Genomic DNA, 72,089 nt, shown 5'->3' on the forward strand with positions numbered 1-72,089 from the left:
GGTCACCTAAAGAAAGTGTGACTGATAACGGGACTCAACTTGTATCTGAACGTATGAAAACATCTTCAAACATTATGACATTAAACATCACACGGTTGCTTTGAATTCTAGTTCAAATGTATTAGTTAGAGCCAATAGAATTTTGAAAGAAGGAATACAGATGGCACTTACTTCAAGTCAGGATGTGAGTAAGTTCTTGAATGAAAAGGTATGGAATTATAGTATCTCCCCTCCCAGCACAAGTGGGGAGATACCTTTCACTTTATTGAGAGGCCGCAAAACTCATACTCTATTCCCGAGTTGGTTACAAAGCAAAACAGGCATTGAACAAAAGTTACAGTATAGTGAAAGTATTTCATGTTCATTGGCTATAAAACAGGCTGAAATGAAGAAATGCTTTGACCAGAAATATCATTCATATGACAAAATATTTAATATAGGCGATTGAGTTTTAATTAAAAATCCCAGACATGTTAAGAAAGGTGACTCCAAATTTTCTATACCAGTACAAGTTGTAAACATCACTAGAGGATCTATTTTATTAAATGGCAAGGGTGGGTGGAATAGAAGACAGCTAGTTAAAATTTCTCATGAACAAGCTAATATAATTAAGAATAGTAGACAAACAGAAAAATAATCTGACTGGCACGTTTGGCTTCAACCACAGGAAATGGTAAACAGTCATGAGGGTAAAAGTCAGAATATTAGTGTGCAACCAACAGCAACCAACTCCAATGAGATACCCAGTAGAATGATTTCCATGCGTTCACAAGAAAAAAAGTAGCAAGTAAATTTAGATATTATATATTGTACCAGATTTTAAATTGCTTATTTTTAGAGATTATGGCCCTCATTACGACCCTGGTGGTCAGTGATAAAGTGGCGGTAATACCGCCAACAGGCCTTTGGTAATAAATATGAAATTATGACCACGGCGGACACCGCTCAGACAAACAGCCACTTTAACACACTGACCGCCAGGGCAAAACCAACAGGCACCACAGTGGTAACTGCCTACAGCCAGGCAGAAGACAATGTTCCGCCCACTGTATTATGAGACACCAGTTGCCACCTCTTCCAGGGCGGTACCATAGACATCAAAAGCCTGGCGGAAACACTGCACAGAAGGGAAACAACTCACCTGTGGAGACTCAGGGTACAATCACGCCGCCATGGAGCCTGAGTTGCATGTCTTCCCCATGTTCTTCTACCTTCTGCTCCATTACGAACACCAACGCCGGCGAAGACGACCACTGTGAGTACTGGCGCCTAGCACACAGGGAAGAGGGGAGGAAAAAGAGAGTGGCACACAAAAGCAACACCCCAACCCCCAACACCATACACATAACCAGATGCAGTAATATTACATATACACCCTGTACCCCTCAGGAATAATGCAAGGACAAAAGGAATTGAATAAAGTGTGTGTAATAAGATAAAATAGTATAAATATGTGCATCAAAATCAAAATGTATTTACATATTTACAAATGTTGGGACACTGCCTTGTCAACAATGTCTGGGGGCCACAGGGCAACATTGCATAGTCCAAGGCCCCACCTTACTCCTGCAACAACACAGAGAGAACTGCAGAAGCCTCAGGTTGAAAATAGACAGGCACCTCAGGGGGACGGGGAATAGGGGGGCACCTCAGCCGGAACATGGTACAATGCCACTGGTCCTGGAGGGGGCAACATTCCCTGTGCTCTGTCCTTGGGAGTGCAAGGTCACAGTGTCTCAAGTGGGTGATTTGCCTAGTGCTTGGTCCTGGGGAGTGCAAGGCCACAGTCTCTCAAGTGGGTGATTTGCCCACTGCTTGGTCCTGGGGAGTGCATGGCCACAGTCTTTCAAGTGGGTGACTTCTTCCACTGGTTCTGGAGGGGGCATTCTGCCCAGTGAACTTCATCCTGGGGAGGTTTGAGTGAGTGGATGACTTCTTCCACTGGTTCTGGAGGGGGCATTGTGCCCAGTGAGCTTCATCCTGGGGAGGATGGAGTGAGTGGGTGGCTTCTTCCACTGGTTCTGGAGACGGCATTGTGCCCAGTGAGCTTCATCATGGGGACGATGGGGTGCGTGGACGGCTTCTTCCACTGGTTCTGGAGGGGGCATTGTGCCCTGTGGTGCAGATCTTGGGGAGTGCAAGGTCAGTCTCTCACCTGGGTGTCAGACCCACAGGATTTGCTGGGGCCAGGCCGCACAACAGCCCATGGACACAGGACTACACACTGTCCGCCAGCGGGGATGGCTGCTCAGTTGTGGCAGTGGTGATGGTGGAGCTGGCAGTGGTGGGGGGAGGATCCAGCCCATTCCCTGCAGCCTCGGACGGCTGCCAACTGCGTTTGCTGCCACTGGCGGTGGTGCTGGTGGCGGTGCTGGCAGTGGTGGGGGGAGACTCCAGCCCATCCCCTGCAGCCTTGGACGGTACCCACTGGGGCTGCTGCTGCTGGAGGCGGTGCTGGTGGCAGTGCTGGCAGTGGTGGGGGGAGGCTCCAGCCCTTCCCCTGCAGCCTCGAACGGCTGCCCACTGGGGATGCTGCTGTGGGTGGCGGTGCTGGCAGTGGTGGGGGGAGGCTCCAGCCCATACCCTGCAGCCTCGGACGGCTGCCAAATGGGTCTGCTGCCACTGGCGGTGGTTCTGGTGGCGGTGCTGGCAGTGGTGGGGGGAGACTCCAGCCCATCCCCTGCAGCCTTGGATGGCACCCACTGGGGCTGCTGCTGCTGGAGGCGGTGCTGGTGGCAGTGCTGCCAGTGGTAGGGGGAGGCTCCATCCCTTTCCCTGCAGCCTCGGATGGCTGCCCCTTGGGGCTGGTGTCAGTGGTGCTGTGGCAGTGCAGGCAGTGGTTCGGGGAGGCTTTAGCCCATCCCCTGCAGCCTTGGACGGCTGCCCACTGGGGCTGCTGCTGCTGGTGGCGGTGCTGTTGGCAGTGCTGGGGAGGCTCCAGTCCTTCCCCTGCAGCCTTGGATGGCTGAACCACCATGGTTGGTGGTGGGGGCTACAACTGAGTCCCAGCACCAGGCCTCTTGTCCTTTCTGCCTGCTGGTGCAGGCCCCTTGCCCTTTGTGCCAGCTGCTGGGGATGGCTCCTTGCTTACTTTAGCAGCAGCTGGAGACTGCTCCTTGCCCTTCCTTTCAGCCGCCGGGAATTGTTCCTTGAACTTCCTTGCAGCAGCTGGGGGTGCCTCCTTACAGCACTTGGTGCAGGCACCCTTTCAGTGTGGCTGCCTGGTGCCCAGGATCCTCTCCCACCTGGAGTAGCTGTGGACACTACTGTGCCCGTGGACTGGGTGGCTGAGGTGCTTGTGTGGGTTTTGACAGTCCTGGCCTGACGTGAGGGTCGAGGAGGGGTAGGGTAGAGGTCAATGGTAGAGAGGAAAAGCTTCTTAGGGACATTGGGGCTGGAAGAAGGAGATGGTTTGGGAGTGGAGGAAGAGGGAGTGGATGTAGGAGGTGTCTGTCTGCTGTGTTTGGATGCAGGTCCCTTGGCTGGATGCTGTTGTGAGGTGGATGGCTGTTGGGTGTCTGAGTGCTTGTGTTTGTGTACTTTGGGAGGAAAGGGCACAGACACAGTGGGAGAGGACACAGGGGACGTGTGCATGGATGTGGGGGCGGTGACTGCCAGTGAGGGGCGTCTGCTGTTAGGTGTGCTGGTGTTGGGGGTAGTGGATGAGGATGTAGTGCATGCAGGTGTGAGTGGAGATGAAACTGGGAGGGAGGTGGAAGACGAGGAGGAGGGGGCCACAGTGGAGGCAGTGGATGTTGGTATATCTGATTCTGGATGGTGTTTGTGTGAGTGCCTGTGAGATGAAGTGTGGTGCTTGTGTTTGCCATGTCCACTCTTGTGTGTTGCCCTAGGTGCATGCTCGTCTGACTGTGTGCTTGAGATAGGTTGGGGTTGAGGGGAATGGGATTGGGTAGAGGAAGTTGGAGGGGAGAAGCTAGAAACAGGGACAATGGCTGCCATCAGAGAGGAGGCCAGAGCCTGGATTGATCTATGTTGGGCATTCACCATGCCAGTGTGAATGCCCTCCAGGAATGCATGTGTCTGTTGTATTTGGGCTGCCAGCCCCTGTATGGCATTCACAATGGTTGACTGCCCAACAGAGATCGATCACAGAAGGTCAATAGCCTCCTCACTCAGGGTAGCAGGGCTAACTGGGCAGGGCCTGATGTGCCTGGGGGTGAAGGAGATGCCCACCCTCTTGGGTGAGCGGGCACGGGAAACTCGCTGAGGGGCTGCCTGGAGGGCGGTGCTGGTACGGGGGTGGCAGCTGTACCTGTAGTTGGGGTGGGCACAGAGGTGTCCGCCACCACCAGGGAGCTTCCATCAGAGGAGGAATCCGTGTCCCAAATGTCCCCTCCTGTCTCTGTCATGGTGCTCCCCTCTCCCTCCGTCCCCTGGTGCCCTCACCGTCGGTAGATTTGGCATCCTGGGTCCTGTGGGATGCAACTCCCTACGTTTCCGGACACAAAGGATACACTTGGTCAATGGCACCAACAACACCACTGTTGGTGTACACGACACACTCACACACAGGGAACAGCCCTACGCACTAGGCAATGCACTACCAGTCACAATGCTAGTCACCAGGCCATGGATAGGGACACCTAACGCCAATTGCAGCATACCTGAGACCCACAGACCCCTGCCCAGTACTGGATGCCTACTAGCTTGGTTGGAATACTGTTACATCAGAACCCTGCCAAGCATGGGACCAACCCTGCAATACCAGGCCTGGCCTAGGGACACCCACTAGGCCCACACCCCCTACCCGGATCCCAACCCACCAGGTGCAGGTTGTATATTGGGGCACTGTACTCACCCCCTTGTGGCTGTTGTGATGCCCCCAAGCGCCCACCCAGCTCCGGATAGGCTACCGCCAGTATGCGGGCCATCAGGGGGGTCAGGTTTTGATGGGCACCCCATCCTTGTTGGGGGGCCATCCCCAGCTGGGCCTTCGTGGTCTTCCGTGCCCAGCGTCTCAGGTCCTCCCAGCGTTTCCGAAAGTGGGTGCTCCCTCTGCCATAGACTCCCAGGGTCTGCACGTACCTCGCAATGGCACTCCATATACCCTTTTTGGATATGCGCTAACCTGCAGGGAAATGGACACAGGGAAAGGTATTAGTCCGACCGTCCTGCCTGTTCCAATCATGGCCCACAATGCCCCATCCCATCCTCATTAGCACAGACATGACCCACCATACATGCTGCACGCTGCCCAGGGCCCATCCACCACAGACCCCATACATGAGGCCTTCAAAACAGCACTCCATGCATTCATACACCATGCATCGTACTCATGGTGTACTCACCTGTTGGTCTGGAGGCCCATACTGCACGCTGCCTAGGGCCCATCCACCACACACCCAAAGCATGAGGCCTTCACACACAGCACTCCATGCATTCACGCCTCATGCATCGTACTCACGGTGTCCTCACCTGTTGGTCTAGAGGCCCATACAGCATTCGGTACTGGGGTAGGACCCCATCCACCAGTCTCTCCAAATCTGCAGAGGTAAAGGCAGGGGCCCTTTCCCCAGTCACACGAGCCATGGTCAGTTCCTGACACAGGTCACAGAAGCACATTCAGTGTAGGTCCTCTTCTGTTGAAGGTCAGGTAGCAAGTGAGTGAACGGATAGAAAATGGCAGTGACGTCTGTGGCGGTGCATACTGTCACTGAAGGCGTACATCACCATTGGCCACTGTACCCCATAGGGCCCAATGTTAACCAATGAGGAGTTGCACGTGGTTTTCGACTGCCTCCCGCAATGGTGCACAACATCAGCGGGATTGCCTCATTTACACCTGTCCCTTCAAACAGGACAGGCAGACACCATTTCAAGTGGGGGTGCAGGCTATGGCTCCAAACTGTGTCACAGTACACATATGCACCATTTGGACCTCTCCAACAAAATACTGTTACAATCACAACATGCATTGAAGTGTAGTGGTTGGAAATAAGAGATAATGACCAGCTGCTCACCATTTTGCCACATAGATTGCAACCGCTGTGGATGAATGGGAGATGGAGACATCCCCCCGAGTACAGACCCTTGGTGGACTTGGCAACAATGGAGGGCAGGCACATTATCCTCACCTATAGACTGGACAGGGCCACAATCACAGAGCTGTGTGCCCAATTGGAGCCTGACCTAATCTTTGCTATCCGTCACCCCACCGGGATCCCCCCTCTTGTGCAAATACTATCAGTGCTCCATTTCGTGGCAACTGGCTCCTTCCAAGTGACAGTGGGCTTGGCAGCAGGAATGTCTCAGTCAATGTTCTCAATAGTGTTGACCAGAGTGTTGTCTGCCCTGATTAAACACATGTGCAGCTACATCGTTTTCCTCCAGGTGGAGGATTTGGCCACAGTGAAAGCTGATTTCTATGCAATGGGACATATCCCGAACATTATTGGGGCAAATGATGGAACACATATTGCATTTGTCCCCCCCCCCGGCAAAATGAACAGGTGTTCAGATATCGAAAGAACTTTCACTCCATGAATGTGCAGATGGTGTGCCTGGCGGACCAGTACATCTCCCACGTCATTGCAAAATACCCTGGGTCTGTGCATGATGCCTTTATCTTGAGGAATAACAGCATCCCAAATGTGATGGCTCAACTCCAGAGGCACAGAGTGTGGCTAATAGGTGAGCCCTGGTTCCCACCCAGTGGATATTAGTGTATAGGTATGGTGTGGGCCCTAAGGGTTAGTGTGTGGCTAACATTTGTCCCTCGATATTTGCAGGTGACTCTGGTTACCCCAACCTCTCATGGCTACTGACCCCTGTGAGGAGTCCCAGGACAAGGGCAGAGGAACGTTACAATGGGCGAACAAGAAGAATTATAGAGAGGACCTATGGCTTCCTGAAGGCCAGGTTTCATTGCCTCCATCTAATAGGTGGATTCCTTTGCTACTCACCCTAGAGGGTCTGCCAGATCATCGTGGCATGCTGTATGTTGCACAACCATGTCTTGCGTCGACAGGTGCATTTTTTGCAGGAGGAGGAGGCTGGAGATGGCCGTGTGGCAGTAGTGGACCCTGTCGACAGTGAAGATGAGGAGGCAGAGGATGAGGATGAGGACAACAGAAGTGCAATCATTCGTCAATACTTCCAATGACACACAGGTAAGACAGTGTAAATTCACATTTAATCAACAGGTTTGTGTTTGACATAGTCACTGGCAGGCTAATTTTCTCACTTCTATCGCCACGCACTGTACCCTTTGGCATCTCTATTTGCAGATATTTGTGCCCAACTGTTAGACCTGACAGCCTTAGGGTGGTCACCCCTAACTTTTTGTCTGCCTCCCTCCACTTTTGAGATACTGTTTTTGCTGGTTTTTAGACTCTGTGAACTTTACCACTGCTAACCAGTGCTAAAGTGCATATTCTTTCTCCCTTTAAACATGGTAACACTGGATCACACCCAATTGGGCTATTTAATTTACGTATAAGTCCCTAGTAGAGTGCACTATATGTGCCTAGGGCCTGTAGATTAAAAGCTACTAGTGGGCCTGCAGCACTGATTGGGCTACCCACTTCAGTAGCCCCTTAAACGTGTCTCAGGCCTGCCATTGCAAGGCCTGTGTGTGCAGATCACTGCCAATTCGACTTGGCATTTAAAAGTACTTGTCAAGCCTAAAACTCCCCTTTTTCTATATATGTCACCCCCAAGGTGTGCCTTAGGTAACCCCTAGGTCAGGGAGCTGTGTAGGTAAAAGGCAGGACATGTACTTGTATAGTTTGCATGTCCTGGTAGTGCAAAGCTCCTAAATCTGTTTTCACACTACTGTGAGGCCCGCTCCCTTCATAGGCTAACATTGGGGCTGCCCTCATACATTGTTTGAGTGGTAGCTTCTGATCTGAAAGGAGTAGGAAGGTCATATTTAGTATGGCCAGAATGGTAATACAAAAGCCTGCTGACTGGTGATTTTGGATTTAATATTACTATTTTAGAAATGCCACTTTTGGATATTGAGCATTTCTCTGCACTTAAAACGTTCTATGCCTTACAATCCATGTCTGGCTGGGTTTAGTTGACAGCTCCTTGTGCATTCACTCAGACATACCCCAAACACAGAATACTCAGCCTCACTCACAAACATCTGCATTTTGAATGGGTCTTCCTGGGCTGGGAGTGTGGAGGGCCTTCTCTCACACAATGGACTGCCACACCCGCTACTGGGACCCTGGCAGACAGCATTGAACTGAACGGGGACCTGGTGCACTTCTATGCCACTCTTTGAAGCCTCCCTCACTTCAAAGGCACATTTGAGTATGAAAACAAGGCCAGAAACCTGAACCAGAACATGCACCCTGACAAGAAGAACTGCCTGGCTGCCTAAAGGACTCACCTGACTGCTTTCTGAAGGGGACTGCTGCCTTGCTGTTGCCCTGCTGTCTTGCTGCTCTCTTGCCCTGCTGCAGAAGTTCTCTCCAAGGGCTTGGATAGAGCTTGCCTCCTGTTCCCTGAAGTCTCAGGACCAAAAAGACTTCTCTCCTGCAGCTGAAATCCCCTTGCAGTGAAAATTCGACACACCGCCTGCCAAGAACGACGCACAGCTGCTCGCTGTGAAAATTTCACCGCTCGCCAAGTCCAGAACGACGCAGCCTCACTTCGCAAACAGAAGATCAACGCAGTGCCAGCGACGCGACCGGAACTTCAATGCACAGCCCTACTGGATCGATGCAAGCCGACTCAGAACGCCGACGCCCGGCTTCCTGAGAGGAATCGACGCAGCGCCTGCCGTGGGGAAGAAAATTCCACGCATCGCCTACCCGAATCGACGCAGCCGCTGTGACTTCGCTCCGCAAGCCCAAGATTCCACGCATCATCCCCAGGGTGTCTGAAAACCCCGCAACCTGAAGAGGATCCACGTCTGCACGTTGGAAATTGATGCAACATCTTCCCAGCGTGGAAAATAACAATGCAAGTCCGTGTGCGAAGGGGCGAAACCGACGCACACTCACCGTTTTCCACACATCTGCTCCTCTGCTGTCCCTTGCGAGGATTTTTCAATGCAAACCAGGTACTTTGCCCTGCAAGAGACACTTGTTGTTTCTAGGAGAACTTAAGACACTTTTTATTGCTTTTACAGTAATCTTTTAACTCTAAAGACACTTGATATGACTTTCATTGATATCCATACATTTGCCTATTTCATCTTTGATCATTTTGACCTGCATTTATTCAGATAAATATTATATATTTTTCTAAACACTGTGTGGTGTATTTTTGTGGTGGTATATTGTGTTATTGTATGATTTATTGCACAAATACTTTACACATTGCCTTCTAAGTTAAGCCTGACTTCTCAGTGCGAAGCTACCAGACGGTGGGCACAGGATAATTTTGATTGTGTGGGATATACCCTGACTAGAGTAAGGGTCCTTGCTTGGACAATGGGTAACCTGACTGCCAACCAAAGACCCAATTTCTAGCACCCACTATCGCTCCTGGTGTGTTGACTGCAGCCAACTATAGGTCTTTCCTATGTATACATTACTGTACAGTTGAATTGCAATATTTAAATCTTGTTAAACGAACACATACTTAAATCATTTGACATACTCCATAATTGTATTTTTTCAAAGGGTGTTTATTTAAGTGCTAAGAAGTAGAGGGGGTAGTGGAATGGGCTGGGTTGATGATGGAGGAAAGTCCAGGATAGAGTCCAGTCGTCTATTTGTATCACAGGTGCATTGTCCAAGGGGGCAAAGGAAAGGAAGCAATAGCAGTTCAAGGTGGACAGGGTGCCGGAGTGGGACACAAGGGTGACAATCAGGAGAGTCTTAATTCCTGGTGGGGGTCTTGGCAGTAGTCTCTGGCTTCTGCCTGGATCACAGGGAACGTTTGCATGGTGGTTCTCCTTCTGCAGGGGGAGGTGTGCTAGTGGCCTGTTGGTCTTGTGGCAGGGCCTCCTGTCCACTAGCGGCAGCAGAGGTGGAGGGTTGTTCATCTGTTTGGCTAGTGTCAGGGGCCCGGTGGTGTGCCACTTCCTCCCTCATAGTGTTGACCATGTCTGCCAGCACCCCTGTAATGGAGACCAGGGTGCTGTTGATGTCCTTCAAGTCTTCCCTGATCCCCAGATACTGTCCCTCCTGCAGCCGCATATTCTCCTGCAACTTGTCCAGTATCTGGCCCAGCATATCCTGGGAATATTGGTATGCTCCCAGGATCGTGGTGAGTGCCTCCTGGAGAGTCGGGTCCCTGGGCTCCCAGCTTCCCTGTTGTCCTGTGCCTATATCCCCTGGACCGTGTGCCCACTGCCACTGACCCCAGGTCCCTGATCGTCCTATGTTTGTGGAGTGGCCCGGGGTCACTGTAGTGGTGGACACACTGCTGATTGACGTGTCCTGGGGACAGAGGTCTAGGCCTGCTGGGTGGGTGCTGTGGTGGTGTTTCCTGAGGGGGAGGCTCTGTGGTGGTGTGTGACTGTGCCTGGGTAAGTGACTGTCCGGAGATCCCTGATGGGCAAGGTTGGTCATCCAGATCCAAGCGAGCAGATCTGCTGCAATCACTGTGGGCCTTTTCTGGGGGGGACTGGATGTTGCTGGCACCTCTTCTCCGGTGACATTGGCTGGGGTACCTGTGGGGATGTGAATACAGTGTTATTGTTTCTGCACATGACATATTGTGCATGGGTATGTTGCCCTCTATGGTTGTTGTTGCACTGGCAGATTCGCTTTTGTGTGAGTTGCTATTTGGTGGGCTAGGTGATTCTCTCCAGTGTGCATGCAGTGGTGATAGGTCTACATGCAGGTCTGTGAGGGGTGACAATGCATTGGTGTTGCATGCAGGGCTTGGTATTGGGATGGGTGGGTTGTGATGGTGGGGGATGTGGGAGGTGGTGAAGTGATGGGAGTGAGGGTAAGGGAAGGGGTTTGTGATGGCATGCAGGTAGTGGGGGTGATTGTAATAGAGATTTGACTTACCAGAGTCCAGTCCTCCTCCTACTCCTGCAAGGCCCTCAGGATGCATGATTGCCAAGAATTGCTCCTCCCATGTTGTTACTTGTGGGGGAGGAGGTGGGGTTCCACCGCCAGTCCTCTGTACAGCTAGTTGATGTCTTGCTTCTATTGAACGCACCGTTCCCCGTAGGTCGTTCCACCTCTTCCTGATGTCATCACTTGTTCTGGGGTCCTGTCCCACAGTGTTGACCCTGTCCACGACTCTCCACCATAGTTCCATCTTCCTAGCAATGGATGTCTGCTGCACCTGTGATCCAAACAGTGGTGACTCTAACCGGATGATTACCTCCATCATGGCCCTTAGCTCCTCCTCTGAGAACCTGGGGTGTTGTTGTGGTGCCATGGGTGTAGTGTGAGTGGTGTGGGTGAGGGTGTGTGGTGTGATGTGTTGGGGGGTGTGATGTAAGGTGCATGGATGGTACATAGGTACTGGTGTTATGTGGCTCTGGTTGTGTGGGTGCTCTTGCTGTATCTCTCTCTGGTGGCAATTCTTTATAGTCATAAAGGGATGTGGGTATTGTGGGTGTGTGTTTTATAGTGGTGTGGATATGGTGTGTTTATGGGTGTCAGGTGTGTGTAGTTTAAATTGTCCAATGTGGTGTTGTTTTGTTTGTGTGTTTGCATTTTGAGTGTTGCGATATGTACCGCCAATTGTTTACCGCCATTGAATGTCTGCCGTGGTTATTCGTGGGTCATAATGTGATGGGTGTAGTTCTGTTGGCGTAACGGTGTGGGTTTGGATACCACCAGTTCATCACTGACCTTTGGGCTGGAGGATTTGTGTGTGTGTCTGAATAGTGATGGATTGGTGTGTGTGTGTGTCATAATATGGTTAGCAGATATCCGCAGCGGCAATGGTATGTTGGCAGCAGTGTGAATGCGGTAAGTGGAATTTACCGCCAATGTCATAATGAGGGCCTATATTGTGTGCTAGAATTACAGTTGTTTTCTGTAAACTGAAATGTATGGTAAGTACAATGTTCTCATATGAATGCCCAAATGTGGAAAGGCTAAGATAGTTCTTAAGGTTCTGGCAGCCAATAGTGTGTCAATTGCTACCAGGAGGTTGTGACATGAAGACCTAAAGGAGGGGTGGTTGTTGTGGGCATTTATCTTTGTAATAAAGTACATCTGAAACAAGAACCATTTGAAATTGAGTTACTTACTTCACTAACATCCTCTACCAAACATTCATGAAATTATTTAAGAGTGGCAGGAGCAACTGCATTTTCTATATTGGAATTATAAACTGCATATCCTCTGGTAAAGCTACATAGGAGGGTTGTTTCCATACGGGCACATTCATTTTGGTCTTCCAAGTGTCTTCAGTAGTTCAGCGCTTGATGAAAGAAACATTTAGGACCAGATTTACTAAAAAGTGGTGCAGCGTGGTGCTGCACCAAAATTTGCATCACCACGCTTCATCACTTTAGAAATGAAAGGATGCAATGTATTTACTAAAATACAGTGCACCCCAAAACAATGGGGGAGCAGAATGCAGCACACATAGAAGTATCAAATTGTCAATTTTGAATGATGTGCAAGAAGGGACACTTTCCTGCACATAAAAATGCATTCATGGCCTTTTGCTCTAACTATGTGTGCTGCACAATGCAGGACACGTGGAAAAAGCAAAAATGTGGAGGAATAGAAGTATTCCTCCTTGTTGTGCAATGCTAACACCACCCCTGGAGTGGCATTAGCTTTTGGCGCTGCCACATATTTACACCTTCTTGTAAATCTGGGGCAGTGTTAAAAGCAATGGGTTTGCAGTGGAACGCCCACAGCAACACCTATTGTACGCCCCACTGATGCAGAAAACTGCATCGGAGGGACCAATATTTACAAGGTGGCATTAAGCCACAAAAAATGGCCTTGTAAATGTGGTGCACTGCACAGCATCACCGGAGCATCACAGAAAGTGCCACTCTGGTAGTGCTAGGACCTTGCAAATCTGTCCCTTAATGCATTAGAAGAAGCAGTAATGTTCCAAGATGACATTCTTCTCTTTGGGAGCATAATGAACATGACAACAACTAGAGAAAAGTCCTAAGTGTTGTAGCCGGCAGGTGTTGGAACTTAAGATTGGAGAAGTGACATTTCTGTTGCGGTATTTTAAAGAATTTGGGCCACACCTTTTCCATGGGTGTATTAAAACCTAAATCCAACTACGCAAGAGCCATTCTTGTAGCACTGAAATCTGAAGAACGTCTCGTCTCACTTTTGAGATTAACAGAATTTTAAAGGATAGTATATACACAGACATTTGAAGCAAATAAGGAACTTCGAATGAAAAATACTAAATGAGAGAGGACTCATGAACAAAAAACGGCTTTGAGGAATTTGTTGGAAAGGGATGCATTTTAGGGGTGAACTCCAGCAGTTTTGTAGTGGGAGATACCTACATGCTAATAGAAGGCAAGATTGGATTGTAGCACATGAATTGCATACTATTATGGATGCAAAAATAAAATATTCTGTGGTTAATAAAAAGTTGCTTGTGTGTATTTTGGTGGATGAACACTACGTGGCATTCGTATGGGTAACAATATTTTTTGTTAGAATAAACCATAAGCAAATTGTTAATATTTTAGCTCCGTGGGTGAGAGAACTTTACCACTCAGATTAGCCAGATATGCAGCAACATTGCACGCATTTTGATTTACCACTGAGCCAATGCCTAGAAGTGATAATGTCCATGTAGATTGCATGTCTAGGATGCTGCAGAGAGTGGGGAAGAATCTAAGGATGAGGAAGCAGACTGTGAGGTGTTTTTCACCTGAAAAAATGTAGGTGATGGTAATGCAATGTAACATGGATTTGTGCATCATAAATTAGTCACCCATGAGGGTATCCAGATGCTGAGTGAGTGCAGCTTCTGCAAGTAGAATCAGTTGAAGGTTTCAGTTTCTTGTGGAAATCCATAAGTAATGCGCCTGTAGGCATGAGTGAGCATCTTGAACTGACAGCCTTTATGAATGGGGAGCAAGTGTAGTTTTCAGTGGTGAGGTGTGATGTACATGTGGCAAGGAAGGTTTAGGATTAGTCTGGCGGTGGAGTTTTGGATGGTTTGCAGCTTGAGTAACATGTTTGCAGAGACATTGCAGTAGAGGGCATTGTGGTAGTCTGGTCTGCTTGTGATGAGGGCCTGGGTGATTGTCTTTCTGATTTCAGGAGAGACCCACTTGACAATTTTTCTAAGCATGCGAAGTATGTGAAAGCAAGCAGAGGTGACGGCGTTGATTTGATGTCTCATGGAGAGGTTGATGTCGAGGATGATACCTGGGTTTCTGGCATGGTCGGAGAGTGAGGGAGTGGGGCCTTATTCTGTGGTGTCCCAGGTTGAGTTATTGTTGCAGAAGATCAGCACTTCCATCTTGTCAGCATTGAGTTTGAACTAGTTGTCTCTCAACTAGTTGGCCATGTTAATCATGCACACTTTGAAATTACTTTTGGTGGTTCTGGTGTCTTCTGAGAGAGATAATCTGAATTGGGTGTTGTTGGCTTAAAAGATTATGTTGTGTCCATGGGTCTGGATGATGCTTGCCAGAGGAGTCATCTATACAATGAAGACATTGGGGCTGAGTGACGAGCCTTGCATGACTCCACAGGTGAGGTCCTTGGGTTCTGAGATGAACAAAGGGAGCTTGACTCATTGCATTTTTCCGGTCAGAAAGGAGCTGGTCCGTGGATCCCTGTTTCTTGGAGTCTGGAGATGAGTGTGCTGTGGGAGACTGTGTCTAAGGAAGCAGAGAGGTCTAGGAGGATGAGTGCAGTGGTTTGGCCTCAATCTAGTATGGAGCGAATGTCATCTGAAGCTGCAAGGAGGGTTGTATCGGTGCCATGGTTGCCTCTGAAACCTGATTGTGAGCTGTCCAGGAATTCATGGTGTTCAAGGTAGTGAGAGAATTGACGGTTGATGGCCTATTCTATGTCTTTGGCTGGGAATAGGAGCAGGGAGGTGGGTTAGTAGCTGCTGAAGGTGGTTTCTTGAGGTGCAGGGTGACTCCTTCGTGTTTCGAAGTGTCCAGTAAATTGGCTTTAGGAATGGAAGTGTTGATTACAGTGTTTAATGTGGGTCTCCCCAGGTTGAAGAAGCAGTGGGGACATGGGTCCATGTGGGCCCGAGTGGATGGATGCCATGATAGCCCCTGTGTCTTTGTTGGTCTACTTTGTGAGTCAGATGACCTTAGTGGTAGAGGTCAGAGGTGAGGTAGGGTGTGGTTGAGGGGCAACGTTACTATAGATTTTATATATCTTGTTGTGGAAGAAGTCAGAGAGTTGGTTGCAGAGTACTTGTGACAGGATGGTGGAGTTGGAGAACATTTACATACTACAGGATGAATATTTCCAGACCTGGAAAGAAGTTGCACATTTGGTACATCTAGGAATGCTTTGAGGTCACCAAAGGATTTGTCTTTCAGTACTTTTTTTAGCACGCATAAGGCACCGCTTCAGAAGTGTGGCAAAAGATGGAATTCCCAGATGGATTTACAGAAAGGTAAAATAGCGTACTAGTACGAATATGCATGATACCCATCAGTAATGGAAGTTTACTGTGAGAAAGGTAGATCTGAGTCCAGTGGAAAAACTGGTTTAGTGTTAAACCTACTGAACATGGTGAATTTGTAACTGAGGTGCTTGTTGCAGCAAGCCAAAGTATCAACCCTAAGAGTGTCCATTTTTCCAAATAATTTATTGCATACCATCACTGATTTCTAAATCTAGTTTTTCACTCAAAGTACAAACCTAACAAAACTGGTGATTGCAAAAAAAAAAAAAATTAAAAGAAAGAAGTCCTTTTTTACGTAGGCTTGTGATAGTATCATTTCATTATTTTGTCATTTTTATGTTGCTCATTAACGTACAACCTGGTGTATACTCTTAGTATATTAATACTGTTGGTTAAAGCAATTTCATTTGTCGGTTGCCATGTCCTTTAAAAATTCTTGCTCGCAAGTGTTTGTTGGTTGCCATGTCCTTTAAATATTCTTGCTCGCAAGTGGTCAGTTTTGCCTTTTTCTCCCTCCATTTTCTGTTTGAGAGCAGTGACTTAGTACTGTATGCTTACACTTTGGTTTCTTTATCTGTTGCTGTGATGGACTATTTTTGACATTTCTTTGTGCTCCCCTTTCACTGTGCTGTTTAGGCTAGTAGCCGCCTGCATTTTATTGCAGCATTGCGTTCCTTCCACCTCCTCCCAAGCTGACGTTTGTTTTGGCTTTATTCTAGTGCTATTCTCTACCCTGTTCCTAAAATAAGCTTATTTTACTAATTAAGAGACTCCTAAAATAAGCTTATTTTACTAAATAAACACCATAAGCCCTCACATCACATCACAGAGAGTCTCTCTCTCTCTAGGGCCCCTCCCTACCAGCACTCACACAGAGCATTGCTTATTTCCTTTATGGGGCCATAAATCTTCTAAGGGTGCTCTGCTAACCTCAATAGAGTTTTTTTTTTTTTTTTTGCTTGTGGGCAAAATGTGCAAAACCTATTGCAAATGCTTGTTACATATATTAACACTGTCTGGGCATTGGTTGCATCTCCCTGGCACCAGTTTATCACACGAAATATAGAAATAAGCAACAGAAATGTGACCAGTCAAGCTTTGCAAGGTATGTCCACTACATGGAAACATGTGGGTTTTAGTTACATTTGAACCGTTTGAGCGAGAAACATATTTTTTGTTAAAATCTGCAGATTATCAGCAGATGATGGCTTATGTGGCAAATGCACAAATCTATATGTTAGAAATGAGTGGTTTCTGGTTGGCTAGGTGGTGCACCTAAGCCAGGCAGAACCAACCACTCTGGTCAGGACAAATAAGTTACACACCAAAGATAACTTGTGCTCACCCTCTTGTAGCTTTGTGTTGAGGAGTCAGAATTATGATCAATCAATCAGGGATTTGTAAAGTGCACTACTCACCCGTGAGGGTCTCAAGGCGCTGAGAAGGGGACGGGGTGGAGGTGGGGAGGGAGGTGCTGCTACTGCTTGAACAGCCAGGTCTTGAGAAGTTTCCTGAAGGTAAGGAGGTCTTTGGTCTGGCGGTGGGGGTGGGAAGAGTGTTCCACATTTTGGCAGTGAGGTGCGAGAATGATCTACTGCCGGTTATAGTTCTGCTGACACGTGAGATGGTTGCGAGGGCAAGGTCGGCGGAGCGGAGATGCCGGGTCGGGGTGTAGAAGGAGAGTCGTCTGTTGAGGTATTCTGGTCCGGTGTTGTGCAGGTCTTTGTGAGCATTGGTGAGGAGTTTGAAGGTGATTCTCTTGTTCACTGGGAGACAGTGCATGTTTTTCAGGTGGTCTGTGATGTGGCAGTGGCAGGGGATGTCCAGGATGAGACATGCAGAGGAGTTCTGGATGCGTTGCAGCCTCTTCTGGAGTTTGGCCGTGGTTCCTGCATAGAGGGCATTGCCGTAGTCCAGTTTGCTGCTTACGAGGGCTTGGGTGACTGTTCTTCTGGTTTTGGTGGGATCCATTTGTAGATCTTTCGGAGCATGCGGTGGGTGTTGAAGCAGGAGGATGACATGGCGTTGACTTGCTGTGTCATGGATAGTGAGGGGTCCAACATGAATCCTAGGTTGCGTGTGTGGTCAGTGGGAGTTGGAGCGGTTCCGAGAGTGGCATGCCACCAGGAGTCATCCCATGCGGAGGGGGTAGAGCCGAAGATGAGGACTTCCATCTTGTCGCAATGTGTAAAACGTTTGCACCACACCCTCACCTAGCAACACAATGAGTACCCCACAAAAGAGACTCCACATGAGGATTCTATAAAAAATATATAGCATATTGTACATAAACTTGGACCACAACAACATTAATCACAAATATTGTGTAAATAATACAATACGTTAGAGGCACTCATGTATAAGGGAATAACTTTGCGAACACCAATATGAACTATATGAGTAGCATAGGTAGTACCAGATTAGTGATCATCTCAAACATTGTACGACAATCGCAATGATTATATTAGGGAGAAATCATAGAACACAGGAGTACCCGTAAACACAGGCCACAATGAGGGGATCATATTAGAGCTCTCCTGGTTACACATCACTATGGGCCAGATGTATCATACAACCGATTTGCGATTCTCAAATAGCGATTTTTAAGAAATCGCTATTTCAGAAATGCAGAAACGTATGTATGATTTTTGCGATTCGGTAGTAGCGATTTCTTAAAAATCGCAAATGCTATTACTGAATCGCAAATAGAGAATCTGACCCCATTCGCACCTATGGACCTGTTGGCCCATATCTGTGAATTTTTTGCATTTCCAAAATTACGATTTCTTAACCAGAAATCGCAATTTTGGAAATGCAAAACCCCATGGTGCTGGGGGCCTAAGGCCCCCTCTGATGCACCCCAAAATAATTTTTGGGGACATGTAAGGTGCACACATGCCAAAAGGGCATGTGTGCTTTACAAGTACATTTTAAAAATGCATTTTAAATGCATCTTTAAATTTTGCACATGGTTACCACCAGGTTCAACCTGGTGGTAAATAGCGATTCCTAAATGCCGAAATCGCTTTTAGGAATGGCTTCATACATGTGCTAAGAAATAGCAAATAAGGAATCCTTATTTGCGATTTCTTATTTAGAGAGTCGCAATTTGCGACTCTCTCAACAGGGTCGCAATTTTAATGAATCGCTATTTTTGCAATTCCTTAAAATTGCGTTCAGAATGTCTTTCATACATTCTGAACTGGCTTTTTGCATTTGCAAACGGGCATTCGCACCGTTTGTGAATGCAAAAAACCTTGATACATCTGGCCCTTGATTCAGTAAAGCACCTGGAAGCGCCCTCGCCTCCACAGAGATTGGGACAGTTGCCAAGGTAGTGCCTGCAGTGGGATCCATATTGAGGATCACCACAAATAGGTCTGGAAAAAGGGGAAGAAGGCAAAGACAGTCACATAAGGTCGCCTAGAAAGGAGCGTGGGATGGCTCCAGCAAGGCCCAGATGGTCTGATGTCAGGTTTCTGTACCTGGTGGCCGGAGTGGGAGGGAAACAGGTGGGCCGTTCTGGGCTGTCCTCATTTGGTTGAGGGTAGCCTCGGCGGTTCGCATGCAGGGACTAGGCTCCTCTTCCTACACCAGGGATGTTGACACTCACTCTCCTGGCCGACTACTCATCCGGGTGATCAACTTTCTTTGCCCGGTGGTATGTGAGCCCTGCTCTCCACAGCATTCAGGTTGATGGGGCTCACTAGGGGAATTTTCAATAACCAACAATAAAATGGTGTGCAGGCAGAAAGTGCCTCGCCTCTCCCCCAGGTCTGCACGTTGTGTTTCCCTCACTGAGGGGCCAAACTCACAGGGCTCACCTTGGTGCTGAAGCAACACACAGCCATTATGGGGAATTCGAAGCGCTCAGCAGACACTTGGGGAAAACAAATGAGTACTTCAGCATGCCCTGACTTTTCCAGGGGCCAACGCTCCCCACACACTACCTGCATCCAGCGCTCATCACACACTGCTTGGAAAGATTTGGATGGCCGGACTCATGAGTCCTAAGACCGCTTGCGACAAATGCTGATGAAATCCTTCTGAATCCTTGAAAAGCTCCACAGGAGCAGGGAGGGGACAAGACCCCATCCTTGGAGAGCAGGGCACCACAGCAGAGGCCAGGCAGCAGGCCAGCACATAAGGGCAGTTTGCAATGTGGCAATCCCTCCTGCAGCCCAGCAATCAGCAGGCCAACACGGCAAAGCAAGAGGTCCAAATGGAGGTTTCTCCTGGCAGCACAGAAGTCCTCTGACAATGTGCAGTTTGTAGAACCAGCAGTGTCTGATTACAAGTGTCATACAGTGTCTAAAAACATGAGGTCAGAGCCCCTGTACTTATACTCAAAATGTCTTTGGTGTAGGGGGTGACTTCAAAGGAACCCTTTTTTAAGTGCACACAACCCTTTCAACCCAGCCCTGGCTCCAGACATTCAGCTGGGGTAAATTAACCCTTTGTGTGAGGGAAGGACACAACCTATACAGATGTAAACTGTGCACAACCTCCCCCTCTCCCAGCTCAGGAAGACCATCAATATTGAGATGAATGTAAATATATCTTGTGTCACACCCAGCCCTTCCTGTATTGCGGATGTCTGGAAATTATGCATCAATTTTTGCTGTCAGCCAGTCCTAGATGTGTATGTGGACTGGAGTCAGACTGCAAAGCACAAAATGTCATAAGCACAGAGGAATGCCTTCTTTTTAAAAGTGGCATTTCTAAAATAGTAATGTTATCCAACTATACCAGTAAGCAGGATTTATCACAGCCATTCTAAACATACCACACACGACAAAGCTACTCCTTTCTGATCAGGAATTACCACTTACAAGTGTATAAGGGAATTCCCGATGCTAACTTATGAAAGAAACAGAACTTACAGGAGTGAAAAACGAAATAGGGTATTGCCACTAATGGGACATGCAAAACATAAGGGTACATGTCCTACCTTTTACTTACATAGCACCCTTCCCATAGGGCTTCCAAGGGACAACCTTAGGGGTGACTATTGTGTAATAAAAGGGGAGTTTTAGGGCTAGGAGAGTAATTTTACCTGGTAATTAAAGATGGCAGTGGACGGCACACACAGGCTCTGTCGTGGCAGGCTGAGACATGTTGGACAGGCTACTTCTCTGGGGGGCACCATCAGTACTGCAGGAGCAGTAGTAGCATTATATTTACAGGCCTTGGGTATATGGTATACCACTTTACAAGGGATTTACAAATAAACCAAATATCCCAAACAGGCGTAAACCAATCATACCATGCTTTGAGGGAGAAAGCAAATGCACTTTAGCAATGATTAGCAGTGGTTAAGTGTCCAGAGTCAAATATCCAACAAAAAGAAGGTCATAAAAATAGGAGGAGGAAGGCAAAACATTTATGGATAATCCTGCAGGAAGGGGCATTTCCAACACTGTAATCGTGCGAGAAATGCAGTGGCCACAAATTCACATAATTTCAGTGTCACTGGATGTAATGCATTTGCAATAAGGCGGATGGGATATCCGCCATGTCCGTGATGGAGTAACTCATTCACTAAGCTCTAAGTCAGGCTCATAATTACAACAAGGCATATAAGGTAACAACAGTAGAATTTGACAATGGAAAGAAGCAAGATAACAAGGAATTATACAGTACGAGGCAAGAGAAATGCATAAATGTCTTGTGGAGAAGAGCAACAAAACTATTACATAACGGGTTGCAAATGGATGAGGACAGCAACAGTTAAAAGTGTGTTTACAGTACGGGCAAAAGGCAGCAGATCAAACATGCAGGTGATCCACTTTGAAGACAAGCAAGTGTTGGAAACAGCACTATGCAGACATAATATAAAGCTGAAAAGGAACATAAGGGTGTTTAGGAATGTTGTTTGTTACAAGGCACTTAAAAGTCATCTCCAATGAGTAACTCATGAGCTCCTGGTACCTCTCCCATTACCTATAAGTAGTTCTCCTGTGTGTGGCCCAGTGAACTAAATTAGAAGCTTTTGCTCAGTTGAATTAATACATGAGTACAGAAATTGAAAATCTCATATTTGAATAAAAAATGTGTATATTTTCAAAATTCAATTTGATGTTTGGAGAAAAATTGTTGAATTTCCATAATATATTTAAAATGGATATTTGAGTGATAAAAAGTAAATAGAGCTGGACAGATAATTACCAATATTATTAACTTGGTGCTAGGGACACTGCAGCTATGGCTGTTATGTATTACCCATTTACAGGCACTCCACATTGACAAAGCATTTTTAACATTACTGCTGGCAACCGTGGCTGATGCACTGAAGTAATCACTACAATCAGTATTGCATACGGTTGCCACTAATGTAATCCTGTCTGATGTGGTTCCTACTACAGCTCTAATAGTATTAGTAGCTCAGGAGGATTTTTATTGAACATAAGTAGCTCTAACAAGATTAAATGTTTGAGACCTCTAGCATAGAAGGTAACAGTGGATGCATGTGACAAAGGGAAGAAGCAGGATATCATGGACGTATACAGTATGGGGCAAGAGAAATGCATGTCAGTTGGAGAACAGTAGCAGAGAAACAGAAAACAGTGGCAAATGAATGTGTGTAGGGAGGGTTACACGTGTGTTGAACAATGAGGGCAAAAAGCAGAAAATCGTCATGCAGATGACAGCAGAGAAGCACACATGTTGGCACATAGAGCCTGATTACGAGTTTGGGCGATGGTTGTACAGATCCGCTGAACTTCCGATGGGGAGGTTGCTGCCAGTGTGGCTACCTCCCCGCCGCGCCCATTATGAGTTTCCGCTAGGTCAGCAGGCATGAACCTGAGTTTCTGCACGCCAGCCTAGCATGAAACACCCTACAGCATTGCCTCCGGCTTCTAATCGACCCGGCGGCAATGCTGTAGGATGCAGGGTGCTCTTTGCAGACAGGGAACATTTCGATGGTGCTGGCCAGGGGGGCTCCTGCACTGTCCATGCCACGTGCATGGGCAGTGCTGGGGCCCCCCTGGGGGCACCAGCATCCTTTCTCTGCCAGCCTTTTCATGGCAGCGTTCCGACCGCCATCCGCAAACCTGGCCAACCACGGCTGACCACTCCACCTGGGGTCATAATATGTCTCTCGGACCACCGCATTGGCAGCTGTCCAGCCGCCATCCGTGAATCTGGCTGTTCGTAATGAGGCCCATAGTGTACAAGAAGAGAGTCTAGTTGGGTTGAAAGTCTAGTAGGAAAAGGAATTATTCATAATTCAGTATGAGATAGACAAGAACATCTTCACAGACAAAAAGATGAATGTAGAGTGAGGAAGTAAGCTAAGAAATTGAGATTGAGAAGAGGGTGTCCAAAGGCGAGGGTCATTGATAAATGAGAACACAGACAACAGTCAGCGTGCTCTTAAAAAGGAATTTAAAACTATGAAAAGAAGGGGAATTTTTTATATGAAGTGGAAGGGTGAACCAAATTGAAGGAGCATGGCTGGAGAAGGATGTGTGAACCAAATTTATTTCTTAAATTGGTCACATAGGAAGATTTTATTTTTATAGTAAAGGGAACAAGAACCTCAAAATATCTATAGCTTTTCGGAAAGATATTTTGGTGCAAAGAGGCTCAGTACTTGTTCATGAGGGCATAGCCTTAGTAAAGATGGAAGATATCTGCAAACTCAGCTGCTAGTACCAAACCTAAGGAGAAAGGGATATGTTTTAACTTCCTTGTTTGATTAAGATGGAATCTGACAAACCTAGCCATAGATGGAAGTGTCCTCTGAGGTATACGTTTGATTGGAGAAGTAAACTCAAGGATTCAGCTGTGGTATCCAGTTTGAGAGTGATGCCTGTTACCTTTAAGGATTCAAGCTAGAGTACACTAGTTGCTTGGTTAGACTTGGTGATAAGGCTGAAACATGTCTGGTTTGCTTGTGTTCTCAGCTGTAGCACACATGTTTGATTTAAGCTGACCCTTTTACAGCAGGGCCACCACTGATTTGCATAAATTGAGCTCTGTCTGTAAGGCACAGAGTAGGTGAATAGTAGGTGAATCTATAGAACACAATGGATCCAAATAACTGTCAGTTGTTTAGATTTATTCAAGTATTTGCATCCATCTATTTCTTTATGTTTAAGTGAGAGTTCCCAATTGTGATTGGTATCACTGCATCTGGGCCCCAAGATTGATGTGCACTAGAGAGTGAAGTGGAGGGGAGCACCAAATTATGCAATCAAGTTGACAAAATAATGTGGCAAGAAAAGGCAAATAATGCAGCATAACGCAGAACATTTTTATAGTATGACTTCATTATTTTAAAAATATTTTTTTAATAGACATGGCAATCCTGCCTAGCCAAAGATTCCATCTCATTAGTACCAGTTTAACAACCAAATATAGAAAAAAGCAACTGAAAGATGACCGTGACCATGTTTTTAAAAACTTTTGATCCATTTGATCTAGAAACACAATATTTTCTACAAATCTGCAGATATACAGCAAATTATGGATTATGTGGCAAATACAGCATATCCATAATTATGTGAAAAAGTTGTGGCCACAGAATTGTATACTTTGAGTGGCCCTGCTTAAGAGGCACAAGAAGGCCAAACTTTCTTGGAGTTGCTTGTGTTCCAATTTGTTTTGAGGGGACACCGTTGGGTTGATAAAGTTTCCATCAAACAGACCAGCACCTGGCACTTTGAGTTAGATGGTGCCCTTTTGGGGCTTGGACTGGGACCTCTGTCTGCAGTGACACAGATGAATTAAAAAAAAATTAAAGTACCAAAAGCAGTGGTTCAAAATGACTCAAGTATTATCTACCATCACATTTGTGTTGGACTGCTACACAGCATTGAGTCTTTAAGGAGTTAATGAAAAGATGATGGTTAAATGCAAGCAGCCTGCGGTTGTTCCCAATGCAAGGATGACCATCAATCCACCACCACTCAGACTCTGAAACCCTAAAAGTAAAACACTGCCTCTGAAAAAAACTCTTTGTATCAGTAGAAAACAAATGTGCATGCTCTCTTTAAATCTCCACATTTTATATCAGGCCATGTTTGTCGCTCCAGTCATTTTGCCGCCCTTTTACCACAGGAGAAGGAGAAGGCAAAGGACGCTGCTACCCCTGTATTATTATTTCTCACATAAGATTCAAATAATCACTGGTGGGTGTTTCATGTCCAAGATGCATAATTGCTTCCCAGGTGCAATGTTATTTGCTTGGTGCCTTATTGTAAATTAGTGACAATGTTGAATTGTCGAACTCTGGGTCACTAGCAAAGGTAGAACAATTATTTTAATGGGTAGTCAGAGCAGAGATCTACAGGTCACTCTGACATTCAGAACAGATAGCTGTGGCCATCGCAAATCTCAAGGGGTGGGGTAGATGGGGAGAGGAGAGTTCCGGGGGGAAATAAAATAATAATTAAAAAATAACTTTCCTGTTCCTGCCGCCGCCACCTCTGGCCACATCGCTCCTCTTCCAATGGTGTTGGTGTCCCAGCAGTCCCTGGGAGACCAGTACAGGCTCCTCATGCAATCCTAGTGCTGCTCTCATGCTATAACTAGCATGAGAGCAGCATCAGGTTGGTCTGAGCGGCTTGGTCTGCCACTCAGACAGTGCACAGGAGTCTGTGCAGTTTATCCAACCCGGCTGCGCAACAAAGCCAGGTTGGAGAAACGCAAGTGCGCATGTCAGTTTGGCTGGACTCAGACAGACAGCCAAACTGACATGTGCACTTAGTGCACTCACTCCACTCCTTCTCCTCCCCCCTCCCATGGCCTAGCCCTGCCCCTTCCTCCACATGCTGGCTTAGTCACCAACTGAAAAATAAAAAATAGTGAAATATTGTTTTATTTTCAGCTGCTGGCTCAGCCAGTTTGGTGACTCTCCATCCCCATTAAAAAGGAGTCTCCCCTGAGCACAAGATTCCTGTTTCTAAAGGTAGGGTGCCTCACTGCAGTAGGGCTGTCTTTTCCAGGTTTTCAACTTTATTTAAAAGGGCACAGACAGAGAGCTCCATGAAATCTTGTGAGGACTACTCACATCTCTATTTCAGGCAGGGGATAAACAGTTTATCAGATCTCTACAAAAGACGGATCCAGACTCACACATTGGGGGGAGGCTGTGGGGCAGGATTCTCACCCTGTTCAAAATGCTCCATTCCTCATTATAACAACACCGGGGATACAAAGTTCTAGTTGTGTATGGCTGGTTAATTCAGACTTGGGGGCATATTTACAAGCCCCTAGCACCACTGGGGAGTCACTTTTTGTGACGCTTCGGTGGCGCTATGCACTGTGCCGTATTTACAAGGTGGCGTAGAGCCACTTTTTGTGGCTTAACTCCACCTTGTAAATAAGACCACTTAACATGCAGCACTTTGTGTGTAAGGGGCATGCAATAGCTGTTGCTGTGGACTTTCACCAGCAACACCCATTGCATTTTCACGCTGCCCCAGATTTCTGAGATTTTGTAAACCTGAGTCAGTACCAAAATCGAACACCACCATGGCGCAAGGGTGGCTGCATTGGCGCTCGGCAGCTAATTTAGTACTAGTGCAGGGAGAAACACAGGGATGCGCTGTATTCTTTTAAATACCATGCATTCTTGCGTTTTAGAAGAGACACAGCTCTGCCAATTTTGGTGCTGCAGGCCACGCTGTGCCACTTCCAGTAAAAATGCCAATTGGTATATAAGGTAGGGGAGCAGGAAGCTCCATGTCACTTGGCTAGATATTCAGGTCACTAAGAGGTAAGCACAGAATCTATACGACTTGGAAAGGGTAAGGCCATTCATAGTTATTGGTATTAAGGGGTTATTGCCACTCCAAATTTCTGGAGTAAATTGATTTACTTTTGCGTTTGAAAGTTCATGGGAGCAAAAATATTGGATCCTGAAGGCATGTCCAGGGAGGTTCATTTCTGCTGATACCACTATAGTAGATGTTTTTTCCTGTGTTTAAATGTTGGAGGAAAAATATAAATCAATCAATACACATTTGTATCGAGCACACTGTCACCTCATGGGTGATAATAATAATATTAATGAATAATGACTTTTAAGATGGATCCAATATGCAAATGCTGAATTAATATGATTGCAGCTAAAACGATTTTTCATACAACGTATACAAGCATGTTTTTTGGTGAAATTTATTTATGCCACATTTAGGCCCATATTTATGCATTGTTTTGCGCCGCATTTGCGCCGCTTTTTGACACAAAAACGGCGCAAACTTGCAAAATACAATTGTATTTTGCAAGTTTCCGCCGTTTTTGCATCAAAAAATGACGCAAATGGGGCGCTAAAAAAGTATAAATATGGGCCTTAATATGAAATGCCATATTGGATAAAATAGATATTGTTCTTTCAATCCACTTCTGTATTCAACCCTGCCATCTGGAACCCCAGGGCATTGTTTCTCCCCACAGTGCTTCAGAGGCAAAGACAACTAATGTAATGTGAGTTTTACTTTTGTGCTCTGAATGAACTTTCTAGTGTTCCTAACTGTTGTAAAAATCCAAGGCCTTTCAGCTGTAGTTCCGTTGATGAGCCTAGTCTTATTCATTGGTGTAAGGATCCATTTTTTACGTCCTAAATTTAAACATCTCCGGAAAGAGGTGACAGGTAGATGCTTACATAAAAATTGTTTAGTACTTAGAAAACTTATAATATGACATTTTTAATTCTGATTTGTCAAGAATGTTGTTACACGTGATGATGGCAGTTTGTTATGCAAGAATTATGTATAACAACGTCAGATTTGGGGCGAGTCAAAGATCTGTGAGCTTTCCTTGATGCTGCAAGGGATGCAGCCCATTTCTTTTCTGATTTTTGATGCTCTCTTGGGACTTGGAATTATGTCTGATTTTGATTTCTCTGTATAGCAGCATCTGAGACGTAATGAATTAGAACTCAATTTGGAACTCAATTAGTGGTCCGAATTACTTATTTACTCTGCTAGATTGATGTCGAGTAAGGTGCCTTTTTACGCAAGATTAACACCGGGCAGAATTGTCTGAGGCGAATTTGAAATATCTCAAGTTTTGGGGTTTCTTGATTATTGGGGTTCAGTCCAAGTTATTGGGGTATGGTTCTGCTTCCACACCACTAAGCAGGTGTTTGATGTCCTCTGGTTCTGTGTTGCCATTTCAGTTGTTTTAACAGAACAAATAAGACAAGTCGTTCTCTGAGCACTGAAGACCACCAGTCAGCTGAACGAAGAATATCCTGGATAACTGGCTGGAGGCAGAGGAGAGAAAAGGGTGAGGTGCGCCTGTCCCCGACAGAGCATATTCCAGGTTGTCTGCTCCAATTACACGTGTGGTGACCACGCGCAGCGTAATTTCTGATCAAGGAGAAACACTATAATCATTCCAGACGTTTCCTTTGATTGAACTCAAGAGGAAGGAACACAAGCCGCGGTGCTCATGCGTGACGCCCCGGTGACAGGCGCCTCGGTGCGCTGAACGCGAGTGCCAGAGGGAATATTAAATATGACCTGAAACCACTTTCCCAGAAGTGTCCATTTTGATAACAAATTGCACTAATATCCCGTATTTTTGTTCTTCCTTTCAAGCATGCAGATCTCAAACCCTTCCGAGACCTAGGGTGCAGTAGACCGTAAGTAATGCTGAAGAAACAGAACACGCACTGACTAACTACTGATGTGTAAATATGCAGGTCTTCTCTTCAACATATTTCATGAAATAGTGTTTAAAACTTGCTAAATTTCATGAAGTTTGTTAATTTTGTTTCTCTTAAACAGTAGGAATATATATACGTAAAATGGACTTTGAAGGATAACTAATCAGTACATTTAAATCTCAGCATGTAATAAATAAATCAGCATTTAGCAGTTATTCTTTGAGATGAACACGATAATTTTTTTTAGGCGATTATCATTTATCAGACATTCTTTCAGATAAACAAGTAAAATATACGCAGGATTTTATCAGTTATCGTGCTGACCCCCCACCGTGTATTTTTTGCAGGAAGGTTGCTACGCAAATAAGATATAGCTTGAATATCCGGGACAGCAAAATCATCCTTCGCAAACTGAAGTAGGCCAGTTAAACAGGCAGCGTTAACATTTCGAACCAGCATAACATCAAGGTCCAATCGTTGCTTAATCACTTTGATATATGATGAGCCTGCGCTACATAAAACACAAACTTGCACTTCCACAGTCGAAATTTTAGGGGCAGATTTAAGAGCCCCTAGCACCTCCTTGCGCCATATTAGCGTAATTTTTTTTTACGCTAATGTGGCCCAATGAGGCCAAAATCGCCACGCCAAAGTTACAAAGTGGGGCAATGCATGCATTGCCCCAGTTTGTAACACTTTGCGCTACATTATGCCCGCAACATGTATGCAAACCGGGCATTTCTCCATTAGGGGGCCGAATAAATGGCACAAAGAAATATAAGAGATATCAGAGCAGGCGTTATGGGAGGCATAGCATTGTTTATAATGGGCCTCAATGGGCTTTGCAGGATTAGCCTCAACACTTTAAACGCTAATCCTTTAAAGCTCTGAACTAGTGTCAAAAACTTTAACACTAGTTCCCTAACTGGGTGCAGTGCCACTTTTCTTAAATCTAGCCCTTAATCTTTTGTTCCCCTCAGCATGAAGTCTACATTTCAACGTAGCTCCATTAACAATTTTTTGGGTGGAATTTGTGTTTTTTCACCAAGGACCCCATTTGAATAGGCCGACTAGCTTGTGAGGAAGTAAAGTGACTTCCTAACAAGGTAGGGCCTCTGAAGTCCGTAAAGACTAAAACAGAGCCAGTCCATAGTTAGGCCAGATAACTTCAATTGTGGATTTAAAAAATTTGTGTGTTCTGTGTAAGCTCAAGAAAGCATTCAAGATTGGTGAGGTTTGTGCCCTATATGAACTAATAGGGTCCTAAAATGTTGTCAGAACCTTGGCAAAAGGGATAGACATTGAGATTTCTCTAAAGGCAGTGTACAGGTTAGTGAAGACTGCCTTGTCTTGGTGAAAGTGTTTCTCTTCACAGTAAATTGCCTTCCAAGAGCTTGTGATGATTGAGAGAGAGAGTGATTGTAACTGATAAAATCTGTTCGTATGGAACCAGGAGAAACAATACTGGAAGCACAGGGTAGCCATGGACAATTGAGACCCTTCAGGAATCAATCTGCACAAGGGGCGCAGAGGCCAGCCTTCAACTCCATATGGATTCTAGTTTTCTTTTGTGCAATTACAATTCTGCTAGGACTAGAACAGATGCATGAGGAAAAAATAGAATAAAAACATTTATGGGCTTTTAGAGGGAGTTAAATGTGAAGGAGGGTGCCCTATTTTGTTGCTTTTTGGACCCCTTTCAATCATGGCTTTCGTTTGCTCTCTTGCACGCTTCAGCCTTTGTTGCACATGCTCTGTGTATCAGGCTTGAATTGGCACTGTCTGTGCTCCGCTTGTAGGATGCGCGCCTGTGTGCCCGTACATGTTTAGCAGGGCTGCTGCTAGTGCTGTAGCGGTTCTATGAATTTGGAAAATTTTCACTGCTGTTTGTGCTGTGCTTGTTTTGGGCACAAGACAGATTTGCTCTGCCACTTCCTGTATTGTTGTACTTCTCTTGTGAATGCAAGTTTCTTCCCTCTTGCCACCTCAATTCCATCATGTCAACTCACTTGCATCCTGTGCTCCCCTGCTACCTATCTAGAATTTAATACTTCTTCCTTGCATTATGCACTCTTGCTCTGACCTAGCAACCTCTGAACCTGCACCACTGGCACCCTTTGCCCCCCTTACATTTTGAAAAACCACTTATAATACATGGGATTCTACAATCCCTATATAAACGCCAGTATATAATCCCTTTATAGTCAGCTACTTATGACGCATCTAGTCACTGATTTTGAAGGAAAGACGTCAGAACTCAACTATTATAAATTATTACTGCAGAGTTCTGATGTCACAACGCCTGCTGCCAGAGCCAGCACTTAAGATGAAAATCAGGTCAGCAAATGCAAAAAGAACAAATGATGGACTGAATGCTGAACAATGTTAAACGCTTTTTTGCTGCCCATGCCATTCCAGTTTGGACCCAGCCATATGCAAATCAGCCCTGACCCTGTTCCCATGGGAACAGTCCAGCCCGATCTGCCAGCCCAGGTCTTCTCTGGACTGGAAACAAGCATCCTGGAACGAGTTTCAGGGTTTCACCCCTCACCAGCCAGACTAGCTTGAATCCAGTGGCATGGGGAGCACGGAACCCACGTCTGGGCATACGCTTCCTACTTAGGGTGACAAATGCAAAAAGAACAAGTGATGGACAGAATGCTGAACAATGTCAAACATTCACCCCCAGTACAGGGATCTGGGCCTAAATCCATCGTTTTTTTGCTGCCCATGCCATTCCAGTTTGGACCCAGCCATATGCAAATCAGTCTTGACCCTGTTCCCCATGGGAACAGTCCAGCCCGAACTGCCAGGCCAGGTCTTCCCTGGACTGGAAACAAGCATCCTGGGACCGGTTTCGGGGTTTCACCCCTCATCAGCCAGGCTAGCTTGAATCCAGTGGCATGGGAAGCACGGGACCCACGTCTGGGCCTGAAAATCAGGTCAGGTCATTGAACATAATTTAAACAGCTGTTTAAAACAACAAACACAGAAGTTGCTTTTATTTATTCTGTATTAGCTTACAATGACAAACAGAGAGAACATGTTTTTGCACTCCTCAGAGAAAAGCTAGAATCTTTCTCCATTGTTCTACACTTTCCAAGCTGGAGCAGCTTTTTAAAAAAATTATTGAACTGTTTCTAATATCTGAAACAAATAACTAACAGGTTTTTCATGTGTTTATTTTTGCACTGGAGGTTTTATTGTTATTCTTAATGTTTGCAAACATACTCGCTCTTTCATATGAAATACCTTCGCATCAAGGTTTGAAGTTGTTTGTGGGAAAGGTGATGGCGTGACCAAGTATTATATGGGATAAAGTAACCCCTGGCGTACATGATAAGGATATTTCAAGTCACCTTGGAGTTCCATAACCTTATAAAGGAACTCAACCTTTGGCCTCGTTGCTGTATATGTTTATGGAACTCCTCCATTACTTGAAATATCCTTATAATGTAGGACAGGAGCTCTCTCTCTGTCATTGGGCTGTTATTGTTATCACTGCTGTTCTTCATGCTGCCAGGTATGACTCCTGTTATCCTCGGATGCTGTATCTGGGAGCCTATACATACCTCTGAAATACAGGTGCACCAGGTGGTGAGCTGCTGCAGTGGATGCCATCGCTGGGGACACGATATCCCATTATCCCCTCTACCTGCCTCACACCAGACCACAATCAGCACTATTCAAGCACGCGGCAGCCCCGCTGTATGGGGGCTGTCATTGCTATCACTTCTGTTCTTCATGCTGGCAAGTGTGACTCCTGTCAACCTCGAATGCTGTTTCTGGGGACCTATACATACCTCTGAAATATGGGTGCATAAGGGGGTGAGCTGTTACAGTGTACGCCGTCAATGGGGACTCAATATCCCATAATCCCCTGCCTCACACCAGACCTCAATCCTTTGACTTGGGGCACGATTGAAGTGTTCTGATTCCCAGGAGGCTTGTCGGTCCTCTCTACTCTTCAAAGTCCTAGGGAGTTGCCATCCTCATCTTCAGGAGATGCTGTGGATTTTGGCTGTGTTCAAGGCTGTTAATGAACAAGCAAGCAAGTTCCTGTACACTGGTAGGAGGTACTGACCTTTAAATTTTCCTTGCTTATTTCTTTCATACCCAAGATGCATACTGTGTGCTGGGCATTGGGATAGAAAGTTTCAGGCCTCAGGGACTATACTAAATTCTGATCTGTTGTCTCCCCTTTTTGAGTTGGATATTACACGAACGAACCATCACTGTCAATATACAGTATAGAGCAGCAATCCACCGATTGGAGCAGACGAATGACAGAGGCTAGGCTGCATTACTTCTTTGGTCTTGCATTTGATGGCACTACTCCCCCGATCTTGTGATTTGATGGCACAATTGTACTGACTGAAGATTATATATCCAAGTTGGATATCTATTCCTTGTTTGCAACAGTGAGAGGTGCTGTGTCTTAGCTAATTTCCTTGGGGTTCCATTTTCCTTAACACCCATGACAAGATGGGCAAATGGAAGATAATCTCTTTGGATGCTGGTAGCAGGCAACGAGGGGACTCTACAAAGGATACTGTTGGTAATGATCTCTCTAGATCATCTATTGTTTCCTATATAACCTAAGTGGCGGGATGAAGAATGTAGAAATGAATACCTCTGAGCAGAAATTTGGTATTCAACCTGTATCTTCCTCCCCACCCAATCCTTTGGTAAACCCCGCAGCTACATCTGTTGACACTCTCGGGATGGGACCTGATAGGCAGATGGGTGAAGGAGGTCCAAGTGCAACTGACTCAGTTGTTGTTTTGACTGTTTCTGGAGATATTCATCAACTGCCGGCAATGGTAGAAGCTCACCCACAGTGTCTGGTCCCCCACCATCCAAACGTAAAAAAAGAAAGAAGGCAGATACGGAGCCCAATTGTTCAGGGACTAAATTAAAGGACAAATCAGTGCTGCAGGTTTCCGTGGAGGGTAGTAGCCAGAAGCCACCTGATGATAGCTTTTCTAATATTATTATTATTAATGAGCTTGTTCCTATGCTGCAGAACTTCATTGAGGTGGCTGTTCACAAATGTTCAGATAAAGGTATTGAGGTACTGGGTTTTTCAGAACCAGTACTGATCCGGTAACCCAGTGGTGCCAGGGTACACCCAAAGACCTCAGGTACTTTCCTGATTCAGACCACAGAAACTCAGAGTCTTCTAGGTGAAGTCAAAGATCGAATTTATTGGCTGCAACCAAGTAACAAGCGTCCTAGAAGTACAACAGCACGGTTTGTATGTTCTCAGGAGACTGTGTGTCAATGCAAAGTCAGGTTTCCTTATATACAGTTTTTTAAAGCTTCAGGCAAACATTCTTGACATTTTGGTTGGTCATTCACATGTTTTCACTACAAAGGAAAAAACAGTGTCATGATGAAACCTCATATTTCATGTCATCCAACCCATAATAAATTACCCGGCAAGGCCTAGTATTTTACATCAGATAAGTGTGGACCCCCAATAAAAATGGGCACCTCCCCATCATAAAGTAAGAAGAAGAAAAGAGCAGGTGCAGGTGTGAGCAAGATTAGGCAGGGTGTGTGAGCGATAATAAGGGTTTTATGGCATGGTGTGCCTTGATGCTATCTGATTCGGCCACTGGGAGAGGGACTGACCAAACAGGTTTGGCCTGAGGCAATGGTTCCAGCTTGCCCAGGTCAGAGAAAAGTCAATCAAGGTATACGTGTCCTTGGAATCAAATCTGACTGTATTATAAGCCTATGTGAGGGCAACTTTTAAAAATGGCTGCCGTGTATAAAATGGGAGCCACGAGTGCAGGACGAAAATGGCGATTTCGAGGTGAAAACGCTGCTGGAATTGAGCGAAAATGCTCATGCTTAGTGTACTAGTCATTATCGGTCTTTTGATACTAAAATCGTACTGCTGTGGCAAAGTAAATTACATGGGTCCAGAATTTTTAGAACCACAAACCCTCCTTTTGCCCTTACATAGGCAATAAACCTATTCTCATGCTAATCTGAGTCCAGGTCTATGTTTCTAAAGTCGTTGAGATGTTGCTGTAACATCATCCTAGTATTTAGCTCGTCTCTTGGTGCAGGTTTCCTTATGCATGATGTAACACAGAGGCCACATATCGCAGGAGCACACTGCATGCATAGACAGAACAGGAAAAGAATGGCCAAGATCATCCCAATGACCATCAGTATCTTCCATCCCCATGCTGATATCAGTTCCCAGAACCATCCCATTAATGACCAATCTCCTCTATCTAAATGAATAGATTCGGAAATTCTATGCAGTTTGGAGATGGCCTGGTATACTGTTGGAGCGTTATCTGGGACAAAAACACAGCAACTCGATTGGATCAATGTACATACCCCACCCCGGTCTGCAAGTATGACATCTAATGCGACCCTGTTCTGAAGGGTCATAAGACGATCCGACTGGAGCTCAGCAGTCAAGTTACCAAGGGCACCAGCGGTTTCAGCCACGGTGGATTCAACCACTCTTGTCAATTGCCTTATGCTCCTGCTGTTACCTATTTGTCCCCAGAACGGCAGAAAACCCTTTACGAAGTCCCCAAATTCTTGTCCTGCAGTGTCTTCTTCACTGAAGACGCCTCTAACTATCCTTGTCTTGTGTTAATCTGCCGCTGCTGTGTAGGTAGGGGGCAACAGGAACGAAACGAAGCATGTGCCCGAAAAGTCAGGGGGCAACCATGTAAAGGCTCTATCATGGCAGATGAAATAGGTACCCTTAGCTGCCAAGAGCGGAGGGGAGGTCTGAGATGCGAAGACATATGTCTCAGTGCAGACGCTTTCCCCTAGCTGAGCTCTGGGATTCTTGCCAGTACCTTGCAAACACAGGTGACCCTGATGGGGTACAACCCAAATCAGGGAAGATATCTTAGCTTGCTGTTTCTCACTCATTGTGGCTTCATATCCGGTCATGTTCCATCCTATATATGCCATTGTCTCATCTCTGGGGATAGTCTCGTAGAAGATATTGTCCTTCATCATGTCTATGATACCTTTAACTAAAGCATTTTTCTTAGGGTTGTCTTCCGCAAAACGTAGGGGGTAGTGTGCATAGATGAATATCGTTCTGAATGCCCACACAGAACCATTGTGGCTGAAAGGCAGGATCAGATAAGGGATACCTTTATCTGCTGTGTGAGGCATAAGGCCACACACCCAACAGTTAGTTGTATTTATCACTAGTTGGTGTTGGTGCAAAAGCTGGATGAAGGAGTTATTAATGAACTCTAGTCTCCTAGCAGATTCATGTTTAGGGAGGAGTTGAAAAGAATGTGGGGAAACAGTGGAAGGAGGAGGTGTAGACGATGTAGTGGCTGCCAATATCACGTTAAAACAGAATAAAACATATCCTATAAAAAACATAAGTATACTAAATAACATAAAAATGCACAGCAGCAAAAACCGTTTCCTGGTTATCGTTTCACATATTCTCTTCTTGAAACTCAGTCTTTCAACATGTTCTCCATTTTGGAAAGATTCCATCCTCTAACCGTTGCCGTTCGTGGCGGTTGGTTTACTTCACTTAGGAGTGTTCTGAATGTTCCAGGCCGCCCTAGAACAAACCAGACCTGTAGACCTTGTGTCCACAGGCTACCCCCCTAAGTCTTTTCAGCCACGATCCTACAGCTGAACCCGGATGGTGGTTCAAAAAACACAAAAAAGCAAAAAGTCATTCAAAAATATTTTCCATATTGGAGAACTTTGCTAAAGGGAAGAAAAGTAAACTGCTTTATTTGTCCTTTATTCTTGGTCGTAGATTATAACGGTTAGTCCCAGGTATCGTGTGGTCCTGAAAAAGGAGTTCAGGTTCTGTAGTGTCCAATCGAACTGACGGTGATACTGCTGATTGTAAAATGTCATCACTTTCTTTCTCAGTGAGTGTTCCTTTTATTCGTGCATCGCTGAAAGGCAGAAAACGTGGCACGGTTTCAGTCTCTGAGTCGGCGACACCTTCCTGGACCCACCGGTCATATGGCAGAGGTAGGGGTACCCTTTTGCAATGGGTCCCATGGATCCAGTGTTTCTTCCCTTCTACTCGAACAGCTGATCTTGTGGAGAGAAGAACGAGGTGCGGTCCGGTCCACCTGGGATGCTCGTTTTTGGTTCGCTGAAAGTTCTTTATTAAAACCCAGGATCCAGGCTCAATGGGATGACCTGGAGATTCAGAGACCGGAGGCAGGGTGTCGTGGACCTGTTGATGTAAAACACGCAATTTAGCCGTCAATTCATACAGATAGTCAAGCAAAACAGGATGCTCTATCTCGCTAAACTTCTTGGGCCTGGGCACTCCCCATATATTGGCCGGGCGGCCAAAGACTATTTCATAAGGACTAAGTTTCACTCGTGAATGCACAGTCATTCTGGTTGATAGGAGTGCTAAGGGTAGAGCGTCAGGCCATTTAAGACCAGAGCTCGCTTGTATCTTGGCCAATTTTAGCTTTAGAGTGCCATTATAGCACTCCACTAATCCAGCTGATTGGGGGTGATTTGCAGCGTGAAACTTTTGGTTTATGCCTAGCCCTTCGCATACTTTCTTCATCACTTGACCCACAAATTCGCTTCCATTGTCACTCCAGATCATTCTCGGCATTCCGAATCTAGGGAAGAACTCTTTCACAAGGGCTTTGGCTGTGGATAGCGCAGTATTGTCTTTTAGGGGATAGGCTTCCACCCATCTTGAAAAGGCACAAACAACAACGAGTACGCACCTCTCCTTGTGGATGAAATCTAGCTGCAAAACCTCAAACGGATACGTAGGAGGTGCAAAATGACCAGCTGGAGTTGGGGTTCCTCTACCAGGGTTGTGTTTCAGGCATACCATGCAATTTTTAACCACATTTTCTGCGCACTTTGGAATTCCTGCATTTTGCCATACTGGGGCCAACAACTTACAAATCCCTTTCACACTGATGTGAGCCATTCCATGAGCCATTGTAACTACTGCAAGCACATACGCATCGGGTAGCAACCATCTTTGATGTTCTGACAACTCGACCCAACAACCATTCGCATCCAATTTACCCGTACTTTCTCTCCACACACTCAATTCTCTCTCTGTGGCTTCAGCTTGAATCGTTTTCACGCTTTCTATCGTGTCTTCACACATTCCAACATCACCAATCCATCCTGCAGGGCCCGCGACATACATTCGGCTCATCACATTCCTTGCCGTTTCTTTTGCGACCTCGTCAGCAAATGCATTCCCACGACCAACATCATCAGTCACCTTTTTATGTGCGCTACACTTCACAATCGCAACTTGCAACGGTAAAGTAAGTGAATCAAGGAGCTCATTTACCAACTGATCATGCTGTATTTTAGTTCCATGCGAGGTCAGGAACCCACGTTCCTTCCACAAACGCCCAAAACTATGGGCCACACCAAACGCATATTGGCTATCGGTATAGATAGTCACTTTCATTCCTTTTGATACTGTACATGCTCTTGTTAGGGCTATTAACTCAGCTGCTTGGGCTGAATTGTGTGGGATACGTGCAGCTTCAACAATCGTACACAAAGTTGTCACAGCATACGCCGCAGTCGTGTCACCATTCGTGAGCTTAAAGCATGAACCATCCACCCACAAAGTACCATCACTCTTTGCAAGGGGAGTGTCCAGAAGGTCTATTCTCCCTTTCGTTTCTTCTTCTGTTCTATGGAGACAATCATGTTGTTCAGAAGTATCTAACTCCGTCACAATTGGCAATAACGTAGCTGGGTTAAGTGTAGTGCATCTTTTTATATGTACATGGCTTGCTAACAATGCCAACTCGTAACCTGACAATCGAGCACTAGTTAAATGCTGTGTCTTGGTTCTGTTTAACAACGTGTCCACTGCATGTGGAACCATTACGATTAATGTGTTATTCATCACTAAACCAGCAGACTGTCGGATAGAAACAGCAGTTGCCGCTGCCGCTCTTAAGCAGCTTGGTAGTGCCTTAGCTACTGGGTCTAAGGTTGAAGAGAAATAGGCGCATGGACGCTCCCTGTCTCCAAATTGTTGTGTCAAAACTGCTAACGCACAACCTTCTTTCTCATGGACATACAATGTAAAAGGCTTGCTGTAGTTGGGGGTACCCAACACAGGAGCTGAACATAATGCATCACGTAATTCGACAAAACCTTTTCTGACAATCTTCAGACCATGGGACGGGATTTGGTGTATCTTTACAAGTTAATGCCACCAAGGGTTTGGCTATTAACGAAAAATTAGGTATCCATTGTCTGCAATATGATGTAATACCCAAGAAAGCACGCACTTCTCTCTGTGTTCTTGGCACACTCATTGCTGCAACAGCCCTGATTCTCTCTGGGGTCAGTTGCCTTCCCTCCTTCGAAAAGAGATGACCTAAATAGGTCACTTCTTTTTGACAATACTGTAACTTTGAAAGGGACACTTTGTGGTGTAAATCAGACAAATGACGCAATAATGACAATGTTGCTTCTTTGCAGATCTCCTTAGTATCTGCAGCAACTAGCAAATCATCGACATATTGAATGAGTGTGGCGCCATCAGGTAACATAAGAGTGTCAAGTTGTGCTTTCAAAGCCTGACTATAGATAGATGGACTTTCACAATAGCCTTGAGGAGCTCTCTTAAATCTGAAGCTTCGTCCCCCCAAATTGAAGCCAAAAATGTCCCTGCTCTCTTCTGCAATAGGGATGCTGAAGAAAGCATTTTTCAGGTCTATCACTGAAAACCAAGTGGCTGAAGCTGGAATCATTGTCAACAATGCAGTGATATCGGGGACGACTGGAAACTGTGGCACAACTATTTTGTTCACCTCTCTAAGATCAATTACAAACCTATAAACATGTGGCTGAGTAGGGTCAGTATGCTTCAAGACAGGCAAAACAGGACTATTGCAAACGTTGCCTCTTGTCTCTTCAATTACATCCTTCTCAATCAGATCACAAATAATTGCTAACAACGCTTTTTCCCCTTCGCTAGAGATTTTGTATTGGGGAATACGTGGCATTTTAACATTGGCTTTTAATGTTATCACATATGGCTGAATTTCCAAAAGACCTACATCATTAGGTCCAGTAGCCCAAAGAGTATTAGGAAGAGAAGAAAATTCTGGTGGAAATCTGTCCTTTGACAAATACATTGGTGAAACCACTTTCTTACCCAATGTGAGTTGCACTCCAGAAGGAGAGCAATACAATGTCGCATACAATCTCTTTAACAGATCTAATCCTAACAAGTTCTCGCCACAACCTGTCGTCAAAATAAGGGGTGTTTCAAATTTACAAGGTCCAACAGAAAGAGAAATCGGATTTCTAACTGGGGCGCCGGAAAACCCTACTGATACATTTGTTTCGCCAGACAAAGTTGCGCCAGGGAGTTTTGAGTGCATAATAGAACTCTTGGTAGCACCAGTATCCAACAGAAAAGGTTCTGACACACCTGATGCAATCACCTTAACATAAGGCCCACTCTGATCTACTGGAACTGAAACAGCTCCCTCTCTTTGTCTATGGCTATCCTAGCAATCATTACTGTCCAGATGCTCATCCTCTGTATAGTAATCACCAATATAGTACTGAGCCGTCCTACCAGATGCATTAACCTGTTGATCAAATCTGTTCATTGAGTTTTGAGGGAGGAATGGGCGCGCGCTCTGGGGAACATATCCACGTCCTCTCCCTCTAGGTGCTTGTGGAACACCTCAACCTCTTAAACCAGAAGTACCATTTGCGCGCTGTAGCAAAGCAGGGCAACTATACTTGAAATGACCCTCTTCCTTGCAATATGAACACTGATTGGGACCTACTGGGTTACGTGGTTGAGCATACTCGGCTCTTTGCGAGTTTCTCTGAAACGGTTGGGGCTGATAGTTATTCTGATAGTTGTTCTGATAGTTACTCTGTGCACCACTATTTTGACCACCACGTGGCGGGTACGCTTGTTGTAACAGAACCTTCGTTTTCAATTCTTTAGTTTTCTTCTCTACTCTATCTCTCTCATCTTTATCTCTATTTTCGTAGTACTGTGCAGTAGCCAATATCTGCGCTGAAGAGGAAACTGCCCAAGAACTTTCTGAATCTTTTAACTTTTTACACAACTCAGGAAGCAGATTATGCACAAATTTATCGACGAACAAACGTTGACCACCTTCCGTGCTCATATCTTGACCACTGTGGTCCACAAACATTTCTTCAAACCTGGTGAAGAAATCTGATACCGTTTCTTCTTTCTTTTGCTTACATGCAGACAATTTATCCCAGTTTACACGCATCGCAGGCATTATGGTTTTCATGTAATCAATAATCCTACCAGGAAGCTCTGTCACTAAAGGCTCAGGTTTAGCACCACCAATTTGTCGGGCATCTGCAGCAGCAATATTAGCCCATGTGTCACCTAACTCTTGAGCATGGTCTGTATGGCGAATCTTTCCCCATAAAGGCTGTGGAACAACATTCCCAAACAACATGTCTATGTCAGCTAAATTCATAATGCAAGACCCCGCAGTCTGTGACAATTCCTTGTAATACCCTGTAGGATTCTTACGGGGATCAGGCAATGTCTGCTTAAGGGCTAATACTTCAGCTCGCTTCCATGGAACGTGTACCCATACACGCTGGAAATGAGGCAGGACAGGTGGATTAGCATTTGGGTCCCCTTCCCTCCATTGTGGGGGAACTTCTCTCATGGGGTACTGTTTCCCTTTCTTTTTAGCAGAAGAATCATATTTAAACAATAACCTGGAAACACCTTCAGTCCTAAACAATAATAACATCGCAACTGCTTTCTCGACATCTGAACCCACAATCAAACCTGTCGCAAAATCGAACCGTACACGACACAACTTAGGCGGATTGGGCTCCAAACCATTTTCCTCTAAATCCTCAGAAAGAAAAGTACAAATTTTCTCAAAAACGTATCTCTGTTTCGGTTCTTCCCACTGATGGAAGACATCCATAACAGACTCTAGTTCATATCTCGCTGGTTCAGTAACCCATTTATGCGCCAAATAATTCAGTGTCTCTTTCTCCCTACCATCAGGCAATTGGCTACGCAATGTTTTACGCTCTGAAACTGGGGTCGAAGCTAATGACCCAAAGAGAGGGGATAAAAGACTAGTCACAGTGTTTGTCATTCTCTGACGGATAGAGGGAGAGGTTGACAAATGAACAGGAGGAAAAACAGAATGAGACAAGGCAGAGACAGAAGCACTGTCAGAAACAATACCAGGAGTGGTAGTCGCTATAGTAGTCAAAGTTGTAGGAAGTAAAGGCAGAGCAGATGTCAAAGCCGGTGGCCCTTGAGGAGGCTGCACCGGAGGAATAGGAACCAACTGAAGAATAGCTGGTGGGTGCTGTGGAGGAGCAGGAGGCAATGCAACCACTGGTTGTGCAACTAGAGGTTGCGGAGGTGCCGTGGCATTCTGCGCATAGGGTGGTGGCGAACTTAGCAAATGCGACATTAGGGGATCTTTTTCAGAGTCTTTTGCTGCATCTTGCTGAAGAGGCGGCAAAACTGGATAGCATTTATCTACTGTCATTTTATGTTGCCTATGCAACTGCTCATTCAACTGTTCTACTTCGTTGTCTTTAAACTGTATAGCAGCTTGCATAATCGAAATACCTTTTTCTCTCTTATTTTTCTTAGCTAATTTAATTTCCTTTTGCTTGGCTTCCTTACGCCATAAGCGGAAAGAATCAAACATTGCCGGCCGGGCTTTCTTCTTAAAAAGTCTAACTTCGAGGTTATCTAAGATTTCTGTGTCAAAGCTACCATTTTGGGGCCATTTTAAAACACCATCTTTTCTGGTGTAACGGATCTATACTTCATTATATGTGATGGGGCCTACTCCGTGCTTCACATATAGTTCATAGGTTGGAGTTCCAATCGGAGGAACCGGACATGAGTCCTCCAACCGGGAGTCCCTTTTACAACCAAGACAAAACAAATTTCCAAGTCTGCTAAGACCAGGCATCTTCGCTCACTAGTCTAGCTTCAAACTTCAAAGGATTATCGTTTACGATAGTCTCGTGAATACACGAGTCCTTCGGCTTTGGTACTTGCAAGTTCCAAATCAAAGTGATCCCGAAGGGATACCAAACCAAATGTCCAACTAAGGACCAAACCAAGTGTCCAACTAAGAACTGGGAGACGCTCCACTTATACTTAACTGAAAATATCGATGACGTCACCAGAAGACTCGTCTTATCGTTTCGCTCTACCAAACATCAAGGGTCCAAATCAGGGCGATAGCCAGGGCAGCAGTCCTTCGTAGCCGTCGGGAAGCGGGGAACCTCGCAGCAAAGACTTTCGGACCACGTCGACATGCAGGGGTCGATGAAGTGGCGGCCTTCCTCCAGAATTTTCACACGAAGCTCCTCACGGACCTCAGGCTTGGACCGGTACCGCTGGTATCGCCCCACGTTGGGCGCCAACTGAGGTACTGGGTTTTTCAGAACCGGTACTGATCCGGTAACCCAGTGGTGCCAGGGTACACCCAAAGACCTCCGGTACTTTCCTGATTCAGACCACCGAAACTCAGAGTCTTCTAGGTGAAGTCAAAGATCGAATTTATTGGCTGCAACCAAGTAACAAGCGTCCTAGAAGTACAACAGCACGGTTTGTATGTTCTCAGGAGACTGTGTGTCAATGCAAAGTCAGGTTTCCTTATATACAGTTTTTTTAAGCTTCAGGCAAACATTCTTGACATTTTGGTTGGTCATTCACATGTTTTCACTACAAAGGAAAAAACAGTGTCATGATGAAACCTCATATTTCATGTCATCCAACCCATAATAAATTACCCGGCAAGGCCTAGTATTTTACATCAGATAAGTGTGGACCCCCAATAAAAATGGGCACCTCCCCCTCGTAAAGTAAGAAGAAGAAAAGAGCAGGTGCAGGTGTGAGCAAGATTAGGCAGGGTGTGTGAGCGATAATAAGGGTTTTATGGCATGGTGTGCCTTGATGCTATCTGATTCGGCCACTGGGAGAGGGACTGACCAAACAGGTTTGGCCTGAGGCAATGGTTCCAGCTTGCCCAGGTCAGAGAAAAGTCAATCAAGGTATACGTGTCCTTGGAATCAAATCTGACTGTATTATAAGCCTATGTGAGGGCAACTTTTAAAAATGGCTGCCGTGTATAAAATGGGAGCCACGAGTGCAGGACGAAAATGGCGATTTCGAGGTGAAAACGCTGCTGGAATTGAGCGAAAATGCTCATGCTTAGTGTACTAGTCATTATCGGTCTTTTGATACTAAAATCGTACTGCTGTGGCAAAGTAAATTACATGGGTCCAGAATTTTTAGAACCACAAACCCTCCTTTTGCCCTTACATAGGCAATAAACCTATTCTCATGCTAATCTGAGTCCAGGTCTATGTTTCTAAAGTCGTTGAGATGTTGCTGTAACATCATCCTAGTATTTAGCTCGTCTCTTGGTGCAGGTTTCCTTATGCATGATGTAACACAGAGGCCACATATCGCAGGAGCACACTGCATGCATAGACAGAACAGGAAAAGAATGGCCAAGATCATCCCAATGACCATCAGTATCTTCCATCCCCATGCTGATATCAGTTCCCAGAACCATCCCATTAATGACCAATCTCCTCTATCTAAATGAATAGATTCGGAAATTCTATGCAGTTTGGAGATGGCCTGGTATACTGTTGGAGCGTTATCTGGGACAAAAACACAGCAACTCGATTGGATCAATGTACATACCCCACCCCGGTCTGCAAGTATGACATCTAATGCGACCCTGTTCTGAAGGGTCATAAGACGATCCGACTGGAGCTCAGCAGTCAAGTTACCAAGGACACCAGCGGTTTCAGCCACGGTGGATTCAACCACTCTTGTCAATTGCCTTATGCTCCTGCTGTTACCTATTTGTCCCCAGAACGGCAGAAAACCCTTTACGAAGTCCCCAAATTCTTGTCCTGCAGTGTCTTCTTCACTGAAGACGCCTCTAACTATCCTTGTCTTGTGGTAATCTGCCGCTGCTGTGTAGGTAGGGGGCAACAGGAACGAAACGAAGCATGTGCCCGAAAAGTCAGGGGGCAACCATGTAAAGGCTCTATCATGGCAGATGAAATAGGTACCCTTAGCTGCCAAGAGCGGAGGGGAGGTCTGAGATGCAAAGACATATGTCTCAGTGCAGACGCTTTCCCCTAGCTGAGCTCTGGGATTCTTGCCAGTACCTTGCAGACACAGGTGACCCTGATGGGGTACAACCCAAATCAGGGAAGATATCTTAGCTTGCTGTTTCTCACTCATTGTGGCTTCATATCCGGTCATGTTCCATCCTATATATGCCATTGTCTCATCTCTGGGGATAGTCTCGTAGAAGATATTGTCCTTCATCATGTCTATGATACCTTTAACTAAAGCATTTTTCTTAGGGTTGTCTTCCGCAAAACGTAGGGGGTAGTGTGCATAGATGAATATCGTTCTGAATGCCCACACGGAACCATTGTGGCTGAAAGGCAGGATCAGATAAGGGATACCTTTATCTGCTGTGTGAGGCATAAGGCCACACACCCAACAGTTAGTTGTATTTATCACTAGTTGGTGTTGGTGCAAAAGCTGGATGAAGGAGTTATTAATGAACTCTAGTCTCCTAGCAGATTCATGTTTAGGGAGGAGTTGAAAAGAATGTGGGGAAACAGTGGAAGGAGGAGGTGTAGACGATGTAGTGGGTGCCAATATCACGTTAAAACAGAATAAAACATATCCTATAAAAAACATAAGTATACTAAATAACATAAAAATGCACAGCAGCAAAAACCGTTTCCTGGTTATCGTTTCACATATTCTCTTCTTGAAACTCAGTCTTTCAACATGTTCTCCATTTTGGAAAGATTCCATCCTCTAACCGTTGCCGTTCGTGGCGGTTGGTTTACTTCACTTAGGAGTGTTCTGAATGTTCCAGGCCGCCCTAGAACAAACCAGACCTGTAGATCTTGTGTCCACAGGCTACCCCCCTAAGTCTTTTCAGCCACGATCCTACAGCTGAACCCGGATGGTGGTTCAAAAAACACAAAAAAGCAAAAAGTCATTCAAAAATATTTTCCATATTGGAGAACTTTGCTAAAGGGAAGAAAAGTAAACTGCTTTATTTGTCCTTTATTCTTGGTCGTAGATTATAACGGTTAGTCCCAGGTATCGTGTGGTCCTGAAAAAGGAGTTCAGGTTCTGTAGTGTCCAATCGAACTGACGGTGATACTGCTGATTGTAAAATGTCATCACTTTCTTTCTCAGTGAGTGTTCCTTTTATTCGTGCATCGCTGAAAGGCAGAAAACGTGGCACGGTTTCAGTCTCTGAGTCGGCGACACCTTCCTGGACCCACCGGTCATATGGCAGAGGTAGGGGTACCCTTTTGCAATGGGTCCCATGGATCCAGTGTTTCTTCCCTTCTACTCGAACAGCTGATCTTGTGGAGAGAAGAACGAGGTGCGGTCCGGTCCACCTGGGTTGCTCGTTTTTGGTTCGCTGAAAGTTCTTTATTAAAACCCAGGATCCAGGCTCAATGGGATGACCTGGAGATTCAGAGACCGGAGGCAGGGTGTCGTGGACCTGTTGATGTAAAACACGCAATTTAGCCGTCAATTCATACAGATAGTCAAGCAAAACAGGATGCTCTATCTCGCTAAACTTCTTGGGCCTGGGCACTCCCCATATATTGGCCGGGCGGCCAAAGACTATTTCATAAGGACTAAGTTTCACTCGTGAATGCACAGTCATTCTGGTTGATAGGAGTGCTAAGGGTAGAGCGTCAGGCCATTTAAGACCAGAGCTCGCTTGTATCTTGGCCAATTTTAGCTTTAGAGTGCCATTATAGCACTCCACTAATCCAGCTGATTGGGGGTGATTTGCAGCGTGAAACTTTTGGTTTATGCCTAGCCCTTCGCATACTTTCTTCATCACTTGACCCACAAATTCGCTTCCATTGTCACTCCAGATCATTCTCGGCATTCCGAATCTAGGGAAGAACTCTTTCACAAGGGCTTTGGCTGTGGATAGCGCAGTATTGTCTTTTAGGGGATAGGCTTCCACCCATCTTCAAAAAGGCACAAACAACAACGAGTACGTATTTTAAGTTGTTGCACCTCTCCATGTGGATGAAATCTAGCTGCAAAACCTCAAACGGATACGTAGGAGGTGCAAAATGACCAGCTGGAGTTGGGGTTCCTCTACCAGGGTTGTGTTTCAGGCATACCATGCAATTTTTAACCACATTTTCTGCGCACTTGGGAATTCCTGCATTTTGCCATACTGGGGCCAACAACTTACAAATCCCTTTCACACTGATGTGAGCCATTCCATGAGCCATTGTAACTACTGCAAGCACATACGCATCGGGTAGCAACCATCTTTGATGTTCTGACAACTCGACCCAACAACCATTCGCATCCAATTTACCCGTACTTTCTCTCCACACACTCAATTCTCTCTCTGTGGCTTCAGCTTGAATCGATTTCACGCTTTCTATCGTGTCTTCACACATTCCAACATCACCAATCCATCCTGCAGGGCCCGCGACATACATTCGGCTCATCACATTCCTTGCCGTTTCTTTTGCGACCTCGTCAGCAAATGCATTCCCACGACCAACATCATCAGTCACCTTTTTATGTGCGCTACACTTCACAATCGCAACTTGCAGCGGTAAAGTAAGTGAATCAAGGAGCTCATTTACCAACTGACCATGCTGTATTTTAGTTCCATGCGAGGTCAGGAACCCACGTTCCTTCCACAAACGCCCAAAACTATGGGCCACACCAAACGCATATTGGCTATCGGTATAGATAGTCACTTTCATTCCTTTTGATACTGTACATGCTCTTGTTAGGGCTATTAACTCAGCTGCTTGGGCTGAATTGTGTGGGATACGTGCAGCTTCAACAATCGTACACAAAGTTGTCACAGCATACGCCGCAGTCGTGTCACCATTCGTGAGCTTAAAGCATGAACCATCCACCCACAAAGTACCATCACTCTTTGCAAGGGGAGTGTCCAGAAGGTCTATTCTCCCTTTCGTTTCTTCTTCTGTTCTATGGAGACAATCATGTTGTTCAGAAGTATCTAACTCCGTCACAATTGGCAATAACGTAGCTGGGTTAAGTGTAGTGCATCTTTTTATATGTACATGGCTTGCTAACAATGTCAACTCGTAACCTGACAATCGAGCACTAGTTAAATGCTGTGTCTTGGTTCTGTTTAACAACGTGTCCACTGCATGTGGAACCATTACGATTAATGTGTTATTCATCACTAAACCAGCAGACTGTCGGATAGAAACAGCAGTTGCCGCTGCCGCTCTTAAGCAGCTTGGTAGTGCCTTAGCTACTGGGTCTAAGGTTGAAGAGAAATAGGCGCATGGACGCTCCCTGTCTCCAAACTGTTGTGTCAAAACTGCTAACGCACAACCTTCTTTCTCATGGACATACAATGTAAAAGGCTTGCTGTAGTTGGGGGTACCCAACACAGGAGCTGAACATAATGCATCACGTAATTCGACAAAACTTTTCTGACAATCTTCAGACCATGGGACGGGATTTGGTGTATCTTTACAAGTTAATGCCACCAAGGGTTTGGCTATTAACGAAAAATTAGGTATCCATTGTCTGCAATATGATGTAATACCCAAGAAAGCACACACTTCTCTCTGTGTTCTTGGCACACTCATTGCTGCAACAGCCCTGATTCTCTCTGGGGTCAGTTGCCTTCCCTCCTTCGAAAAGAGATGACCCAAATAGGTCACTTCTTTTTGACAATACTGTAACTTTGAAAGGGACACTTTGTGGTGTAAATCAGACAAATGACGCAATAATGACAATGTTGCTTCTTTGCAGATCTCCTTAGTATCTGCAGCAACTAGCAAATCATCGACATATTGAATGAGAGTGGCGCCATCAGTTAACATAAGAGTGTCAAGTTGTGCTTTCAAAGCCTGACTATAGATAGATGGACTTTCACAATAGCCTTGAGGAGCTCTCTTAAATCTGAAGCTTCGTCCCCCCAAATTGAAGCCAAAAATGTCCCTGCTCTCTTCTGCAATAGGGATGCTGAAGAAAGCATTTTTCAGGTCTATCACGGAAAACCAAGTGGCTGAAGCTGGAATCATTGTCAACAATGCAGTGATATCGGGGACGACTGGAAACTGTGGCACAACTATTTTGTTCACCTCTCTAAGATCAATTACAAACCTATAAACATGTGGCTGAGTAGGGTCAGTATGCTTCAAGACAGGCAAAACAGGACTATTGCAAACGTTGCCTCTTGTCTCTTCAATTACATCCTTCTCAATCAGATCACAAATAATTGCTAACAACGCTTTTTCCCCTTCACTAGAGATTTTGTATTGGGGAATACGTGGCATTTTAACATTGGCTTTTAATGTTATCACATATGGCTGAATTTCCAAAAGACCTACATCATTAGGTCCAGTAGCCCAAAGAGAATTAGGAAGAGACGAAAATTCTGGTGGAAATCTGTCCTTTGACAAATACATTGGTGAAACCACTTTCTTACCCAATGTGAGTTGCACTCCAGAAGGAGAGCAATACAATGTCGCATACAATCTCTTTAACAGATCTAATCCTAACAAGTTCTCACCACAACCTGTCGTCAAAATAAGGGGTGTTTCAAATTTACAAGGTCCAACAGAAAGAGATATAGGGTTAGAAATCGGATTTCTAACTGGGGCGCCGGAAAACCCTACTGATACATTTGTTTCGCCAGACAAAGGTGCGCCAGGGAGTTTTGAGTGCATAATAGAACTCTTGGTAGCACCAGTATCCAACAGAAAAGGTTCTGACACACCTGATGCAATCACCTTAACATAAGGCCCACTCTGATCTACTGGAACTGAAACAACTCCCTCTCTTTGTCTATGGCTATCCTAGCAATCATTACTGTCCAGATGCTCATCCTCTGTATAGTAATCATCAGTATAGTACTGAGCCGTCCTACCAGATGCATTAACCTGTTGATCAAATCTGTTCATTGAGTTTTGAGGGAGGAATGGGCGCGTGCTCTGGGGAACATATCCACGTCCTCTTCCTCTAGGTGCTTGTGGAACACCTCGACCTCTTAAACCAGAAGTACCATTTGCGCGCTGTAGAAAAGCAGGGCAACTATACTTGAAATGACCCTCTTCCTTGCAATATGAACACTGATTGGGACCTACTGGGATACGTGGTTGAGCATACTCGGCTCTTTGCGAGTTTCTCTGAAACGGTTGGGGCTGATAGTTATTCTGATAGTTGTTCTGATAGTTACTCTGTGCACCACTATTTTGACCACCACATGGCGGGTACGCTTGTTGTAACAGAACCTTCGTTTTCAATTCTTTAGTTTTCTTCTCTACTCTATCTCTCTCATCTTTATCTCTATTTTCGTAGTACTGTGCAGTAGCCAATATCTGCGCTGAAGAGGAAACTGCCCAAGAACTTTCTGAATCTTTTAACTTTTTACACAACTCAGAAAGCAGATTATGCACAAATTTATCGACGAACAAACGTTGACCACCTTCCGTGCTCATATCTTGACCACTGTGGTCCACAAACGTTTCTTCAAACCTGGTGAAGAAATCTGATACCGTTTCTTCTTTCTTTTGCTTACATGCAGACAATTTATCCCAGTTTACACGCATCGCAGGCATTATGGTTTTCATGTAATCAATAATCCTACCAGGAAGCTCTGTCACTAAAGGCTCAGGTTTAGCACCACCAATTTGTCGGGCATCTGCAGCAGCAATATTAGCCCATGTGTCACCTAACTCTTGAGCATGGTCTGTATGGCGAATCTTTCCCCATAAAGGCTGTGGAACAACATTCCCAAACAACATGTCTATGTCAGCTAAATTCATAATGCAAGACCCCGCAGTCTGTGACAATTCCTTGTAATACCCTGTAGGATTCTTACGGGGATCAGGCAATGTCTGCTTAAGGGCTAATACTTCAGCTCGCTTCCATGGAACGTGTACCCATACACGCTGGAAATGAGGCAGGACAGGTGGATTAGAATTTGGGTCCCCTTCCCTCCATTGTGGGGGAACTTCTCTCATGGGGTACTGTTTCCCTTTCTTTTTAGCAGAAGAATCATATTTAAACAATAACCTGGAAACACCTTCAGTCCTAAACGACAATAACATCGCAACTGCTTTCTCGACATCTGAACCCACAATCAAACCTGTCGCAAAATCGAACCGTACACGACACAACTTAGGCGGATTGGGCTCCAAACCATTTTCCTCTAAATCCTCAGAAAGAAAAGTACAAATTTTCTCAAAAACGTATCTCTGTTTCGGTTCTTCCCACTAATGGAAGACATCCATAACAGACTCTAGTTCATATCTCGCTGGTTCAGTAACCCATTTATGCGCCAAATAATTCAGTGTCTCTTTCTCCCTACCATCAGGCAATTGGCTACGCAATGTTTTACGCTCTGAAACTGGGGTCGTAGCTAATGACCCAAAGAGAGGGGATAAAAGACTAGTCACAGTGTTTGTCATTCTCTGACGGATAGAGGGAGAGGTTGACAAATGAACAGGAGGAAAAACAGAATGAGACAAGGCAGAGACAGAAGCACTGTCAGAAACAATACCAGGAGTGGTAGTCGCTATAGTAGTCAAAGTTGTAGGAAGTAAAGGCAGAGCAGATGTCAAAGCCGGTGGCCCTTGAGGAGGCTGAACCGGAGGAATAGGAACCAACTGAAGAATAGCTGGTGGGTGCTGTGGAGGAGCAGGAGGCAATGCAACCACTGGTTGTGCAACTAGAGGTTGCGGAGGTGCCGTGGCATTCTGCGCATAGGGTGGTGGCGAACTTAGCAAATGCGACATTAGGGGATCTTTTTCAGTCTTTTGCTGCATCTTGCTGAAGAGGCGGCAAAACTGGATAGCATTTATCTACTGTCATTTTATGTCGCCTATGCAACTGCTCATTCAACTGTTCTACTTCGTTGTCTTTAAACTGAATAGCAGCTTGCATAATCAAAATACCTTTTTCTCTCTTATTTTTCTTAGCTAATTTCATTTCCTTTTGCTTGGCTTCCTTACGCCATAAGCGGAAAGAATCAAACATTGCCGGCCGGGCTTTCTTCTTAAAAAGTCTAACTTCGAGGTTATCTAAGATTTCTGTGTCAAAGCTACCATTTTGGGGCCATTTTAAAACACCATCTTTTCTGGTGTAACGGATCTATACTTCATTATATGTGATGGGGCCTACTCCGTGCTTCACATATAGTTCATAGGTTGGAGTTCCAATCGGAGGAACCGGACATGAGTCCTCCAATCGGGAGTCCCTTTTACAACCAAGACAAAACAAATTTCCAAGTCTGCTAAGACCAGGCATCTTAGCTCACTAGTCTAGCTTCAAACTTCAAAGGATTATCGTTTACGATAGTCTCGTGAATACACGAGTCCTTCGGCTTTGGTACTTGCAAGTTCCAAATCAAAGTGATCCCGAAGGGATACCAAACCAAATGTCCAACTAAGGACCAAACCAAGTGTCCAACTAAGAACTGGGAGACGCTCCACTTATACTTAACTGAAAATATCGATGACGTCACCAGAAGACTCGTCTTATCGTTTCGCTCTACCAAACATCAAGGGTCCAAATCAGGGCGATAGCCAGGGCAGCAGTCCTTCGTAGCCGTCGGGAAGCGGGGAACCTCGCAGCAAAGACTTTCGGACCACGTCGACATGCAGGGGTCGATGAAGTGGCGGCCTTCCTCCAGAATTTTCACACGAAGCTCCTCACAGACCTCAGGCTTGGACCGGTACCGCTGGTATCGCCCCACGTTGGGCGCCAACTGAGGTACTGGGTTTTTCAGAACCGGTACTGATCCGGTAACCCAGTGGTGCCAGGGTACACCCAAAGACCTCGGGTACTTTCCTGATTCAGACCACAGAAACTCAGAGTCTTCTAGGTGAAGTCAAAGATCGAATTTATTGGCTGCAACCAAGTAACAAGCGTCCTAGAAGTACAACAGCACGGTTTGTATGTTCTCAGGAGACTGTGTGTCAATGCAAAGTCAGGTTTCCTTAAATACAGTTTTTTTAAGCTTCAGGCAAACATTCTTGACATTTTGGTTGGTCATTCACATGTTTTCACTACAAAGGAAAAAACAGTGTCATGATGAAACCTCATATTTCATGTCATCCAACCCATAATAAATTACCTGGCAAGGCCTAGTATTTTACATCAGATAAGTGTGGACCCCCAATAAAAATGGGCACCTCCCCCTCGTAAAGTAAGAAGAAGAAAAGAGCAGGTGCAGGTGTGAGCAAGATTAGGCAGGGTGTGTGAGCGATAATAAGGGTTTTATGGCATGGTGTGCCTTGATGCTATCTGATTCGGCCACTGGGAGAGGGACTGACCAAACAGGTTTGGCCTGAGGCAATGGTTCCAGCTTGCCCAGGTCAGAGAAAAGTCAATCAAGGTGTACGTGTCCTTGGAATCAAATCTGACTGTATTATAAGCCTATGTGAGTGCAACTTTTAAAAATGGCTGCCGTGTATAAAATGGGAGCCACGAGTGCAGGACGAAAATGACGATTTCGAGGTGAAAACGCTGCTGGAATTGAGCGAAAATGCTCATGCTTAGTGTACTAGTCGTTATCGGTCTTTTGATACTAAAGTCGTACTGCTGTGGCAAAGTAAATTACATGGGTCCAGAATTTTTAGAACCACAGTATGGGTAAATGTCTATCAATTGAGACGAGCATAATAAATAAAAAAGCATCTTTGTAAAGTTAATTTATCCATCAGAGGGCATGATGTGGCAACTGTGGGTTCTGTTATTGCAAAGGCCGTGAAGGAGGTTACAAAGGATGTCATGGAGCTGGCACCATCTTCATGTAGCTAAAGGTGGCCCACCACCATGTCCCAATGAGTTGGGTGACAATCGGGCTCACCCTGGAAACAAACCCATGAGTTCTGGTACTCTCAGATATCCTGAGACACTAGCTCCCCCTATGGAGCCAAAGGGTGGGACAGTCGAAAGGCCTCCTTTAGGTAGGGAGGAGGGGGTAATATAGTAGAAATAGAAATAGTGGCACTACCTCTGCGTTCGTTTCTCTAAATCTCCCGCTGCCTTGGCCTTTATGTAGTAGGACTCACTGGAGTCCCTGCACTGAACATTGGTGGTAGGGAAGATTACCACAACCTAAAGTATAGAGTGATCCATTGGCTGTCCCTCCTGGGCCCAGAAGGTTATCATATGGCAAATAGGGTTATGATGGCTAGGAGGGTCGATTGGGTGGGCTCTTCCCCCACAAAGTGTACTGGGGACTGCTTTGTAATTCATTCTGACTGTTTGGACGATGTCACAACAGTTTTGAATCTTGCCAACCCGATGGGTAGTTTCTCTCTTATTCAGTCTCTACCCCTGGGCTACTTTTACCAGCCGGTCATTGCCTCAACCTTGTCTCGGCTTAGTATGAGTTCTAAATGTCATCAGAATACTAACATGAGGCAATCTGAGGCCAATGGGTTTGCTTTAACAATGACAAACAGGTTTGAGGTCCTGCGTGTGGCTACAGTAGATTGACTCTCTCACCCCCTGGATGTAACTGTCTCAAGTGTGGTACAGCCAGTGTCAGGGTGCAATAGATTATCACCCAAGTTGTCTCATTCTGGAGTTTTGTTGTCTGAGGTCCACGACAGTCCTGAACTGGGGTTAAATGTGTCTTCTAATGTTAATAACGAGAGTGAGGGCGTCTTGGATAGCAATGAGGTAGTTTTTCCTATTGTTACGATGGAGAGCCACAAACTACTGAATAATAGTACCGTTCCCAGAGCTCCCAGTCTGGCCTCCTGGAATGTGGCTGGGATGAGAAGCAAAACATTCCACCCAGACTGGCTTGCATATCTTTTTCTACAATTTGTTTCAAGGAGGTATGGGAGACAGAGGATTCCTTTTTTGGATGATTATAAGTCCTTTTATAAGTCCCTTTTTAACCCTGCTGTGCCCTCTTCAAGGGGGCAGCATAAACGTTGCCTGCTAACCCTGGTCTCTCTGTCTTTAGACTGTAGGGTCGAACAACTGGTTAGATATTCTTCTAATTTGCAAACTATCTCGTTTTCTTCAACAGGGCCCAATTATTGGAAATTAAATACAAGGAGGATGCTAGAGCTAGTTTTATTTTAGTGAGAGATTTTAACATACATCCTTCCGCACGTTCTTTTACTTCATGCGGCCACTTGTTTAGCAAAGAAATTTTACATCTTGAGCATAACTAGGCAGGTGACCGTATGAATAACATTTTGGTTGAGTTTAATCTGGAATGTGCTCTGACCAAGTCATCCCAAAATCTAGATGGTCATTTTCCCCAGACTTTTGTTGGACATGGAGCAAACTCTACACTAGATTTCATATTCTGTACCGCTTTACTGCAGAACTGGTTACGCTCTTTTGATGTTAGTATTACAGGTTTTAGTGATCACTATTGTATTTTTGCTGATATTTGTTGTCTTTTTGCCCTTGCCCCTGCCAAAGGTATTCTATTCCAGTTGGATGGTAAAGCTGTAGACCAGGGTAGAAGACTAAAGCGGGGGAAAAATTGTTCCTGAAGATTTGTTGAAGAACCTAGTCATTGCCAAAGGTAGCAAATTTGAAATATGTCTGGGGTATCAGCCCGATGGTGCTGCCTTTTTTAGTGCATTTCAGGTGATTCAAGTGGATGTAAGTTCCAGCTTGTCCCTTCCTCCCAAAATGTTTGTCAACAGTAGTCCCAGATTGTTAAATAAAGACTTTTTTCTTAGTTATAAATAACTACTGTCTGCACTCAAAGCCAAGACTAGAGATTGTTGCCTCATTTTTCACAAGTGTAGTGCTTACAAGCAGGTGATTGATGAGGGAAAAAGGGAACTCAGGGAGGATCCCTGGGCTGACCTGTTGGAGGCATCCAATAAGGCAGACAGTGGTCAATTCTGGGAGATAGTTAATCACCCTCTTTTGAACGGTAACAGAGCCCATGCCACCTCCTCTCACATCACACTGGAGAAATGGGTTGAGCATTTTAAGGGCATTTATGCTGCCAAGTATGATGTTGGTACAATTGAGCCCCCTGTCACAGCTGTAGCACTTGAACAAAGCAGTTTAACTTTTGAAGTAAAAGAGGTTGAGTTACCTATTGAAGGTATGACAAGACATAAAGCCCCAGAAAAACTAGGGGCCAGATCTATCATAAAGGCCCTTTGCAATTCGGAAATAGCGATTTTTAAGAAATCGCTATTTCCGACTCGCAAAGTGCCATGTATCACATTTGCGAATCGGTAATAGCGATTTCTTAAAAATCGCAAATGCTATTACCGATTCGCAAATTGCGATACCGGCCCCATTCGCAGCTATGGGCCTGTTGGCCCATAACTGCAAATTGTTTGCATTTCTAAAATTGCGATTTCTGAACCAGAAATCGCAATTTTGGAAATGCAAAACCCCAGGGTGCTGGGGGGCTAAGGCCCCCTCTACTGCACCCCAAATGTTTTTTTGGGAACATGTAAGGTGCGCACATGCCAAAAGGGCATGTGTGCTTTACATGTACAATTTAAAAATGCATTTTAAATGCATTTTAAAATTTTGCACATGGTTACCACCAAGTTCAACTTGGTGGTAATTAGCGATTCCTAAATGCCAAAATCGCATTTAGCAATGGCTTCATACATGTGTTCAGAAATCACAAATAAGGAATCCTTATTTGCGATTTCTAATTAAGAGAGTCGCACTTTGCGACTCTCTAAACAGGGTCGTAATTTTAAGGAATCGCTATTTTAGCGATTCCTTAAAATTGCGTTCAGAATGTATTTCACACATTCTGAAATGGCATTTTGCATTTGCAAACGGGCATTCGCACCGTTTGCTAATGCAAAATGCTTTCACACATCTGGCCCTAGATTTCCTCCGATTGGCTTAAGATGTTACCTAGTTTAGGAGCCCTGATTTTAACCTGATTATTTAATCTAGCTGCATTCTTGGTCCAAGTCCATCATTGTTCTTGTTTACAAGAAGGGCTCTAGGGATATTCCCAGTTATTACAGGCCCATTTCATTGATATACTTAGTTGTGAAGGTAATGGGCAGGTTGATCCTAGAGAGGGCTATGACTTGGGCTGAGGATGGGTCTATTTCATTAGAGCTTCAGTATGGTTTATGATCTGGTTTAGGTACTTGTGATCAGTGTCTTAGCTTTATCTGCTGATCAATAAATATACTGTCACCAAACCAGGGTCACTATTTATTGCATATATGGACTTATCCTCTGCCTTCGACAAGGTGAATAGATCTAAATTATGGCAGATTCTCTTGGATATGGCTATGGATGTGGCCATTGTTGGTTTTCTTGTCGATCTGCACAGAGATATGAGGATGTTAGTGCGTTATAATATGGATAGGTCTTGTTCTGCCTCTTTGAGACTGAAGAGTGGAGTAGGGCAAGGTTGTATAATGGCCCCTTTCTTGTTCACCATGTGTGTAAACGACCTTGGGGTCAGGCTGCTTGACAAGTCAGTGAATTGCATGCAAATAGGTTCTCGCCTGATCTCTGCATTACTGTATGTGGAGGACACTGTCTTGATGGCAAGGATAGCCTTGGGGCTCCAGACATTACTTGATGGTTTTGTACAATAAATGAGTAATTTAGATCTTTCTACTGATTACAGTAAATCACAGGTGATGGTGCTGGGCCCCAAAAAGACTAGGTCAGGATAAATTCATGTTCAGGGTATTAGGCTGTCAAGGGTCCAGTCTTACACTTATTTGGATGTTGTTTTCGATGATCGAATCACAGGGGGGCCCTTGATTAAAGCAAAGAAGTTAGCTTTGTCAAAAACTATTGGTGCCCTGTTTTTCCTTTCTGCAAGAATAGGCAGCAAACCACTTGGGGCCCTGTTGAAGATCTATCAAGCAAAATCTGTCTCAGTGGCTACCTATGGTAGTGATGCATGGGGCTATGCTAATGTTAAGGAACTCCAAGTACCTGAAAATGGTTTGTGTAGGCATCTATTTGTGGTTCCTGCCTCAACATCAGCCCACAAGGTTCAGGAGGAGTTAGGGTTATCATTCTTGTCGGACCTTATTGCCCTTCACCCTCTGATTAGGTGGTTGACCACCTAAGTGTGTACTGAAAATCATGGAAGTAAAGAGATAATTAAGATAATTAAGGACTGTTTGGAACTTGATGCGTGGAGGTTGATTAGTTGGCCGAAGCATATTAGGGACACTTTTGTGAAATTAGGCAGGCCAGCTTTGTTTGAGTTGCCCCTTTCTATAATGAAGGAAGGAAGACATTGCATGGACTCAGGACAACTGCATGTCCAGGAGGAAAACTGAGAGGGAGGTAATTGAGCTTAAGACACCTGTTGTTCAATGGACATGCCTTGCTTGTGATTGACCCAAGCATTGAATCCTACCTGCTTAGTACTTTCAATCTTCACCATCACTGTTTCCTCACGTTTAACCAGTATCATATGCTGTTAGCATATCCAAAACCTGCCTCATGGAGTGGAAAGCTATTTCCCTGTACTTGTGATGAGGTTTCCCCACAAGCCATCTTGCCAAGGAAATATACGGTGTATTCAATGGAAAGACCGAGTATGACTGAAAACCATGACTAAATGTTATATTGAACCACTAAAAACAGTTTCTCAACACCCATGTAAAGATTTTACCTTTACTACCAAAAAATTAGGACTTGCATTTTCTGCACATGGATTGTGCAGTGGTTTGACCTACAATGCTGTACTCACCAATCTAACTGATGCTGGATCTTAGCCGTTGACCTACCCAGACTCGGCACACACAATCTGTTAATGTGAGATACCCCAATCTTTGGAGAAAAAGGCATTAGTGGGGGGCTGAAAGAAGATCATAAAATGATGCTGGCAATTTTTTGAATACTATTGTGAAACTATGCATCTTCGATAATATTTACTTGCCTGGCATCTCTTATGAAAACTGTTACACCATCAGGGGACTAGTTTGAGGAGAATAAGGCCCTCATTACAACCCTGGCGGTAAATGCCTTCTACCGCCGTGCTGATGGCTGCCAACATACCGTGACCGCGGTGGTAATCCACCACGGGTATTATGACCCATACATAGAAATCCACCGATATACAGACACCCACACAAGTCCGCCAGACCAAAGGTCAGTGATAAACTGGTGATGGCAAAACCGACACCGTTACGCCAACAGGAATACGCCCAGAGTATCATGACCCACGAATCACTGCGGCGGTCTTTCAATCGCATTAAACCATTGGCGGTACATACCGCTGCGCTCAAAGTACACACACACTTACAAAACCACATCACATTGGACATTTCAAACACCTGACACACATACGCACACCACACCCACACACCCAATCAAATATAAAACACACACCCACATCACCCACAACCCCTTACAGTGAAAAAAAAGATAGCAAGCAGAGAGAGACAAGCAGGGAGCACCCACTCAATCAGAGGCACAGAACACCATCACCCCACACATCACCCCACACATCCTCACACATATCACTCGCACCACATCCATGGCACCCCAATGAAACCCCAGGTTTTCTGAGGAGGAGCTAAGGGTAATGGTGGAGGAAATCATACGGGTAGAGCCACAGTTATTCGGATCACAGGTGCAGCAGACCTCCATTGCAAGCAAGATGGAGCTATTGTGGAGAATAGTGGACAGGGTCAATGCCGTGGGACAGCACCCAAGAACCAGGGATGACATCAGGAAGAGGTGGAATGACCTACGGGGGAAGGTGCGTTCCATGGTAGCAAGACACCAGATTGCTGTACAGAGGACTGGCGGCGGACCCCCACCTCCTCCCCCACAACGAACAACATGGGAGGAGCAAGTCTTGCCGATCATGCATCCTGAGGGCCTAGCAGGAATAGCAGTAGGACTGGACTTTGGTAAGTCAAATCTTTACTACTTCATCCCCGCCATCCAACCTGCACGCCATCACAAACTCCTACCCTCACCCCCATCACTCCAACACCTCACATATACCCCACTATCACAACCCACCCATCCCAATACCAAGCTCTGCACGTCACAGCAATGCATGGACACCTGCATGGACACCCATCACTCCAGCATGTGCAGTAGAGAGACTCTCCCAGCCCACAAAATCACCACTCACATAAGGCCAAGCCGACAGGAAAATCACAATCATAGATGGAAACACACCCATGCACAATGTGTTCCATGCAGATACATTAACAATGCATTTGCATTCCAACAGGACCCCTAGTCAATGTCACCGTAGAGAAGGTGCCAGCTACATCCAGTCCCCCCCCGAAGAGGCCCACAGTGACGACAGCAGCTCTGCATGCCTGCATCAGGATGACCAACCTGTCCTATCATGGGCCTCTGGTCTGTCAGTTCCTCTGCCACAGTCCCAACCAACCACAAAGGCTCCCCCTCAGGAAACACCAGCACAGCACCCAGCCAGCGGGCCCATGCCACTGTCCCCAGGACACATCAATCAGAAGTGTGTCCACCACTACAGGGACCCCAGGCAACCCCACAAACACAGGACGATCAGGGACCTGGGGTCAGTGGTAGTGGGCACACTGTTCAGGGGACAGAGGCACAGGACAACAGGGAAGCTGGGAGGACTGGTGTGCAACAGGGGGAGGACAGGCCCAGGGAACCCACTCTCCACAAGGCACTCTCCAACATCCTGGGAGTATACCACCATTCCCAAGAGACCATGGGCCAAATACTGGCCAGGTTGCAGGAGACCCAGCGGCTGCAGGAGGGACAGTACCTGGGGATTAGGGATGACCTAACAAAAATATACACCATCCTGGTCACCATTGCAGGGGTGCTGGCTGACATGGGCAAGACCATGAGGGAGGCAGTGGCACAACAAAGGGCGCCTGACACTGGCCAAACTGAGGAACAGCCTTCCACCTCCGCCGGCGCAAGTGGACCGGAGGCCCTGCCACAGGATCAACAGGCCACCAGCACCCCACCCCCTGCAGAAGGAGAACCACCCCGCAAACGGTCCCTGTGATCCAGGCAGAAGACAGAGAACATTGCCAAGACCCCTGCCAGGAAATAGGACTGTCCTGATTGTCACCCTTCTGTCCCGCTCTGTCACCCTGTCCACCTTGAAATGCCATTGCTCCCCTTCCTATGCCCCCTTGGACAATGCACCTGTGATACCAAGAGACTGGACTCTACCTTGGACTTTCCTTTACCATCACTCCAGCCCCTTGCACATACACCTATACTTATTGGCACCTAAATAAACACCCTTGAAACAAACACCAATCTGGAGTCAGTCTTATGATTCACAAATGTATTAGTACAACATTATCAAAGCTTTGCAACGTATATGTGCATTGAAATATACTACAGGATGACCTTTTGTGGGCAGCAGTACATATAGCAGGAGCCAGAATGCGGCACAGAGATCTGAAAATAGAGAATCCAAAGGGAACAGTCAGTGGCCATAGACATATGGTAAGAGGCTGCCTTGTACAATGTCCAAGAGGTTACTTAAATGTTAAGTGGAGTTAAAATGTCTTACCTGTGTGTCACTGGAAGTACTGCTGTATTATATTTGTTCTTTTGTCAACATCTTATTCCTCTGCCTCCTCTTCCTCACTGTCCACAGGCTCCACCGTTGCCACAGGACCATCTCCAGGCACAACCCTCCTGCAGAAAATGCGCCTGGCATCTCAAGACCAGGTTGTGCAACATGCAGCATGCAACGATGATCTGGCACACCTTCTTGGGTGAGTAGTACAGGGAGCCACCTGTCAGATGGAGGCACCAGAACCTGGTCTTCAGGAGGCCAAAGGTTCTTTCTATAATCCTCCTTGTACGCCCATGTGCCTCATTGTAACATTCCTCTGCCCTTGTCCTGGCATTCCTCATTGGGTTCTGTAGCCTTGAGAGGTTGGTGTAACCAGAGTCACCTGTGAATATAAGGTGACAACTTTTGGACACACACTAACCCTTAGGGGCAATCCCATACTCAGACATAAACATATGCTGGGTGGGGACCTTTGACTCACCTATTAGCCACACCAAGTGCCTCTGGAGTTGGCCCATCACATATGGGATGCTGCTATTCCTCAAGATAAAGGCGTCATGCACAGAGCCAGGATATTTGGCATTCACATGGGAGATGGGACAAACCATCTGCACATTCATCGAGTGATAGCTTTTTCTATTCCTGTAAACCTGTTCATTTCTCCAGAGTGGGGACAAATGCTACATGTGTACCATCAATGGCACCAATGATGTTGGGGATATGTCCCAGGGCATAAAAGTCAGCCTTCTAAGTGGCCAAATCCTCCACCTGGGGGAACACGATATAGCTGCACATGTGTTTCAGCAGGGCAGACAACACTCTGGTTAACATGTTGGAGAACATTGGCTGAGACATCCCTGATGCCACGGCCACTGTTGTTTGGAAGGAACCACTTGCCAGGAAATGGAGCAATTACAGGACCTGCACTAGAGGGGAGATTCCTGTGGGCTGGCGGATAGCTGACATCAGGTCTGGCTCCAATTGGGCACACAGTTCTTGGATTGTGGCACGATGGAGTCTGTATGTGATGATAATGTGTCTGTCCTCCATTGTCGCAAGGTTCAACAGGGGTCTGTACACCGGACGATGCCGCCATCTCAAATGCTGCCTCAGCGGATGAAGCCTATGGAAGAGAATGGTGAGCAGATGGTCATATTTCCACATCTTTTGCACTAATGTTGAATAATTTACTTTACAGAAGCAGTATGTGAACTCGAGAGTCAGTTGATGTGCCAATGTCTGCTGTGACGCAGTTAGGAGCCATGCCTGTGCCCCCCTGAAATGGAAGCTGCCTGACCTGTGAGGAGGGACAAGTGGAAATTAGGTAATTGCGCTGGCATTGTGCGCGTCACGGTAGGCGGTCGATGACCGCAGCACAACTTCGCATTGGTTATTATTGGGCCCAATGGGTTCCAGGAGCCAATGTCAATGTACGCCAGCGGTGACAGTACGCACCGCCGCGGATGGGACCGCCATTTTCTAACTATTTACTCACTTGCTACCTGACCTTCAACAAGAGAGGACCTACACTGCAAGTGCTGCTGTGACTTGTGACTGGAAGGGACAATGGCTCATGTGTCTGGGGAAAGGGCCCCTGCCTTCTCTGCGGAGGAGTTGGAGAAACTGGTGGATGGGGTCCTACCCCAGTACACATTACTCTACGGTCCTCCAGACAAACAGTCACCTGCTACTCACACACTGTGACCATGATGCGTGGGCCATGAATGTATGGAGTGCTCTGGATGTAAGCCACATGTTGGGGGGTGCTGAGGCATCCTGGCCAGAGTGCAGCATGTGAGGTGGTCAATGTATGTGCGTCAGGGCATGGGTGGGAACTGGTGGGCAATGAGTATGACGGTCCCGATGGGTGAGTAATTTCCTTTTCTGCTGTCTTTTCCCTCCAGGTCAGCACCCACCAGAAAAAAGGTATTTGGCGTGCCATCGACAAGGAGGTGTGGACCCTGGAGGTCTTTCACAGGCAGAACACCCACTGCCGCTAGAGATGGGAGTACTTGCGCCGCTGGTCAAAGAAGATGGCGGAGGCCCAGATGGGGCTGGCTTCCCAAAGTGGAAGGGGTGCCCGTCGCACCATGACCCCCCCTAATGTTCTGCATCCTGGCGGTGGCCTATTCTGAGTTGGATGGGCACTTGAGGGCATCACAGCAGCCATAAGGGGGTGAGTACAGAGTCAGAATCATGACTTTGCACGCGTTAAGGTGTTACCTGGGTGGTGGATGTGGTCTGTGGGTGCCCCTAGGCCAGGGCGAACATGCCAGTGTAGGTCATTTGTTGGACAGGCTCTGGAGCACTCCTACCTGCATAGGGCTGCTCCCTGTGTGTAGTGTAAGCCAACAGTGGTGTTGTTGCTGGCATGGACCAAGTGTATCCTCTGTCTCCCCCCCTTTCTGTTTTGTCACCCTGTCCTTGTGTGCATTAGCATCATCTGGTGGAGGAGCAGAGGCACCGGCGACGGAGGGAGCTGCATCCCACATGGGCCTGGAGGCCAAATCCACTGAGGGTGAAGGCAACAGTGGGACGGAGGGTGAGGGGAGCACCGCGACGGGGACAGGAGGGGAGACCACAGACAGTGACTCCTCCTCCGATGGCATCTCCCTGGCAGTGGCAGACACCTCTGTGCCCACCTCAACAACAGGTACAGATGTCACCTCCCCTACCAGCACTGCTCTCCCAGCAGCCCCTCAGGGTGTTTCCCATGCCCGCTCACCCAGGAGGGTGGGCATCTCCTTCGACCCAGGCTCCTCAGGCCCTGCCCCAGTCAGCCCTGCTGCCCTCAGTGAGGAGGCTATTGACCTCCTGAGATCCCTCACTGTTGGGCAGTCAACCATTCTGAATGCCATCCAGGGTGTTGAGAGGCATTTGCAACAAACACATGCATACCTGGAGTGCATTTACTCTGCGGTGGCAGCCCAACAGAGAGCATTTGAGGCTCTGGCCTCAGCACTGATGGCAGCCATTGTCCCTGTGTCTAGCCTCCCCCCTCCAACTTTCTCTACCCAGTCCCAATCCCCTCAACCTCAGCCTATCCCAAGCACACCTTCAGATCAACATTCACCCAAATCAACACACAACAGTGGCTCAGGCAAACTTAAGTACCACACTTCATCTCACAAGCACTCACACAAGCACCATGCCACTGCAAATACACCAACATCCACTGCCTCCACTGTGTCCCCCTCCTCCTAATCATCCACTTCCCTCCCAGTATCGTCTCCACTCACACCTGCATTTACTACATCCTCATCCACTACCTCCATCACCAGCATGCCCATCACAACACACCCCTCACTGGCAGTCACCACCCCCACAACCATGCACATGTCCCCTGTGTCCTCTCCCAGTTTGTCTGTGACCCTCCCTCCCAAAGTACACAAAAACAAGCATCCACCCACCCAACAGGCATCCTCCTCACAACAACATCCAGCCCATGCACCTTCACCCAAACTCAGCAGACAGACACCTCCTACAATCACTCCATCTTCCTCCACTCCCAAACCCTCTCCATCTTCCCATCCCAGTGCATCTAAAAAACTTTTCCTGGCTAACGTTGACCTCGTCCCTACCCCTCCCCCGTCCTTCCCCTCGGGCCAGCATGTCCAGATCCCAGGCCAGCACCTCAGCCACCAAGTCCGCATCCGCTATGGTACCTGCAACTCCCAGAGGATCAAAGGGGGCACCCGTCAGGCCAGGCAGTGTGCCACTGACCCCTGCAAAGGACCAACCCATTCCACCACCTGCCAAGGTAAAGAAGGGGCCAGCATGCAGCACAGCCAAGGAGCACGACCCACCCAGCAAGGCCTCCTCCAAAACTCCAGCCCGCAGTGCCAAGGCCCCAGCAGCATCTGCCAAGGTGAGGAAGGGGCAGAAAAGCCAAAGCAAGGCACTTCAGGCCTCGGAGGCTCCAGGTGAGGGCCTGCTGCCCACCATCAGAACCAACAGCCCCACCACATGTACCACGAAAAGCACCATCACAAGCACCGCCGCAAGCACCGCCACCTGCACTGCCACCTGCCCGCCACTGCCACAACAACTGTCAGCAGCAGCATTCCCCAGTGGGCAGTCATCCGAGGCTGCAGGAGATGGGCTGGTGCCTCCCTCCACCACTACCAGCACCTGCACCACGGACAGCACCGCCAGCATCCCCACCGCAAGCACCCCCACAAGCACCGCCACCTGCACCACCACCTGCACCGCCACCTGCACTGTGGCTGCCACAACAACTATCAGCAGCAGCATCCCCAGTGGGCAGCCATCCAAGGCTGCAGGAGATGGCCTGGAGCCTCCCACCACCACTGGAAGCACCCCCACAAGCACCGGCACTACCACCAGTTTGCAGCCTTAGTCGCCGCAGGATGGAGTTTGGACCTGCCTCCATGGAGTATCATGCTACCTGTTCCCTGCAAATCTCGTGCCTCAGACACCCAGGTGAAGAAATGCAAACTGCCACACCCCAAGTGCAGCATCACTGGGCACAAAGCCCCCTCCAGAACCAGTCGAAAAATGCATCCACTCCTCCCTATCCTTGGCAGGATGAAGCTGACTGGGCACAAAGCCCCCTCCAGAACCAGTGGAGAAAGGCATCCACTCCCCCTATCCTTAGTAGGATGAAGCAGACCGGGCACAACACCCCCTCCAGAACCAGTGGAGAAATGCATCCACTCCCCCTATCCTTGGCAGGATGAAGCTGACTGGGCACAAAGGCCCCTCCAGAACCAGTGGAGAAAGGCATGGACTCCCCCTATCCTTGGCAGGATGAAGCAGACTGGGCACAAAGCCCCCTCCAGAACCAGTGGAGAAATGCCTCCACTCCCCCTATCCTTGGCAGGATGAAGCACACTGGGCACAAAGCCCCCTCCAGAACCAGTGGAGATGCCACCCCATTGAGAGACTGTGGCCTTGTACTCCCCAGGACTTAGCAGTGGGCAACCCACCCACTTGAGAGACTGTGGCCTTGCACTCCCCAGGAGCAAGCAGTGGGCACCCCACCCACTTGAGAGACTGTGGCTTTGTACTCCCCAGAAGCAAGCAGTGGGCAACCCACCCACTAGAGAAACTGTGGCTTTGCACTCCCCAGGACATCGCTGTGGGCATGGAGACCCCTCGAGGAGCAGTGGCGTAGTACCATCATCTGGTTGAGGTGCCCCCCCCTTCCCCATCCCCCTGAGTTGCCTGTGTTTTTTCGATCTGATGCCCCTGCAGTGTTCTCTCCGTACTGAGGCAGGAGTCGAGTGTGGGCTTGGCCCATGATTTTTGGCCCAGTGGGCCACAGACATTTACAAAGGACAGTGTACAGCCTTCTGTACATATTGTAAATATTTGTATATACTGTTTTTATATTCGTTAAGTATATCTGCCTATTTCTAATATATCACTGATTTAACTCAATTCCTTTTGTCCTTGCATTCTTCCTATCTGCCTATTTCTAATATATCACTGATTTAACTCAATCCCTTTTGTCCTTGCATTCTTCCAGGGGATAACGGGGTGTAAATGTAATGTTGAGGCATGTGTTTGTGTGTATGGTGTTGTGGCTGGGAGTGGGGGTGTTGCGTGTTGCATGTGTGTGTGTCACTCTCTTTTTCCTCCCCCGTGTGCTAGTGCACTACTCACGGTGGTCATCGCTGCTGCCTCCTTTCATATTCCTTGCATAAGAGGAGGTAGACCAGCACCAGCAGGACCTGCAGCTCGGGCTCCATGGCGTCCTGGTTCTTCATTGATTGTCAGAAAGTGAGTGGTTTCCCTTCCAAAGACTATTTTTGCCGTGCTTTTGATGGCGTTGGTACCACCCTGGAAAAGCTGGCAGATAGGCGGGTTGTAATAGTGCGGGCGGTACATTGTCTTCCGCCTGTCTGTTGGCGGTGACCACTGTGGTGTTTGTTGCTACCTCTGTGGGGGTCGGAGTGTTAAAGTGGCTGTCTGTGTTGGCATTTTCCGCCGTGGTCATGATCCCATTTTGTTTACCGCTGGCCTGTTGGCAGTATTACTGCCGCTTTAACACTGACCGCCAGGGTTGTAATGAGGGCCTATGTTTCTAGGAGGCTATCAACTGTTCTCACGAGACATTTTCTGTCTGAACCTGTATCCTGTTGGTGAAAATTGGGAACAATTGCATGAATGTGAAATGGCAAATACGCAAAGTTTGTGAAACTAAAAATGTGGGAATTTTGCAATATCTCACCAGCATATTGGGCATTTCACCATAGCCTAGCCAGCACACACCTCTGCTTTAATGCATTAAATATATTTATTTATGAAGAGAGTTGACTAGAATCATCAAACTGCTCTTGGTCTCAGTTGTCATTTGAAAGCTGCTTTACTGAATACATTTGCATAAAGTAAATAAAGTCACCGAGCTTCACAAGCACATAATATATGTATAGAATAGGCGACAACAGTGCAAGGTACTTCACACTCACAGAATATGTACAATGTGTACAGCAGCATTGTGTGTAGTAAATATGCACCTACTAATTTATTTATATATTTAAGAGGTGTGCTTACCACTACATTTCACCAAGGCCCCTTCAAAGACCTGGACTATCTCTCCCCATACTGCCTCTTCTGAGTATTACACTGTGGGAACGTTTTTAGGAAGCCTAGGACTGTTAGAAGTTACTGGGAATTCAGGGGCATATTTAGAAGCCCCTAGCGCCAGCTTGCACCACATTAGTGTCATTTTTTTACACTAATGCGGCCCAACGAGGCCAAAATCCTTTTGCCATGTTTACAAAGTGGCGCAATGCATGCATTTTGTCACTTTGTAACCCTTTGCACTACATTATGCTTGCGCCAGGCATAATAAATCCAAAGGGGGCAATCCCCCATAAGGTGGGCCGAAAAAATGGTGCATGGAAATCTAACAGATTTCCTTTTGTCATTTTTTATGCCTGCTAAGAGCAGGCGTTAAAAGGGGGCTTCCATTATTTATAATGGGCCCCTATGTACTCTGCAGGAGTAGTGCCAATATTTTGGCACTACTCCTGCAGAGTACATCAAAAGCCCCATGAAAAATTATGCTATTGCCCCTTACCCTGTGCCATGGTGCGCGTATATTAAATATGACACACACATGGTGGCAGTCGGGGGGCGATAAAGGGTGCAAGAGAAGTGGTGCTGCACGTAGTGCAGCACCACTTTTCTTAAACATGCCCCTCAGTTTGTTAACTGGTGGTGTCTTGGGCATTATCCTTACTATGGAGCCCTAAACTGAGCACCAAGTAGAGCTCTTTAGCACCTGACTTTCATGGTAGTTATAGTTGCCACCTGACTCGTATGAAACTGAAATGGCTGGTAATTAAAAGTGCCAGCGGATACAAAATTAGGAACATTACCTAAAGACAGTCTTTTCCCTTTATCAGTACATACTTTGAACAGTAAATGTAACAAGAAAACGTGTTGCACAGCTGTCTTAATGACGCTATCTTATAAAGTAAATAAAGACAGAAAAGACATGTTAAAAATGAATGCCTATAATTCATTTAAAGTTATACCTAAGAATCATGTAGGGTTTTTTAAAAATCATAAAACATGAACAAATGGCCAGTACTTGTCTTTGAGAAAGGTGGCAATCCTAATAGTAGTCCAGCAATGCAAGGTTTCCCTGGCTGGTGATATGCCGTTAGAAACTCCGTAATCAATGTACATCACCATACAATCAATCAAGCTCCAACAACTCCTTTAGAGAAATACTTTAATGGTAACACACGAAATTGAAAAATATTGTAGGTAAGAAACGGAGCCTTTCATTAAGTGTACTAAAGGGAATAGTACCTCCCATAATGAGGGGGCAGTGTTCTGGTGTAACATGCATTGGCTTGGGCCTTATTTCGGGATTCGAGTGTGAGTTATGGGGTAATATTCTCATTCTCTCTCTCTCTCTCCTCTCTCACTCTCTCTCTTGTTTTCAGCCATCAGTTGGACGCAAACTATTTCCACCTGTTCTGGGGACAACACCTGCATAACTCTTTGCCCTTGCTGCAGCGTTTGTGAAGTTATTTCAAAACCAGCTGCGCCTGCAGGCATCGCCACCAGTGGAAGCAGATCCACTCTTGGTGGTATGTACCCACATAGCCCTCCAGGGAGGGATGATTCTGCCTTTGCTCAGGCCCGCTGATGGAGCTGTACTTCACATTATGAGCCCCTGGTCCCGTAGCCTGAGTTGCAGCAGAGACAATACAAGCTGGAAAGGTTGTGCTAGGGTCGCTGTGCTCATGGTCTGGGAGATCTTGCCACCTGGCTCTCACTAAGGCCCAGTAGCAACTCCCCATCCCAAACAAGTTAGGTGTTCAATCTGGCAGTTTGGGCTGGGCTATTTCCAGTGAAGCAGAGCCAACTCTGATATAGCTGGGTTTAAACTGAGGTGACATGGTTTGCGAAATAACGATGGACTGGGATGCAGCCCTGTGTGATTACCAGTAGTTGAGATTATTTCAAGCATTCCATCAATCACTCTTTTGTATATTTTAGTGTGTCACCCTGGTTCGTGTGCACTGAAGTCGCTGGGCTGGTGCAGTCACCTTTGACTGTGGTGGTCTTCTTTCTGAACCTGTTTTTTTCTGTAAGTTCAACCATGGACACTCATTTGTGATTCTCCAGCGCTTCAAACACTTCTTGGTGTTAGCTGACATAATAGAACTCACCATCTCAAGTTCCACAATACCCTCAGCGTCAGGAATCGGTACTACCGCTTATGCTCTTGAGATATCTCAGGCCCCTCGGCCCACTCGGTTGTACCCTGACTCTCAGAGGCAGTTTTGATTTGTTTCATCTGGCTCCTTCAAACTTCCTCCTCTTCAGAGCACCATCTTCTTCATGTAACAGCACCCTTATTCCCCTCTTGAACCATCAGTCTGCTCTTCCACTTGAGGCAGGGTCCAGCCAGCCCCTCATGATAGACTGGTTACGTTTTTCTTAGGTTACTGGTCTCAAACCTGGCAGGGGAAGTTGGCAGTCAGTACTTCAACCCTGGAGATCAAAGGCATTGCCTGCTCACCACGAGTGTGGGATACCAGGATTTTGGCATGGACATCATTTCGGGGTCTTGGCTTGCCCTTTGCTACCCCTGGCACTGCCTTTGTGACCCCTGGCCTCAGAGGTGGGAAATTTAGTGCCAGGAATACAGTGGCAGCTCGTCCTTAAGGACGTCAGTTGGGGCGCCACTCTTTGTTTTCTGTAAATTTTCAGTTACACTAATAGTGAATAATGACATATTATTCACTATTAGTGTAAAAAAATGATAGCACAGGTGGCTGGAATATGCCCTTCCATGGCAGATGAGGTTAGTAAAAAATGCTTTTAAATGTCTGTTATGTGCGTGGTTGGGGGTGAGAGTGTGTTTATGTGAGAGAGTGCATGTAAGTGTGAATTTGTGTGTATGTATAAGTATGTGTGGTGAGTGAAAGTGGGGGTCAAAGGGCATGTGATGTCACTTCCGCTACCCGATCATTTCGGTGAATTGACATCCATGGATTCTGGACATGATATCATGGCACTTGACTAGAGGTTTCTCTCCCATCTTGATACCCAAGTTGTAGTCAGTTCTTGTGCATTCCAAAAGTTCAGATTTGTGACCCATTCTGGACAGGTTTGCTCTTTTTCTTTATTCGTGCAGAGTTGTCCAGGCATGGTCTTTGCCACACGTGTGAGCAGGAAGGCATGGACAGCTGGGAGTCTCTTTTGCTACAGTAATAATTTTATTTGCCAATGCTGCCAGTCTTTTTTCAGTGAGGAAACAGCGGTCGGAATCCTCAAAAGACGGGTGCACTTCTCTTCAGAGCACCACCCTGGGTCTCAACCCATGTTGTAGAAAGACCTCAGCACAACTGGATATCTGCGGGGCGTGCTGAGGTGGTGGTGAAAAACACTACAGCTTGTCAGCTTGGGGAATTTGAGGCAGGGCACAAACATTCTAGAGCCTTGAAAGTGACCTTTTTCTGTCTCAACATACCCACATTTGCCAATATCATTTCAATATGCAAAAAACAAACCGATTGACATTGCCAATGCGTGTTATATTTCTCCCACCCCTCCTCTGTGGGAATGCAAAAAGCAGTGTTAATATGCAAGATGGTCAATATCCAAGGCTGGGAGTGGAATGCCAACGAGTGAATGGCTGGCACTTTAGCACTACTTACTGTTCCTTTTGTAATGTGTATCCTTGGACATACAGTGCACTTTGCATTTCAGTGGAATCATTAAATCTGTCATTTTCTTCTTCGCTCTGTCAGACAGACTAAGGGCCTGATTACAACTTTGGAGGAGGTGTTAATCCGTCCCAAAAGTGACGGATATACCACCAGCCGTATTACGAGTTCCATAGGATATAATGGACTCATAATACGGCTGGTGGTATATCCGTCACTTTACCGTCACTTTTAGGACGGATTAACACCTCCTCCAAAGTTGTAATCAGGCCCTAAATGTGCATTGTCGAAGATAAATAAAAATTATTCTGGAAATGTTAAGTATTTAAATGTCTGGAAGGTCAAGGTACTTCGAACAAATTTATTCAAGTTGTCACATATGTTCCTTGAGACTGAAGTCTGACTCTTTTCTGAACTGAACTCGTAACAACAAACAAACGTAACAACAACAACATGCAAATGGAGCAACTGGTGTAAAAACTACCTTATTGACAAAGGGGAACATATATATATATATATATATATATATATATATATATATATATAACGGAGCCCTACAAATACAAGCGTCCACCCCCCAAACGACGTCAATGGCATAGCAATGTAAGCAAGGGTCATGATCCCCATAAACCATGGATGGGTAGTAAAAGACAGCCTCTGGGCCCCGATGCCACTGCACCTGCTACACTGATGATACCTATGCCCCTGCGAGATGTTAGTTGTAAGCTATTTTGTTCCTGGTTACTGGCATACCAACAAGCTGTGTGTAAAGTGGATGGGGCAGGCCAGTGGTTTCAAGAGAGCAATCTGTTAAATTTACAAAACCAAGGAGCATATTTAAGATAAGTGGCGCTTCATCACCGAGTGCAGCGACACTTTCCTTGCGCCTCCTAGCGCCCCCTACCACCACTATTTGTGCACCGTATTTAAAATACGGTGCACCATGGCACAGGGTAGGGGGCAATAGCATCAACATTTTTGGCGCTATAGATGTACTGTTCAGGGTTAGTGCCAAATGTTTGGTGCTAACCATGAACAGTACATAGGGACCCATTGTAAAGAATTGTGTGTCCTCTTTTAACACCTGCTCTGAGCAGGCGTTAAAAATGCCACAAAAAATGATGCAAAGAAATCTCTTAGATTTCTTTGTGCCATTTTTTCTCACACACACACCCCAACAGGGGAACACCCACCTTGCATACATTATGCCTGGCACAGGCATAATGTGGTGCAAGGGGTCACAAAGTGGCACAATCCATACATTGCACC

This window comes from Pleurodeles waltl, chromosome 11, assembly GCF_031143425.1.
Source record: "Pleurodeles waltl isolate 20211129_DDA chromosome 11, aPleWal1.hap1.20221129, whole genome shotgun sequence".
NCBI classification, from domain to species: domain Eukaryota; kingdom Metazoa; phylum Chordata; class Amphibia; order Caudata; family Salamandridae; genus Pleurodeles; species Pleurodeles waltl.